This window comes from Amblyomma mixtum, chromosome 6 (assembly GCF_055824585.1).
Source record: "Amblyomma mixtum isolate Tamu chromosome 6, ASM5582458v1, whole genome shotgun sequence".
NCBI classification, from domain to species: domain Eukaryota; kingdom Metazoa; phylum Arthropoda; class Arachnida; order Ixodida; family Ixodidae; genus Amblyomma; species Amblyomma mixtum.
The window spans coordinates 81868474-81940562 of NC_143017.1; the positions used below are offsets into that span (position 1 = coordinate 81868474).

At 48.1% G+C, this 72089-nt stretch overlaps 2 protein-coding genes across 2 annotated transcripts; both read right to left on the reverse strand.

Moving 5' to 3' along the window:
• Positions 1 to 1606: 1606 nt before the first annotated feature.
• On the reverse strand, positions 1607 to 2487 carry LOC149339561 (uncharacterized). The gene has a single exon (XM_089550508.1). It carries the CDS (start codon positions 2439 to 2441, stop codon positions 1608 to 1610), a length of 834 nt encoding a protein of 277 aa, XP_089406634.1. The 5' UTR covers positions 2442 to 2487; the 3' UTR covers position 1607.
• Positions 2488 to 22946: 20459 nt separating this feature from the next.
• LOC149339562 (aldo-keto reductase family 1 member B1-like) lies at positions 22947 to 39609 on the reverse strand. Its single transcript, XM_089550509.1, has 10 exons — positions 39311 to 39609; positions 36345 to 36512; positions 29242 to 29358; positions 29079 to 29156; positions 28803 to 28919; positions 25483 to 25589; positions 24843 to 24924; positions 24655 to 24738; positions 23149 to 23231; positions 22947 to 23061 (listed from the first exon to the last, which is right to left on the reverse strand). The coding sequence occupies exons 1-10, from the start codon at positions 39380 to 39382 to the stop codon at positions 23019 to 23021; spliced, it is 951 nt and encodes a 316-aa protein (XP_089406635.1). The 5' UTR covers positions 39383 to 39609; the 3' UTR covers positions 22947 to 23018.
• Positions 39610 to 72089: the final 32480 nt, after the last annotated feature.

The window sequence follows — 72089 nt, forward strand, 5'->3', positions numbered from 1 at the left end:
TTCCGTCTGTATGTGCAGTGTACCCCTATGGGACCACAGTAACTTTGCTTACTTGCTGTTGTTTTTTTTAGCAGTGAGCCTTCGTTTTCTCCTGCGGTTTGCTTCGGATATATAAAGCCGTGCTACTGAAAACAGGGAAGTCTGTTCGCAGTGCTGTGGTCGCACTGATGCGGGGTTGATGTTCCTGGCTGCCGTCTTCGCGTTGCAAGAGAAGCGGAGATTGAGAGTGGGTGCGCACGGCCTAAGCAAAAACTTGCGCTAGTCAATCAGCAGACAGCATAATGGCTGTTGACTTAAATTTGTGTCATGTGGAAATGCCATGAGGGAGATGGCAGGGGGGTTAGGGGGGTGGGGGTAGATACGAATAGCTCGTCTGCGCACTTTCAGGGACTGGGGACAGGACAGGACAAGGCCGAAACCCCATAGGTCTTCATGAAGGGTCCCTTATGGCATGCATTTAGTACGCGAACTCCCGTGCACATAAACACATTTTGGATTTGGAGAAAAGGTGGGAAGCTGTTAGTTCGTTAACTCTTGCTTCTTCACACTTCGCCCGCCGAACAAGAGTTCCCACCTTGATTATATCGTTTCCTTCCTACGATGGACGAGGAACAGAGGACGAGCTTCCATAATTGGAAGTTAGGGGGATAGGGACTTTTTTTTCATACACAAATAAGCAAAGAAGTAGCAGCGCAAGTCGTATTCCACGTGCACCATATTAGAGCTCCCATCCCCAGACATGCGCGTGGTCAGCAACACACTTAGATGACATTTTCATTGCCCACTCAGTTGATATTCTCGTCGGACTGCAGATGAATGCGGCTGTCTTTAGTTATGAACGACGGCGATGCCTGTGGCGCTTACTGCAATGAAACGCATATACAAACGGTGCTGCAAGAAGAAAAATAGAGCAACTCGAAGGCATGTATAAGACAATTATGAAACAAAGCGCAGCATTCTCTTTGAAATTGAACAATGTTGGTTTCGCTCGTCTTGTCCTGCTCGCATATATAGCGAACGTTGAGTTACTTTTGAGCAGCCTTCTTTGCACCGGGTACTACGCCACATTAGGTTTACTATAATCTCGTCACTTCGGGGCGATGCTAAACGGTTGGTAACATTTTAAACCTCGGAGCAAGTGGGCCCATAATTCATCCCTAACTCCGCTTAACACAAAAGTCGTTCTCAGTGTTCAACTTCGAACTCAAGATTTAATTTTTTTCCGCAAAAATCATATATAACTCAAATGCCGGACCTTACATTTCTCACCAGGTAACAAATGTGCATTAGAGGAATTGTTACGAGGCAGAGACAAAAAGGAAGTGATACAAATGTCTTTTATTGCACGAAACCAGGCAATGTGAAAAATGGGCTTTTATTGAAAGCTTTCTTTCCAAAAATAGACAGGAGATTCAGTGAACTCTGCGCAACCCTGACACTGACATAAGGCCTCCAGGCTTACGCGCAGCCGCGGCTGAACATTCCTCATCTCTCACAACATTCCTTGCGGGTTTTGTGGCTACATTTACCCGTATTGCAAGATATAAATTAGGACCGCAGCGGCGGATGCCGATTCCCCGCATTTAGAGGGTGACGCGAAGGACCGTCTACCAAATCCTCGGTGTGTCGGTGCAGCAGATGCTTTCTCGACTGCACGTGGTGGTCTTGAGGAGGAGGCGGGCAGGTCTCTTGCAGAGGCCCGTGAGTTGAGCGGGTAGACAAGCTCCGGGACAAGGCGGAACCACGGGCGCCGGCGTGGTCGGGGCTGGCGCGCAGCAAGTAGTGCTGTCAGGGCACTCGTACTCCGACTTTGGATTATAGCAGAACCAGTAAACAAAGTTCGGCACGCAGGTCCCCGGACACGGCAAGCCTGGCTCCTCCGTTGTGCTGGCGATGGTCGGCGTCGTCGAGGAGTGTTGGGTGGTCTCATTCGCCGAGCCTGCCGTAAGGCTTCCCGAAGAGGAGCTGATTCCGGAAGCCAGACCTCCTTCAGCTGGTATAGAAGCCGTGGCATTTATGCCATTGCTGGAATCTGGCACATAAGGTTCGGTGCTAGCGTCACTGTCGATGTTGTAAGGAGTGAGGAACTCGGGGTTGTCATTGTTTGAAACCGAACGTGCTGTGGAACTTTGGCTTGGACCTTCCCAAGACGAGCGTGAGCTCTCAGGAGAAGTTGTTACGGGGACTGGAGTTGGATCGGCCTGGCTCGTGGCGTTGAACGACGCGGCTTTTTCCTTGATAGCTTCGTACTCCGACGCGACAGCCGCCCTGAGGGCTTCGGTCACGATCACTCCCAGGATGTCGAGGTATATGTTTCTGTACTGCCGCCCGCTCTCTGCGAGCTGACCGGTGCTACCCCACGACGCTGCTTCAACTCTGGGGGATAGTGGACCGCCAGGCGCAGTTCTCAGGCCGGGTACGCTGAATCTGAGGCAGCACATCTGACCTTCCTCCTGGCATCGAGAAGTTGTGGAGATGACTTCACAGAGCTCCGTTGCTTGAGAACCCGCGAGGCAAAGTCCATTGCAAAGGTTCTCTTGGGCCTGATCTGCAAGAATGAAGAAAATGTGAGAACTACATGCAAACTCAACTGAATTCGGAGCTGTGCACATCTGTTTAGTGCTACTTGAGGTCTTCTGCCTGTGGCCTGGGTCTGAAAGCTAGGATGCAATGACAGAACCCTCTAATGTCAAATTTGGGGCTCACCGATGGTGAACAGGCAAAAGAATCGGAAAAGGAATACTTGAAAAAGAGCTTCTCGTTTCTATTCAAACTAATAACGCACCATGTAGCGCTCTCACGACGTCATCAGCTGCAGCGACGGCCATGATGCGTCAACACCATCAACATTTGTTAGTTAGCAGTTGCTGCCTTCTCGTGATATGTAGCTCGGAAATACGCGTTTCCGAAGCCTATAGGATTAATCAGCTGGTACAGGTTGCAGCTGTAAAGCGTCGTCATAGCAACTGCTGTTTCGTGACAGTTTGGGACGTTCGCGCTCGTTAACCCTCGCCGTATAGACGCAATTTCCTACGCACAGCATGCATCATTCCCTTTTGCCCAAAGGAAATTCGTTTCACAGCGATCAGCATTAAGACTGTTGCAGCCGCACTGCGGTAAAGTGCCATCTCTCGAGCAGCACTTAGACAAGACAAGTTGTCTTGTAGGATATGTACGCTAAAAAGCACCAACGGCGTGTGTGGCCCCCCCAAAAAAGTAAGAGAGCACATAAAAATGTAACAGACCAAAAGTGGTAGCACACGCCCGACAGAAAGAATCCTATGACAACCTCACTATCCGTATAGAGTGAGGGAAAAACAAACAGAAACAAAAAACATTTCTGCGGAACCTCCGCATTTATGCGAAGGGCATATTAGATGTCGCCCAAATGTACTCACTTCCTAATGCACTCTCCGTCCAGCAAACAGCGAGCAGTGAACAGAACAAGAAGCAGCTCCGCCGGAGAACCATGTTTACGATTCGTCGTCCGCGCTTGCACTGCGCTGCCGCCGACTGCCTGACGAGCAAGAAATCTAGACTGCCTCCCTCTTTTTTCGAGGCGCCCTATAAGCGCGGCGAAAGGAACGAGCGGCGACGACCCCCTTTTTCCCGCTTATCTTTTGTTGTTAATGAAAAGATATCGCTATCTCTAATGGAAGACGGCTCGTGTCCAGGGGAAAAAAATGGGAGGCCGCCTCCCCCCTCCTATGTGTTGCTTCCGGCGAGAGCAACGGCGCGGTACAGCGGGCCGCCAGCAAAAGGCCCTGTCTGTCCGTGCGGTGTACATACTCTATACAAGGAAGCGACGGCGGCGGTCCCGGATGGCGTATCCGATTGCCCGCACCCGCTGCCGGCGGCGGTATAGGTCTGCATCCATCTCGCTCGCTGTATTTTCCCTGGCGCTGCTTGTGTTGTTCCTAGGGTGCTGACCAAGACTCCCGCGCTGGCGCGGATGATTCGGTGAACCTCGCCGAAGGCTTCCTGTCTCGTTTTGCTGTACGTTTGCCCTTCGACGCGTGTATGTGCAGCCTAGGGACGCGTATCCCAATTCGCCTCTCTGAGATGAAGATTCTGAGGCTTATTTTCCCAACGCCTCCAGTGATGACCTTGATGTCCGCGTGCGCCAAACGTTGTTTCGGGCGGACTCGCCTGCATATGCCACGCTGCCCCTCGAAAAGCAAGGGTATCTTCCACGAAATGACTGCGAGCCGTTGTTTACGCATGACTGTACTGTTGCTCATACTGCTTGCGTACCCAGTGATGAAGGCAGAGATGCGGAAACAGGGTCGAAAGTGAAAGTAGGCAGCAAGTTGAAGGCAACACTCGAGGGAATAAGACAGGAGGCCTGAAAGCTGACTGCTCGCGATGATTGTGGCTGCACGCCTCTTAAGATAGATTACTTATCCACGGCCCGTGTGCTCGTTTTGGCATGTTATATTGCTCCGATAACTGTCGCTCGGACATGACGCTGGCGGGTCCTAATCAAAGGCTCCGCGATATCACGGGGCGTCCGTGTGGTGTACTATACCTTTCTTTTCTTCCATTTGAGACCATTCTATCGGCTGCGAGGAAAAGAAAGTCATATCGAAAGCTCCCAATCTAATCTCGGGATCTTGTCATGTTCGTCCGGTCCAGATGTGACAAGTTCTTCTCGGAACTTTGTTGAGACACCAGCGAGGAAATGTGGTCATCGTGTTAAAGCAACTCCCCGAGTGGCCCCCAACTCAATTAGGACCATCCGTTGTCGCCCCCTAACTGAGTAAGAGAGAGGAGGGGAAGTAACAAAAGCGCCCAAGAGGGCCTTATAGTAAGCAAAGCGATTTCTCCAGTGCGTGGAGAGATTTCGCTACCCGTTCCAGTTCATTTGCAGTGAAGGGGTGATTGGCTAAGCGCCTGCCGCTTGTAGTCCGGACTTCCTTCGTTTACGAGCAAGTCTTAGTTCACCCAGTATCCGCAGCTGGAGAGAAAAAAAAAAAAGAACTACGACATGTCGCCTGCTCGATTTCCCAAACGAGGGGAAGAGCCGTTAACGGTTGGTAGGCTTCATCTTGAGTTTCCGGTTATGTAACGTGTCGATTCACGCGAGGCTGCGCAAGAGTTGGGGAACAGGCACTTGTAAGAAGAAACGGTGGCACATGTAGTACATTTAGCACTGGCAATGGGGCTGATTATTGCGACACGCTTATTCGCCTATACCTTCACGACGCCACGAAAAGAAATAAAAAGGGATGATCCCAGCACAGTCACAGCAACCAACAACAGCAAAAGATGCAAGTTAAGGTTAAAAAAAAGAAGGTCGCCAAGTGCAGGCGCAAGCGTGGAATGTTTGCACCCTCGAGCTTCTCTCCAGAGCCTATCGCAAGGTGTAACAATATGGCCTAGAGAAAAAAGAGGCAATAGTGTCTCCGCGGGTTTCTTTAGTGTAGCTTCAGCTTTCAAGGGAATATTGGGAAATGTGAACTCCGTATCGGCATGTAGACTTTAGTTAGCGGCAAACGCGGATTGAGAGGCGGAGTCAGAGTGGGGTTGCGATTGAGGTTTGTTATATGCCCCGAGCAATATTAATGAAAATTAAAACAAAAGGGTGCTCCTATAGTCACCGAGCTTCTAAAATATTTTGCGTGTTTCTGAATTTGACGGAGGCTGGAATCTGTATCACCCGTGTACGCGAATAAAGTTATCGTATCGCGGGCACTGTCTGTCAGTTCCTGATTATATTGCATGCGGGTACTAAGCGAAAAAAAACTGCGCTTTTTGAAGGTTTTCCACAAGGAAAAACCCATTTTTGTAGCCGAATTCATGCTGGGTGGTGGATTAATGATCGCAGCGCGAGTTTTCCTCGCAAGCAACTCTCTAAAACTGTGGCGTTCGCTGGGTACTTCGTATGTTACGAAAATGATAACCCCTGCATCTGAAGTCACATCTGTGGGACCATGTGCCGCCGCTGGAAGCTATACTGCTCCTCTTTCAACCATCATGCAAACTTGTATTATTCCGAAAGCCACCGTTTGGATGCCACCATAGGGTGTTATCTTTCTTACAGCACAACTTCCAGGAACTTGGGAGATGGAGAGCTTTAATTTACGAGGGTCGCGGTGCATTTTCGACAAATTCACTTATCGAAACCCGAAGGCCACCGCCTCTAAGCATACGCGTGCATGATCCATATGACACGCAATGAAGAATATACTTATGGCTCGTATAGTTCTTGTTGTTGACCTAACATAGATGGTATATACCCACACTTGGGAATCGGCCAAGAATCGGGAGGCATAGATAGCTATTCAGCTTTACACTGACGTGGCCAAAAAAATAAAGCAAATGATAACGCACCCGGGAGTGCAACATCGGTGGGTCCTAATTTAAGTAGGACATGGACTGAAAACAAGGAAAGTAGAGGAATAATATAATCGTATAATGTAATGATTCCGTTCTGTTCCATTCTTGTTACTCTGATATAGATTTTTTTTTTTTCATGCTATGAGTGCTTGAAGCAATGGCACCCCTCTGTCATCCCTTGGCTCGAGCCAGTGGCAAATATAGAACTCGGGGACCAGCTGCGCTTCAGCCGATCCTAAACAGCTATACAAAAAAAAATGAAACGGAGTAAAATATGAAATAGTTGCATTGTGCCGGCCTCAAGGAAGAATCAGCGTAGGTTGGAAGGCAAACGAAGGCTGTTCCTTTTCTTTCTTTCATTATGACATCTCTGCGTTGTTTCCTCGTTCCGTGACACACGTACCGCTTGCCTTCATTCATCACTCTTCCTTTCAGCGCTGCGCGTTCAGGTGATGAGCTCTGAGTGCAGTACCATTTGCAAAATAAAGGCGCCAAAAACCACACACACACACACACACACACACACACACACACACACACACACACACACACACACACACACACACACACGCGCGCGCGCGCACGCACGCACGCACACACACACACGCGCACGCACGCACGCACGCGCGCACGCACGCACGCACGCACACACACACACACACACACACGCACGCACGCACACACACACACACACACACACACACACACACACACACACACACACACACACACACACACACACACACACACACACACACACACACACACACGCACACGCACACACACACACACACACACAAGACAAGAGAACGGGACAGAGCACCAGTCACAAGTGGTTTATTTTGCCGAACCCACATACATGTATACACTCAGCCGGCGCCTGCGCAAGGAACAAATTCACGCATAAATTTCTACATAATAACGAACGCTCAAAAAAACTTTTTTCTCGCCTGATACAGAGATACAGATGTTTCGCTGACTCACAAACTGCCTTTCTTACTGATATATATAGAACGCTTCAATCAGTTCTCTGACTTTGATATTGCTGCTTCTGGCAAGGATCCGCACGGCAGAGAAGCATGGCTCACAAGAGCGTGAAGGGCAGGTTCTGATATGTTTCGGTAAATTTTGGCCCTCTTGATTTTGTTCTACGTTTCGTTCATGTTCCCTGATTCGCTCATTAACGCAGCGCCCTGTTTATCCTATATAGAAACTACCGCACGAGAGGGGAATTTCATAAACAACCCCTTCGGCACATCTCATGAATGGTCGCCCATGCTTGGAACCACAGGCTCCTTCTTTTCCTTTTCTTTTGTCGATTAGAGGGCAAATGCTTCCGAGCTTCAGGGGGGCTTAAAAGACGAGCGGGACACTGTGCCTGCTCGCGACCTTCTTCAGGTTGTGGGCCAACTTGTGCACGTACGGCACCGCCACAGGTCTCACCTCTTCACGAGGAACCTCTGCCCCAGCTCTCACTGCCCTAATCTGCATCTTCTGCAAGAGGTTTTCGACGACCCCTGTCACGAGCGAACCAGGTTCATCCGGCTGAAGCCAGTCTAGCCAATTGGTTTTCAAAACTTGGACACATTTTGTGAACGCATGACTTCGTTAGCGCAGACTCAAGGCACAGTGAAGCAATACCTCTTCTCACTAATTCAGAATGCGAAGAGTCAAATAGCAGAAGCTCTTTTTTTGCTCGCGGAGCGTAATCTCAACGCACATGATCCATACAGAACTCAATTCTGATGACTAAAAACTGTAAAACATTGCCCACAGGCAGTTCAGACGTAAAATGCAAGCCTTTTCCATGTTGTCTGAATAGAGATAAAACATTATGTGCAGCTTCAGCGAAGTTTAAGCTTGCGCCCTTCGTTAAAATAATCAAAAAATCGTCCACGTGTCTAAAAACTTTAAGCACGGTGTAAGCTGGCAAAACCTGATGTTACCGAAACATATCAGATCCTGCCCTTCACGCTGTTGTGAGCCACGCTTCTCTGCCGTGCGGATCCTTGCCAGAAGCAGCAATATCAAAGTTAGAGAACTGATTGAAGCGTTCTATATATATCAGTAAGAAAGGCAGTTTGTGTGTCAGCGAAACATCTGTATCTCTGCATCAGGCGGAAAAAAAGTTTTTTAAACGTTCGTTCTTATGTAGAAATTTATGCGTAAATTTGTTCCTTTCGCAGGCGCTGGCTGAGTGTATATATGTATGTGGGTTCTTCAAAATAAACCAGTTGTGAGTGGCGGTCTGTCCCGTTCTCTTGTCTGGTGCGTGTGTGTGGTTTTTGGCGCCTTTATTTTACAACGAATTACCAACTAGTCCAACAAAAGTTCTCTTAACCATTTGCAACAGGCACTTTTTGATTTGGTTTGGTTTTGGTTTATTAGGGTTTAACGTCCCAAAGCGACTCAGGCTATGAGTGATGCCGTAGTGAAGGGCTCCGGAAATTTCGACCACTTTGGGTTCTTTAACGTGCACTGACATCGCACAGTACGCGGGCCTCTAGAATTTCGCCTCCATCGAAATTCAGCCGCCGTGGCCAAGATCGAACCGGCGTCTTTTGTGCCAGCAGCCGAGTGCCATAACCACTGAGCCACCGCGGCGGGGTAGGCACTTTTTGTGTGCAAGGAAGTGTACATACGCTTGAGCGTGTAACTGAAGAAGCACAGGCATTAGTGCTGACAGCTATGCATTCTGACCATAAACATGGCTTTGCATTAAAAGAAACATTGATGTTTTGCCGCATTTCAACAAACATCGTGAAAGCGCGAAGCTCGCCTGAAAGAATGTAACTGATCGACCCTTCCAGCATGATCTCAGCTTAGATTCGCATGTGTATGAACTGAAAGCAAACAAATGTGTTGGAAGAAAACGGGCGTGAAAACGAAGAACGTACGGCATTTTGCAACGCCGTTTGGCTTTTCTTGCTCGAGTTATTGAGCTTTATTTTCCAATAATCATTCGTTTTCGCTCTACTTGTAGCCCCATCCTATTTTGTTTCGTTACTAAACGAAAAATTGTCGAATATCTCGTGTGGAACCTGTGGAGCTAGTGTTTATCTTTGTGTTCTGTCTCTCTTTTCTTACCCCCCCCTCCTTCACCTCCAGCTCTCTTTTAGCCTCCTGGCTTCTTCGCGGTTATGCCATTCTGCAGAACTCAGGCGAGGTTCAAGGTAAGAAGGTGGGCTGAACTCGTACATATTAGAAATAAAGTACTGAAAGCCTTGTTGCGTTCACTGGATGCGTTGGCAGAAAGAATCACAAAAAAAGAAATAAAAGCAGTATTGTATTTAATATCCCTTTTCCCCCGTTGTTTATTAATAGCAGAAACCTTTTTCTGGAGGTGAGTCAATTATTTTTCTATGAAAGAGAATGTGTCAGCATGAAATGCTTTGCAAGGCCGAAATAGCACACTTTATAGTATGTGTATAAGGTGGTCACAATCGCACTCCCTGACTCGGTCTCGGCCACGTTCTGTGCGTATTTTGGAAGGGGTTCGCCCCGTTTCTTTTTTTTTTTTTTCAGTTCTAGCGACGCGTTGAGCCGCTTTGGCCACCTTCGCGTTCGGCCCCAAAGAGCTGCTGTTACCAATCAGCCAAGAGCTTCTTTGCTCCGGCACCGCACGTAGCCTCTATACCAGCTCCCTAGGTTGCGCCATCCATGATCAGTGCATCCTCCTTGCCTCTCGCGGGTGGCATGGCCAGCCTCAGAACCCTTGCCGCAAACACGTGGGCATACCACTGTGGCGAATTACCAGCCTGACTAGTAAACAAGCTGGTCGACTGCTCTCTCCGTGGCGACGTCGTTTCAGACCTAGCTAGCTCCAGTCAAAAGTTGCGTACTAGTACATTTCTAGGGCAAACTTCGGCCCTTTGTCCGCCGTCAGTTACGTAGAAAAGAAATCACGTCGCTCTTTTACCTATGGTTCCAGAGAGATCAGTGCGTTCCCTTACAAATTTTTTAGACTGTCTATAGACTGTCCATAGACTTCTGTCTATGAAGTCTATAGACTCTGTATAGACAAATCCTAAAGGACAGTCTATAGGCAGTACAAATGCTATACACTGTCTATAGACAATCTATAGATTTATGGCCATACACTTTTAGTAGACTTTTGTCTACAGACAATCTATAGACTATGAATAGACACAAATAAGTATCTATATCAAGGCAAGACAGTCTATAAGAAGCCTTTAGGCTGTCTATAGAGAGTTTTTATAGTGGTGCAGCAAGAGCGACAAGATCTGACTGCACAGAGCAGGACTCGGTGCGCAGTTTGCAACGTTATGTGAAACTGTACCATTTAGACGCACTGGAAACACAAGGAGGAAGGCCTGTAGCGTATTTACTGCGATGCATTAAGTGACAGTACAGCAGTGACATATTTGAAATTACTAAAACAACAAAGACGACCATGCTCCGCGACAGCGGGAAGCGCAAGTACCGCTGCTAAAAGCGAATAAGGCCGGGAACGGAAGCGCGCCCGAGACGCTGCAATTACAAAACTAGCGAGCGCAATATACAGCGCTCACAAACGGAAGCGAGTGCGCAGAAAAAGAAAGAAGCAGCTGTCATGACTTGGAACGCTTTCCAGATTCTTCTGAGCGCAATTTTCTTCAGTGGACCAGACACATAGCGAGGCAACGCTTTCGCTGTTCTCGTGTTATAAATTACTTGGATTGAAAGAGCGTGAATCGCACTCAAATTAAGCAGAAAAAAAACTTTTGAGTGCCTCGCGTCGGCACGTAAACTCAACTAGTGTTCTGCCGAAACAAAAAGCTTGACATTAGAGTCGCCTGTTTCTTTTTTTTTCTTTTTGTCGGCAGCATTCCGCTGTTTCAGAAGAAAGATAAGTGAAGAAAACCGGCTCAAGGCCGACGTGATGAGTTTGCTTTCTAGATTTTGAATCTTATCTTTTATTTGTTTAGCATCGTTGTGTTATCATTGGGGCGTTAACGGTCCCCGTCGGCCCAGCAAAGAAACGCAAAAGGAAACAGAGCATACAGGAGAGAATATAACGCAGACAAGACAGTGAGCACCGACGCTGGTAATGCGCTTTGCTTAACGGAGAATAATCTTAAAAGAAGAAGCGACGTTCTTTTGTGTACGCGACTAATGTTTGCTCATTTCAGAATTAGCCGTTACCCATTACATGCTGAGAGTCTGATTGAAAGAAACGACGAAGTCGGAACGACTGTTTAACGAATTACAGCAGTGCGCGACATCCTTTAGGAAAGTCGAGCTGCGGAACAGAGGACACTTAGCAGTATTCGCCATTGCTTAAGAGGGGTTCGGTAACGACCTTCATGACAGACTTCTGTAGAAAGAGAGGGAAAAAATAATGGAGGAGGCATTTGGTCACTTTCGGAATGAAAGCGAGAAAGAGAGAAAATTAAAGAAGAAAATAAAAATAGAAATCTGGAACTTATTGGCTCCTAGGAAGCGCAGTTAAGAAAAGATTCTGCAGAGATTCAACGCTACAAACAAGCCCTAAATACTGCATATGTGCACTACGTCACATTGCCTATGGCCGAGAAAAACTGCTACTTCATACAATCGTTGATGGACGTTTTCTGTGGGATCGATAGATTGATTGACTGTTGATAGATTAATCGATCGATAAAGTTATCTTTTCTTGCCACACACAACGAGATAAAGCTTAGCTTAATACGTCAACTTCTTGTGCATAGCAGCCCGCGGTTTTCAGCTTTGAAGGCAATCTATACTGACTCCATCCAAGAGCCTGGCTTTTTTCTTTGTAGATATGCTTCTCAAAACGAACAACGTTTCACTTATCTAACTTAGGCTGCATGCAAAATTTAGGACCGCTCTCAAAAATCCTTTGAATTTACCCGGCCATTGACGAGACTCCTAAAGAGAAAAAATTTTGAAATAGAAACTGTGCCTGACGTTTTTTAGCTTGCGAAATTATCATAGTATGCCAGAAAGGCTCAGTAGTTTGAGATGCTGCACGCCACCATCTGCCACGTCACGCTAGCGGGTCCAAGGGGATTAACCACGACGTTGGGGATCGGTCGACGCCATTAGCTGGAGGAGCTCCTTCGAGGTACATTTACCGCTTCGTTCTTGAGTTGTATCCTAATATATATACACAGATTAGCTAAAGCAGGACTCTGTTGCCATGTACAGCAGTACAGAGTGTTTAAAAGTCACGTACTGCGATAGCCGAGCAAGTGACGCAAACATTGATTTCCGTTTCTTTACCGCGTTTGGTGTCTCGACAGTGCAGTGTAATTTTCCATCCACAAATGACGTTGCGCACTTTGCCTGAGAGCTAACAGCCCAGACTTGCCACCACTGACTGCTTTAGCACGCATTCGCGACAGCAAAAGATCGGTTTTAAGCATCTATGTAATCGGGCATTGCTTTCGGCATCCGTGCCGCGGTCTGAGGAAGTTGCCGGAAAAGAATTTAAATCATCGCCCATCGCCACTTGTCACAGGGAATGTGCCCTACTTGGTATAAGCTACATTTCTTTCGAGTAGACAGAAAGAGACTTTAATGAATAAAGGAGAAGTATGCATGGTTATGAGCCTAGCATGCTACTCCAGCTTTCGGAGTAGGTGAAAAGGCAGAAGCCGATACGTCCAGCTTTAGCCATAGTGTTCACTGGCGCTATTTCAATGCGCCCGATGAAGCCCTATAGCTTATAGATGCGCCTTCGCCTAACACTCCCTTTACCACACCGTCCACGAGCTCATTACACGAACGTTTTCAGTTAGGCTGAAGCGTGAGGAGAAACTGAACACAAGCGCGGGAAGTACGTCAACGTTAGGGCCCTAGTGAGAGTGGACAGTCTGCACGGCTCTGTGCGTAGCGACTAGGTAGATAAACAGGCACCGCTTTTATCTCCACTCCGCGGAAGCACGCACACACCTCCTTGACCTTTGCGGTCGGGCACCACACTACCTCCTCTTCCGGGTTATTTCAGCCGTTCGCTTTTCTGGAAAGTGGAGCTAATTAAATCTGCAACCTCGCGCTATCGCGGGGCGTCTCTCGAACGTCGTTGCGACGTGGGGGCAAGCGCAGCACAAAGCTCTGTGTGCGCGCGCTTAATTAATGAACTGATATCCATCGCTGCGCTCAGAGCGTAGGCGCGCGTTCCCTCTCCTATCACCGCCTCCTTTTCTCTCCCTCCAAACTCCAGCCTCCTATCCTTGCGCCTCTTCTCAACCAACTTTTCCCGCCATGCCTTGCTTCCTAGTTTCGCTGAGCGCCAGGGACTGGCGTCGCGAAGCCGCGAGCGTCGCACACTGAAGAACCGCTTATGCAGCACGCGCGTGGAGCAAAGGAAAAGAGAAGGGCAGAAAGGAAGCGTGCGCAAGTGCGCTGCGTTAGCGGGACCCGATTCAATTCAACGGACGCTAACTAAGCTTTCCGGCCAGCTGGCGACAGCCTGGTAACCTTGCTCTAGCTGGCACCGGAGACAAAGAGCGTGAGTTAGGGAAGGAAAGAGCGAGAACGACGGGATAGCAAGCCAGGCCGTTAGGGACGTAGGGAAGAGTGTGGGGAAGTGGGGAAAGGGGATAGCGCTCGAGGCGGCGCGATGGCTGCTGTGTTGATAAAGGAGAAAGAAGGGGAAAAAGCCAAGCCAGAAGCAGTGGCCGGGCAGACGGGCCCTCGCCAGGCGTTGCAGGCAAGCCCGCCCGCTGCAGGCGCGAGCTCTGTAGAGAGGCGCTTTTAATGGCCTGTTCTCGGCTGCTGCAGGGGGGCTGCCGAGACGGAAAGTATGCGGGCCCCGGGTCCGGGCACAAAAGGCTCGCCTTTCGTCGTCTCGCCGCCCCCTCTCAACTTCTCATCCTTCTCTCTCGTCCACTCTTCCCCATTTCCTTCCCTTTCACCTTTTTTTTTTTCAGAGCGGAAACTTGTTTAATTTCGGAGACCGCTCTACGGAGAATTTACGGCTGGCGAGGCAATAAAGCGAGCCGCGCATGGCGGCGGTGGTTTTGGTCGCGGGAGGCGAACATCGCTTTTGCCAAGTGAGCGCGAGCGCGCGTTCGCGGGCTCTCTCTCGCGCTTTTTCTCGCCGTGCCTGATGGTGCTGCTGGTCTGCGGTCGTCCGAAGAATCGGGTCTTGATTTATGCGATAATACGAGGCCAGCGAATTCCGCGGTGTCCTCCGCCATATAAGCAGCAGCAGCGGCGGCGGCGGCGGAAGCTTTTCTAGCGTCCTCTCTCTCTCATTCGCTTATTCTCGGGCGTTTTGTCGGTACTGGCCGGACCTGCCGCTCTGTCCGGCCGGCGGGGCCATTACTTATTTTTATTTTTTTGAAAGGTCCGGTCCTTTACGCTGGCGCCCGTGTGCGTTCGCAAAGAAAGCACGCCCCGCTTTTATGTGCGATCAAAACTCTCACACCTTAATTTGGACGGAATTGGGGCCCGCCGTTTTCAGAGTTCACGGTTCAGCCAGGCCGTTGGGGCTTTCACCGCTTCCGTATCTTTTGTGTAGAAAAGAAGACGCGGTTAGTATATAAAAGCTGATAGTTTAAAGGTATGAAATAAGCTTGAAGAGAAATGGGAATATAAATTGTTGTAGTAGATGTAAACAGTACGCAAGCATATATAAAGAATTCGCGGAGGGAGGTAAATGTTCATTGTCCAAAGAGTAAAAGGAATTATGCGAACAAGCGTAACTCCCCTGCTTGAGAGGAACTTGCTGGTGACTAGAGCTGGTATTTACTTTTAGACGTATATTACACACATTTGTGTGTCCGTCATCTAAGTTACTTAATCTTTGTCACCACCGGTGTTATGATCTTTTCTAAGGGCTGGTGCTTGGCGTAAAATATGCCTATAATATGAGATCATCCCCGGATTATCACACTAAAACTTCCTAAGTGTGCACTTTACTTTTTCTGGAAAACCATGCAGGACAGATCAGCGTATTGAGGAAATTGAGGAAATATTGAGGAAAGCGCTACTTGAATCGTGGTACCTGGATTGTGCATGTCGACGACTTCAATTTGAACTATTTGCGTTTACCATATCCGACAAAAGCGCAAATAGTTACTGTACTTCATAAAAAAAAACGATTTGTCACAGAATACTCACGTACCCAACAATTCTGGACGGAAGTATTTTTGAGTGGGAAACCATTTATGAACGCAATTTTGCGTATATTATAAGATTTCACTATGGCAATCAGTATATCAGCAGGTCACTCGTCGGCAGTCTTGTATTTTTTTTTTCTATTAACTTCGTAGCTATCGCCAAAAGCGTTCCCCATTGGTTTTCTGTGCCAGTATTTAACCGTTCGATGCGATCGATGGAAACACTCCAAAAGAAAGGTTTTGCAAAATATCAGAAGAATGGACCATTGCCTTTAATATGCCAGTAGCAGTGTATTACAATTTTCAAATTTTCAAAATATTTTGAGACTTTTGGGCATGAAATGCCTTCCCAGCATTGCGATCGTTTGGATATTAGTACTTCTGAGAAAGTACGGTACAAGACAGAGAAAAAAAAAACGAATAAATTGAAGATAAAAATAATATAGTTAGATAAAATAGACAGTCTGCGTTAGCGCTGCTATGGGTATGGAATACATCTCTGGAGTACCTTTAACCAGCATGACACCGGAGCAAATGGCCTTGTTAAAAAAAACGACCCAGATCTGTTAAACGCCCAGAACGTTATACAGAAGAGAGCATGTTATACAGGCATAATTAGGCGCACATTCGTCAACAGCATTTACCAATCTGGTTATCGTGCGAACGCACAGGAAGAGTGGAGTGGAAACTGAACGAGTACCAAATTAAGTGACCCTACCGAAGTTGGTAGAATCGCAATTCCTTGCAACGCTAAATATTCGGCACAAGTTTGGTTGTGGAACGAATTGGTTTAACCGTCGCAGACTGAGTTTGATTGACAAACACGCATAGAACTACTTGTATATCATTTTTCCAAGGTCGATGCATTGACTACTAGTGCTCGAGAAACTAGATCAAGACTGTTGTATAACTAGAAGCTTTCGAAGCTACTTACTAGACTGTTACTAGCTAGATGCTTTCAGAAACACTTTCTGCGTAGCCCTATACTGACAAAACAAGCTTCCCATCGGGGAGTACTATAAATACACAACTCTTAACATTCCCGACAACTACGTAGTTCAGAAATCTTCCTCGTAAACAGCGCGTCTTCATTGGATGTAACGTGGGCCGACAAAGACACGACAAACCGTGTTACGCAACTCACAACGCGAGCCTGCTGTTGGGAAATAAAACAAAGTGACTTAGGGACGGCGCATAAAAAGCTTGCATGCCGTTCAGCAGAGCCTCCTAAATTGCGAAAACAAGATCGCTCCATTTTTTTCCTGTCCATTAAAGGGAACTCAACCGTTCTGTCCCGGACTTTGAGTCTCGCCCCGCTTAGCGCTAACCGGATACGCCCATCTTGCCACAACCGGTGCCGCCTACTCTCGTTTAGGCCTGCTTTGGCTCGAAACGGCGTTTTACAGGCTAAGCGCCAATGACGCTGCAGTATGCAGGGCTCGTACGTGCTGTCAGAGTAAAGCCGATGAAATAAGTCTTGCATGCTACACGGGCCGCCGGGAGCTACTGCAAGCATCTGCCCGTCACTTGTGCAGTGGATTATCGCAACTGTTTCGCAACACATGTAGGGGGGGGGGAGGCATCGAATATTAAGTTTATGTGGCGAAACCTGAGAGAAATGAGAGGTCCACGGGTTTTGATACAGCAGGCTAACCCGATACTGAGGAATTACGAAACAGCGTGCGTGGTTGCAACAGTAACGTCGAAATTTACTGCTATATATATATGGGGAAATTTCGAGTATGCGCCAGGGCTCTGCGCTGCCGGATTAAGCAGGGTGACGCGAATACCTTCGGCATTGGGTAATGGACCAAGCGGCTTTCAGTGCGATTCGTAACTATGAAACAGACGAAAAGCAAACAAGCACGAAAATATGGCATACAATTCACCTGGAAAAAGAAATGAAACAGTGCAGGCCGTGTGGGAACACACAATGTTAAAGCCGCCGAGGAGCAAAATGCTTAAGCAGGTCTGGAAATTTTGAAAGTTTGTTTTGATTTTGCTGTTCTTCAAGTGTTGCTTCATGTGCGTTGCCCCATGCGCAATGTTAATGTAATAATAAACAGAAACTGAGCTTTTGACAGGAAAGAGCAAATGTATGTTGAGAAGGCGAAGGAAGCATTGATCATTGAGCATGTGCATCCAGTATAGAACATGAAGTAAACGTAGGTAATAAATGATAAAGTACGCAGTCGGAAAGCTGAAAAAAAAAAAGAGAATGTTTACGCAATACTGCGTAAACCGCAAACCCGGTAGGAGCTGTGAAGCAGCAGCCTGTTCCTGACGCTTTGTCTTGCGACGTTATCGTTGTTGTGCCGCCAGCAGCACATGTACAGTAAGTACGTACAGCCTTTGTCAAAAGTTTAGAGCCCAGAGGGTTTGCTTCCAAGCACTATCGTGGCGCTCCTGCAGCACTCATGGAAGTCCTACGCATCGGAGGGAACAGGACCGAAAATCTTCTTACCTTCAGGAGATAGGGGACGCTGAGGTCACATTACGAGCAAAGCAATGCAGCTCAGAAGCAAACCCCCTGGGCTCTAAACTTTTGACAAAGGCTGTACATGTGTTGCCTTCGATAAAAAAATTATGAGATCGCTGCGGCGACCCGCATTGGGAGAATTCGAAAGCATTGATGCCTCCTCGGCACTCGTCGCCTCTCGTTGCCTCTCTTTATCATTTTCTTTTTGTTGTTAATTAATTTAACTAGTGAATTAGCGTAATTATCTTATGCTTTAATTAAAGACCGATTTATTTACTCTGATTATACATTACTTTATCTCGATCAATCATTTCGGTTTTTCAAATTTGGCGCCGTGGTTGCTTTCGTGTCCACTCACTATATCCTCGTCCGTCCTATTGGTCCAATGGTTTTTGCTGATTAATTAACTAATGAAATTTTTTGTTAGATTAATTATCGCGCATCAAATACATTTCAATTCATTTCAAACTTTATTTTCACTGTTTTGCCTATTTTCCCCTACTGTTTTGCCGTCCACGGCTTGTTTTCCCGTCCACTCACTATATCGACTTCCGCGCAGTATCAACGTTTTTTTCGGAATTTTTGGCTCTAATTAATTAACTAATCATACGATCGACATAGTTTTTTTTTGTGCAGCATCCTCACACCGTCCTCTATCGAATGCAATCATTCGTTTGATGCTACCTCTTCTAAGAATGTCACAACTGTTGCGTACACTTTTTGCGGACACGTTTTGGTGACACGACCCCGCCGACATAGCCTAGAAATGCTTTCGCATCAATAATCTCGCTCTGCAGCCCGCAGCATTGGATCCGCGCTGCGCCTCCCGGATCCGAGCGCGCTCGGGGCCCCCGCGCCGTGAGGCCCACCTGAATTCGGCTATGCACGAGGCGAAGAATTGACGCTGCGTACCTCTTAGCTTCCACAACGTCATACCCTTTTTCGCACAGAGTACGCGAAAAAGTGCGACATTTACTGCGTCTTTAATTTACACAAAACGAATTTTTGTTTTTGTTACGCAACGAGAGCGCTGACTCCGCTCCGACGCGGTACGACGCGGTAAAGCCCCTCAATGGGGGCTTTACGACGCGGGAGCCACCAGCGCCATCCATTGGGTGCGCCGCGAAGCCGCATAGCTCACCCACTAGGGGACCAAGCTTCGCGTGTCTACCCGGCAGATGCCCTGCCAAAGACAGCTCCCGCTTTAATAAGCAGCAAACCATTCCTGAAGCCAGAACTTGACGTTATGGGGGCGGCGACGCCTACCCAGTGTAGCCCCTGGCCCGGTAAAGTATTAAGATTCCATTTCGGTTCTGGTTCGTCCTTTTACTTCTCGCTCTCTGTGATTGGCTCACGAGACGTCATCTCTTGCGTTGAGTCCTGGCATGGCATCACTTTGGCCAATCGCTAACAGGGGAAAAGGAACAATGCAATACAAATAAGATGCTTTTTTACCTTGAGATTGCCTGGTTCTGCTTTCAGCATTTATACGCTTTTTGCGCCACAAAATAATGCCTTTAGGATATATTTGAACTCTTCCTTATTCTCTCCCATGTGTGTACACGTGACGGAAGGGCCGATCGGCCAATCGTGAGCCAGCTTCTCCTACCCACAGACCAGGCACGTGCGAAATCGGTAGCTATTGGTGCAGAGCTTGCGTGCAGTCTCGAGCCGAAGAATATGGACCATGATTCGATAGTAGAAGTCTTCTGACACGTCACCTAGCAAAAATTAATGGATGTTTAATGAATATGCAAGTAATATTTACTTTTTCCCTTGCAGATAGAGGCAGCAAACGTTCCTATTCCCATCAAGCAACGTCACACAAGAGTTTGAACGCGTTAGCGTGGTCCATATTATTTTATCCGCCACTGTACAAAATAGGTGGTTGAGTCTTACTATGTCACAGCATCTGCTGGCTTTTAAGGACTGCCACTCCAATACACCACCAATGCAACCCCCGTCTGACAATGAGTAAAGAAAACTCAACTGCTTTCAGATACCTGCAGCTGTTTCCCAGGTGCTGTGGTTTGGCTTCGCCTGCCGGAGCGTGCGGTTACCTTGCTGTTATTTTTTCAAAAACGACTGCACGATGCATCAAGTTGAGATGGGGCGCTACATTTGGGGGTAGTGCAAGCGCTTCTGTCTTGAAGCAGCGTGCAAACGCTGCCTCGAAAGCACACATGTTAACTCTGAAAGCCTCTTGAACGGCGCATGCACACCGGCGTTCCGAGGTGGAAAGGAGGTGAAGGAGAGAAAAGGAATCTCAAGAAGGACGCCGACTTTCAGGCTGGCAGGTAACAGGTAACACAACATGACACGGGTCGTTTCCCTGCGTCGTCGCTGCTATTTAGGTCTGCATCATTCCGTTCCTGAGCCCATTTAGCCAGCGCACTACCCAGTGTTCTACTTTTTGCTTCCTCCCGGGCCGCGGTGCCTTGCAGCGAATATTTCGTGTTTGCTTTTTATTCAATGCTGTGCAATAAGAAAATATAACTCAGTAACCAAACCGGAGATCTTACGAGCCATCCACATGTATAGCTCGCAATCAAAGGCATCTGGAACCGTATTCTCGCCGCTTTCTACTCGCGATAGTTTCGCTTTTCTTCCGGTTACCACGAAGTCACATCCCTCATGAATATCCCACCGACCATTGTGCAAGAAGATGGACGAAGCCATCTGAAGACCGCAGAAGACCAGCGAATCTAGAGCTCAATAAAGTTTTTCACTCACTCACTCACCCACCCACCCACTCACTCACTCACTCACTCACTCACTCACTCACTCACTCACTCACTCACACTCACTCACTCACTCACTCACCCACCCACTCACTCACCCACTCACTCACTCACACTCACTCACTCACACTCACTCACTCACACTCACTCACTTACTCACCCACCGTCCCACTCACTCACTCACTCACTCACCCACCCACTCACCCACCCACCCACCCACTCACTCACTCACTCACTCACACTCACTCACTCACTCACTCACTCACTCACCCACCCACTCACTCACTCACCCACCCACCCACCCACTCACACTCACTCACTCACCCACCCACTCACTCACTCACTCACTCACCCACTCACTCACTCACTCACACTCACTCACACTCACTCGATCACTTAGATGCAAACAGGGTAAGGTCGCATCCATATAATTGATGGAGGTGCTAGGTGCGTTCCCGACTACCATGACACTCTGGAACCGTACACTGTCCCCGACGTCCACCATGCTAGACGATACAACCTCGGTCTCGGCACCCATCCCTCTCACGGTCCTTTGTTCCGGCGTTCTACGGCAGTGCTATCCTTACCTCTTCAGTGGCACAGCCAACCAAGACGTCGATGACTGGCTGTCGTCATACGAGCCAGTCAGCAACTACAAGTGGGATGACTCTCGTACTTAGCAAAGTCAACCTTTATCTCACGGACTTTGCGAACCACTGGTTATGCAACCACGAGGATGACATCTCCGCTTGACCCCTACTTAAGAAGAGCTTAGCGGCACTGTTCAGCCGCACTGCCGTGCGCCAGCACCGTGCCGAATAACGCTTACGTGATCGCACTCTACACAACAGCTGGATATTAACCAGTCACATCGAGAGCATCGTTGACCTCTGCAAACATGCCGACCTGGCTACGTCTAAGCGGACAAAATAAACCACTTCTCCAAACGTTTAGCTGGCGATGCATTCCAGGTGCTCATGGCCAAAATCTGTCACCTTGAGTAAGATTTTTGAGTTGTGCCACAGCTTCGATGAACTCCGCCAGAAGCGCGCTTCTCTGGCTGGCATCCAGCCATAGCCGCGGCTTGTGACGGCGCCTCTGCCGATTCATATTAGCCCACTCCTCCCTTCCGTACAGTGCCGCCATCAGCCTCGTTCCGTCTTTTTTTTTTTCGAGGGTCAGTCCACATCTTATGAGCCCGTAGCATATTGTGGACTAAGGCTGATTTGCTACGTCTGTTCTCTGTCAAGCTAGGTCATGTTGCTTGGCCGCCAGCGCCTTCCGCGTTCTCGGCCTGATTTGCGGTCTCTTATGATGCCGGTCTACCATCGCTGTGAACTCCACCTAGTCCACTTATCATGCGACAACATCGCCAAACCTGCGCCACTCGTCGATTGCCTTCCGCTAGTCGCCGCTCCCCCCCCCCCCCCCCCCCCCCCCGTCCTTCTCCGATACTGCGACATCTTAATACTCGTGCCACACGCGCACAAGAAACTGCACTAAATGCTTCAGGCCTTAAGTTTGTTAATGCTATTATTTGCAGAGTTGGTGCTACACGTTAATAAGGTGATTGTTGAGCTAGTTGGCGCATGATTACTTAAAACCAGCAGCAGAGAATAGAGACAAGGAAGAAACACACAGACGTAGACGAGCCAACTGAAATGCAGTGACGCCAGCCTTGTTGGACTAGGTGCAGTTCTAGCCCAACGAAAACCTGGTTTCCGCGAGTTGCTCTTGAGAATTTGTGGGCGCTCGGCAAATGCACTCCTTTATCGCTACTTTCAGAAATTAGGTTGATGTTTGCTTGCCTTCTGGCAGCGTTCTGTACTATCATCACCAACGTCTTTTGTTTGGGCAGCTGTCGCACCGCAATGACAGTCAACTGGCCAGCAGGAATCCTCTCGTTAAACGAGCCGGACTAGGTGGACCAGAGCTGTTACTGGCACCACGATAACTACGATATGATAGTGTGCACATACAAGAAAGCTTCACTGACAATCGTTCGTCTTACACTGCTCTTGCGTCCTTACATTGAGAGCTCCCACCCCTAGCTTTCTTTCAAGGCTTCCAGGGCCACACTTAGTGACGCACACTGTCTTGTATACTGGGAACCCAAACCACCGTAGGCATCGCCAGTGATACCCATTACCCAAGCGTTCACTGCCCTTACTTAAATCGGGTTCGGGATAAAAAATGATCTTTCAACGTCGGGTATCACAGCTGATTCTGCCGATTATTCACATTGTCGCCCCACACGGACAAACTCAGTGCGAAGGCCAGCGAGGTGACTTTAAAAAGGAAGCAGAGACAGTTCAATAAGTAGTGCAAAAGGAAACCTTTGGAAACTTTAATGCAACTCAACAAACGGATGGGCCTTTCACCACATCCCTAGTAGGCAATGTTGAAGGGGTAATACTTGCTCCCTACGTCCCTGCGAAAACGAGGCACGAAAAAAGGCATACAACACGGTTGGTTACGTAAAAATCAATTTAAAACTCTGTAACAACACCATACTTACGCATCCAGCACGCAGACCCTGAAGTTCCTGTCAAGACCATTCAAAGCATCGACGTCCTCCGGGTCGAGCGAAAAGCTTAGAACCTGGAAACGAAAACGGCGGAAAAAGTAATGTGCTGAGCCTGCTCTCCCGAAAACCGATTTCGCTTCATTTTAGTTACCTGACGCGACTATAGGCACGTCACCGACAATTCGTAATAGAGAGCCGAAGGCGCGGCTACAAAAAGAACAAGCACTACAAAAATGAGACCGTGAAAGAACCCGACGCGTAAAAACGGCAAGGGATGTTTTCCGCAAAACGGCATTCTGGGCCTGTCTTGAAATCTGCCCTTTTCGATTTTCCCGAGAGGCCATATTTCATCTGGTGCGCAAACACGCGCACTGGTGCCTTTTACCCGCAAAGCAAGAATGACTGTTATTGCGCAGGCATTCATATTGCAGCACTTCCATATGACGTAAGGAGGCCCCAAGCAAACTTAAAACGGGGCAACCCAAAGCTTCACCTTGCACTAACGGATCACCTTATGCGCAGTGATGTCTTGAATAAGGCAGTTTAGTGCGCATGGTTGAGTTGGTTTCTTTCTTTTGTAGGTTCTTTTCATTGTTGACTAGTATGCCGGAATCCCTAAAGTTTACCAGGCCAGTATTTCATTATTTCTTCCTGAAATTTCCTCGTAAGTACCCTTATACATAAAATACAACGTACAGCCGACGACAGTCTAACCATGTTGTCACCGGCTGTCGTTATTTGATGAATAATGCTATACAAAAATACCTTTACAAAAAGCTACATTAAAATAGCTTATATATTGACTGTTGCAACGCTAAAAAACGAGCACTATGCGAATGCTGCTTGTTATGCATAGGTCGCCATTGCTGCAGACGACGAGGATTTACAGCGAATTCTGACCAAATCAGGTAAGCACATCATCCAAAATTGGTACTGAAAAAAGCAAGAGTTGCGTATATGCCATCTCTTCGTCATATTCCAGCGCAATACTCGAGCGGTTTAACCGAGAGAAGCATTTTACGGTGCGTGTTTAGCGTTGCAGTAGTCTATATTGCATGAAGGTGGAAAATTTCACTTTTTGAGCAGTTTAATCTGTTTGGCCTTTTCGCTGGAAACCAACGCGTCTTTTTAATTGTATTTTCCTAAAATCGAAAGAATGTTGACTAAAGCAAGACCTTAGATACGAAGCACGCCGTTGTGCCGGCCACTCCAAATAAATTTCAACTATCATTACCGTTAAAAAAAAAAAAAAACGGCATTTCAGCGCTTTTACTGAGCTTTCGGCACAACAAAAACGCCGCGGCTGGAAACGAGCCCGTGACCTCATGCTCACTAGCATAACGACGCAGCCTCTAAGCCACTGCGGTGGGTTTCGTGAATTAGTTTCCAGCGAGCATGTCACTAATCCGCAGTGAGCCGTGATAGAGTAAACCACGACTAAAGCGTAGCCCATGAGAAAAGGTGCGCGCTACTCTAGTACAAGTCCTCAAGACAAACCTTGAAGTTCTCTTCAATCCGAGTCCTGTTCGTGCTTTTGGGGATGGTGATGAGTCCGCGGTCCAGTGGATAACGGATAAGCACCTGGAAGATTATGCACAGAGACAATATGCATAATACTGCAATTAATAACCTTCTAGCATGAAAGACTAATCGTTCTCCGCCCGGAATACCAGTTCTCGACAGACCTGAGCTGCAGACACGCCATGCTTTTTGGCAATCGCCTTCACGGTCTCGTCTTCCATCAGCGTCTTCTCGCCTTTAGGCGCCCTGAAAGAATCAGCCCACAAATTGTCAATCTACTCGTGTCAGCGACTACGTTAACTAATCATGAAACCGGAAGCGTGATGGGAAAGTCCACGGATATAGGGGAAAAGAAAGGTATATAAGCGCCCGAGTTCTTCAGGCAAAACACAATAAAAAAGAATAAACATAAGGTCAAATCAACAGTTAAATCCCCGTTTTTGCAACTGTCGCAAACCTCCATATAACCAGCTTCTATGCATGGCCTTACTCCATGACAGTGACCTTTGTTACATACGGACCAGACGAGCTCCACGAACACATTAAACCACGCAGTGACTGTATGACTGTCATTGCCTAGACGCGTAGTGAAGGACAGTAAATGTTTACGTAGGAAATATTTGTAAAGGAAATCAACTTTCATGAGTAACAGCCGTAGCCAATACAACTTGGCCACTAAAAGAAAAAAAATAGAGCAGTAGGAACGAAGAAAATCAAGGCTATAAACTGATAGCAAATGTACTGTCATCCGACATAGAGGAGCAATCTCGCGCGTTCAAACACGATCCCAGTAGGCGCACTCACCACGGACGGTCAGGAGAACCGAGGGGACTGTACGCCGTAGTCTTGATCTGGAAGTCGTTGCACAGGCTAATCAGCTTCTTCTGCGGGAGGTACGGATGACACTCGATCTGCGCAGAACCACGGGGCACTCAAGAAACATTGCTGCAACGGTCGCAAATACCACATAGTGTTCTAGCATAGCGCTATACCGTGTACCGGTGCCGCACACCGCTATGACATACTGCACCTGCACCTGCTGAGCCACGTGCGGACAGGAGCAAGTGCACTCTGTTCCTCGTTGCCATCCGCGCATGCACTGTTGCCGCATGACATCAGCGGTGCATGCATGCTGGCGCTACGGCATTCTATTAGAGACAATATTCGCCCGCCGCAACAAATGGCGCATAAAGTGAGTCTACGCACGGTGGCTCTGCACAGTACTGGGGGAAAGACGTATATCACCGGTTTATCACGCGGGAATCCAATGTTATGGCACGGAATGGGAAAGAACTATATGTCGCGAGCCAGCTCTAATATTACATAAACAATGCTATTGGGACCATTTAGCCCTCCAACACGGCTGGTTGTCTATCTCTTTGCTTCTGTGAATCATTCTCCATTATACGTGACGCACAGTGTCAAGGTGACCTAGCTCGTGCCGTTGAATAGATCATCGTGACAATGCCCGCAAGTGCGAATACAATGCCTCCATCGACAGGTTTCCTCTTGCGAAAGTAGACGACTGCACATTCCTGAGCGCGCAAGAAAAAAAAAAGCTAGAAGAAACCGAGAACAGCTATACATAGATGGGCCGAGCATCGCACGACGCAGGATCGAATGACTGCAGATCCATCCCCTCACGCCACGGATAGCATGGCACAGATTCCAACGCGCTGCCACTCATGTCTAAGACAAAGGAGGTGTAAAGTGAACAAAGACTATGACGCAACGCACGTTTGGAGTGCAGGCGTGTGCTTGAACGCCTTGGTTACGCCTCCGTATCTCTACGTGACTTGAAAGACTGCCCCCTTCTTTCAGGACTTGTGCTAGTATGCTATACACCAGCACTCTTGCTACAAACATACATTAACAACAACAACAACAACAACAACAACAAAAAAAAAGGGTATGGACCAATTTGAGCGCACACAGCGCATTAAGTGCCACATCTAACTATGAGTGATTTGAAACGCATACTTGTTACGAGACTCAGCAGAGTTAGTACAGATTTGGAAAAAAACAAACAGCAGAAGGGACGCAGACAGAGTTAGAGACATGCAGGTCGACGGTCAGCGTCGTCCTGTGCTACTCTACTGTGTCTGCGTCGTCCATTACGCTGGTTTTATTCTTCCTTGGTACGCGGGTTCGGCTTCCACTGCCCGAAATTATGCCCTGAATTCATCAAACCAAATAATAATTCGCAACAGCGCCAATTATTTACGTCTTCTTAATATCATATTTTCCTTTTTTTGAGGGATACCAAACCAGTAGTAAAACTGACATTCGAGCGAGTTGGTACAGCATGTTGGAAAATTTTCAGCGCACACAGGACAGGGACAAAGAAGAAGCGCTTGTGGTGTTCTCTTCTTTGTCCCTGTCCTGTGTGCGCCGGAAATTTTCCAACATACTAAACCAGGTAACTGCTAAGAGGGCCTAACGAAGCCCAGGGGAACTGCGTAGCTCTGTGACCCAGACTACGATGCTTCCTTTAGAGGTACAGCCGTTGTTAAGAGCAGAGAGCCCAAGAAGTTTCTTCTAAACCCTGAAGTGGGGCTCTTGTAGCATCCGTGGAACTCCTGAATTTCGGAGTGGCAAGGAAGACACCGTCGTCTGACATTCAACAGATTCGGAACGCCACCGATGCACAACGAACCCCGCAGGGTGGCGCAAAAGCGAGCCCACTTGTTCACTCGAGAGCGTTACGTCGCACTGAAAGTGTATGTGAACAATTCTTTCCGACTGTTTATAGACAGAAACTCGGCACGGTGGTACGGTTATGAATTACGCCGTTGCCCATCAGGCAGCCTAATCCAAAGAGCCGGTTGGTTGGTTTATGGGGTTTAACGTCCCAAAACGACTAAGGCTATGAGAGACGCCGTAGTGAAGGGCTCCGGAAATTTCGACCATCTGGGGTTCTTTAACGTGCACTGACATCGCACAGTACACGGGCCTCTAGAATTTCTCCTCCAAAGAAATTCCAGCCGCCGCGGCCGGGATCGAACCCGCGTCTTTTGGGTCAGCAGCCGAGCACCATAACCACTGAGCCACCGCGGCGGCCTAATCCAAAGAGTCGTCCTCGGTGCATTCAGTGCAGAAGAAAACGACAACGCTGGCACACGCACACATAAAAGGAACACCATTGTTACGTCTGTCCACGCGCCTATACTATATGCTGGCCAGTACTGATTATTGCTCGTACTGTTCGGCGTTCGGTATTATTTGATGGGATAAGTAGCTCGGTTTTGTGGAGGACGGGTCTCTCATTCACACAGTGGCTTGCAACGTGTTGAGAAATAGAATTAGAGGTAATAGAAGCCGTCCACTTGAGCTGTTTTCTATCGGTTGCCTCATTTCCTGCACTGCGCACCCAGACATTAAAAACCGAAAGTAACGGACTATTATTATGGGCCTTTAAGGCGGATTTAAAGCTAACCAGGCCGACGCAGTAATAAATTTTGCCAGGCTGTTTTTTTTTTTTTCGAAAGCTGCAGCGACATTTTAGCCCATCAATGGAGCAAGCATCGATGTCGGTATTACCATACAGACGTTCCAGTTGTTACTCAATATTTCGTCCCTAATGCTGTGTCATGGTCGCCGGCAGAAAGAGTCGCTGCGGACGACCTTTAGATGTAAAAGGCGAAGCAAGGTGTGCCACAGCAATCCGATTTCTGATCATTTCAACGTGTACTATGCGCCCATGCTGAAACGCTGTACACACTGTGCGCGTGATAATAGGGTTACACACTGACTCCATGTAGTCAAAGGAACATGAAATTGCGAAGCTAATAAGCTATCCGGTCCGATGATGTTATCAACACTGCCGGCTCTAAAAACTTCACTAGGCAATCCCATATACATACAGCCTATAAGACGTGCAGTAACGAGCCAATTGCACGAACGAAACACGTCGTTCTCACGATGGAACGGTGAAATTTAACAGCAGCATTCTGCACTTTTTGACTGAAACGAGAAAAAGGTAACAATTTTATGACGCAGGAAACTGCTCGCTTCACCTCAGCTGGGCACAACTCCGTGCTGCAGTTAATCGAAATGGCGGCCTTTGCTTTATGTGCAAGAGTAGGGGCTACGCAGCGTACGAAGGTTACGTTAAACAAACTTGCCTGGTTCATCACGGGCTTTATCTTGCACGACTTGACAAGGCGGGTGATCTGTTCGGAGTTGAAGTTGGAAACGCCGATGGAGCGCACCAAGCCTTTCCGCTTGCACTCTTCCATTCCCTACGGGACAGAATAAGAAGGGGGGGATGTCCATCGACGCGAATTCTCTCAGATGTGCAGACCTCATGCATGCCGTATCTAGCGACGTCAGCAGTGCTGCCCACGCCACCTGTTCGGTACGGTCAGGCGTAATCTAGACCAACAATCCATCAAGCATACCTCCCACGTCTCCAGGTAATCGATGTCGGCAAGCTGGATGTCACCATTTTCATCTTTCGGGAACAAGTCACCCCCTTCCTGCACATTGTTGAAGAAATAAGCAATTACACAAAGGCAGCCTCCAGTTTCAAATTACCTGCTTACTTCATTCTCCACCCTTTACCTTGTACGCTTGGGGCCAGTGAATCAGGTAAAGGTCGATGTAGGTAACCCCCAGCGCACTCCTGCTCCGGTTGCAGCACTCCAAAACGGCCTGCTTGCTATGAAATGAGTTCCAGCACTGCGCAAAAAAATAACGAAATGAAAACTATTAAATGTTTCATTTTCGTTGCGAACTGTTTGAACGAAAGCCGGAGGGATTAAAGAAGCGCACCGCGGGAAGTGAGACAACCACCGATAAAAGAGCTATGGCGGCAGTTAGCTGTTTTTGGAAACCTCACTTTCACGGCAGCGCCAACGCACTCTTTGCAGAAGGACATTTCGAAGAGCTCATCCCGAAGTTCTCGAAGGGCGCCGCGTCCGCCGCGGTGACTCAGTGGTTATGGTGCTCGGCTGCGGACACGAAAGACGCGGGATTGATCCCGGCCGCGGCGGTCGCATTTCGATGGAGGCGAAATTCTAGAGGCCCGTGTACTGTGCGATATCAGTGCACGTTAAAGATTCCCAGGTGATCGATATTTCCGGAGCCCTTCACTACGGCGTCTCTCATAGCCTGAGTCGCTTTGGGACGTTAAACCCCATAAACCAAACCAAACCATCGAAAGGCGCCGACATATTTGAGGCTGGGCTGTGCAAGGCAGCTGCGTACACCTGGCCGTTGTGCGGGTGTAGGTAACCCAAAAGCCAGCTGCCCCTAAGGTTGTGAAAGGGCCTGTTGGACGGCATCCTTGGAGCTTGCTCGCCACAGAACAAAGAGCAACGGCTGGGCTTTCCGCTCCTCTCACATTCGTGAAGACCACAGAACATGACAGGGTAGTCTGAAATTTGCTGTTCTGTCTCATGGTAAACGAAGCGCAACTAGCTACCATGTAATATGTTCCAAGCGACGATAAATAAATAAACAATACTCTGCCGCCACAAATACGCTGCCGCCACAAACGCCAAAGATGGCGAAAATGGGAACGCCTCCGGCTCTGCCATCAAGGCGATTCCCGAAACCGAAAGAAAAAGGCAACAACTAAAATTGGCGCATTACTATTGCGGAAATCGACGAGTTTGTCCGCCGCGTGGCCGCGGCTCGAGCAAATCATGCTCCTGGGCACCATAATAAAACGACATGAAGCACAGCCCTGCCGCGCTCTTAACACAGGATCTCCATTCTTGATCTTCAGATCAACGATGGTTGACAATCCATCTTTGACCTAGGATATCAAAAATGATGGCTGGGAGATAAGTGAAGGGCCATTCTCTGAACCTAAAGGACAATCCATCCCTGACCTTTTAGGTCAACCATCCTTCATCTTTAGCGGCCGTCGTTCATGCCTTAGATCAAAATGCTCGCGACCCCCGCTGGATACAGTATGGAGAGTATAGTACGTTTTTAGCTTTGGAGCGGCAAGTGCAGCGAGTATCATCATACCGGAGCGAAATACCCAACCCTGTTCACTTGTTACTGCAGTGCCTGCCTGGCCAGCTATATGACAGGTTGGGCTATCGCGAATGGCGGAAGTCAGTGGCGCGAACCGATCAAAAGAACGTTTTGAGAGACGTTTCAAAAGTTCGCGCCCTGATCCGACGCCACCCATTTCGCCGAATTTCGCCGACTTCCTCAACGCGAACTGTTCTTGAGGCAGAGTAGAGAGCACGCCACGCAACGCCAAGCATGCAAACAAAACTTGGTGCCTTCCCTTAAGACGCGTAGCGAAACAATATATGGAACCCCTCAAACTTTCAGTCCTTGCGACTTGATCGCAACCCTTGTCCTCAGTTTTTGAGATGAGCCGTAAATGTTCCATTATACGGGCCAAAACATTACCATGCGGCTGGGAGACTTTTCACCAAGGCTGCACACCCGATGGGAGACAGTTACCGGGCCTTTCCTTTCTTCGTAAGCTCCTCCCCTTACCTTCCCCCACCGAATGCGCAAACACCATCAGCACGTACGACCCGCAGCAGCTTATGAGGCAGAGCGCAAAGGGCGAGTAAATAGGAGCATGAAAAGGGCTGGAGCCCGTACTTCTGGAACTGAATTCGGGCTAGTGGACCTGCTATACTCACTAGACCTTCCGACATCGATGTGTACGCATACATGTATGTTTATTTTTTTTTCTTTGGGGAGACATTTTCTGAATTACGTTCAAGGAAGCACCACTTTACAATAGAAGTAAGTCCCGCATGAGAAAGAGTGACCCACGTCTGACGAACCCCGGCTCGGCAAAAAAAAACAAAGAACAAAAAAAGAAAGCGTTTCTAAAGTTCGCGATACTTCGTCACATAAGATGAAAACAAACTGCTCGGTGCAGAGCAAACGATTTGTTGAAATACTGCCCGAACAAATCAGAGCCCCTCGGCCGTCAGTGCCATATAGTAGAACCACCCGTAGTTCCCCCAACACACAGCAAGCGCGCCAGCATTCCTACGGAGCGCCAGGGTCTCATTCAAACACGCGGCGCAGCGCGCCAACCGCTGTTACCGTCGTCATGATCGAGCGTTGAGAAGGAACGGGCTCCGAATTGCAGCTGGAACAGCGAATAAACGGCCAAAGAGAACGAACGGCACGAAGAACAGCTGTGGGTAACACATAACGAAAAGCCCGTGACATATTCAAGGCGCCGGGGTTCGGTGACGGAAGTGTGCTTTCTCTCAGCGCGTTCCCGATGGCTCAGTGTTTCCATACGGTTAAAGGAACATCGCGCGCCTCGCAAGGAAACTAGCAAGAAACTGCACATGCTCTCGAAAGAAAGACCGACTCTGCGTGTTCCGCACCTTCCCCGCAGTTCAGGGAATTTCGCTCGAGACGCAAAAGGCGCGTGTACGATGCCTCGCGTGAATTACACGGGGACGACCAACCATCGAGGAGACAGCGCAAAACGCGGCTTGTATTTGAACTCTGGGCCTATACGTGAGCTGGAGTGGTATAGTAACCGCAGCGCTTCGACGTACCAGGACGCCAGCAGCTGTCACTGTCAGAGTTGCGCGTACTAGATACAGTGTATGCGACTAAATGAATCCTTTATCTATGAATCATACTCAGTATAGAACAGCAATGTGAAGCAATAGTTGAAATTGTTCCGTCTTAACCACAGTGCAAATGCACACGAAGAGCCTCTCCCCCGTAACCCCCCCCCCCCCCCCCCCCCCCCCGCCCAAGAAGAAAAAGAAAGAGGAATAGCGGAATAAGACGTACAACACCTCTGGGCCAGCAATCAATATTTGGTGATACTAAAGTTTACTTCGGTCACTTCTGTGCGTGCCAGTGTTGTGCGTTCAATCCTTTACCTGTGCGCGTATCCTCGCGCTCGTATCATTGCGTTCTAAGCCACTTTGGCTTGGAAGGAAACGAGACAACACTGTCAACGACGGGCGACAAGAGCCGCGTCTGGTAACTGCGCCCCTTTGCTCGGTGCGCCCGTCTCCAAGTATCGCTGATCGCGCTTGCAATTTCGGCTATAGGCAGAAAGCGTACGCTCTGCGAAAACCGCAACGTGTCCAACGTGCCACCCCCGCACGTTGAAATGTGCGCTATGTAGCTGTACCATTAGCATGTAAAGTTTGAGCGCAGGCTTCCCATATTCCGTCTCTTTATTTGTTCGCGCCAGAGCGGTTACAGACGCGAGGCGGCGCCTTCCGGGCCCGCGCAAGGTTGGCTCGAGCGCGTAAGAACAGAACACTTGCGGAAGACGCATCGCTTCGCGCTCATATAGCTTTTACTTCACCGCGAACAAGTTGCCGAGGAAAGCAGCGTCTATACACTCAGAAGCAAGAGCGTTTAGAGCATGTTAAACTCTTATTCTAGGCGACGCTCTTCGATAACCGAAAGTTTGATAAGATGGGCCTTTTAGGAACACGGCTAAGGAAGTGCGTATTGCTTCACTGGGACGTTTTGGGGACGTTTTGGGGAGCTGTTTTGGGGACTGATGCGTACAGGCATTCTTTTTTTTATTTTTTCCTCGTATTCGTTAGAACTCAACATGGTGATACCAAGCGCGCTAAGAACGCTGAGCCGCGCCTTCAACACGAGGCAGATGAAGAGTTATTTATTGAAAACGAGCCTGCAGCTGGCATCAACGACTTCATAAGTTAGGCGTAATAAAACAAGCGAGCAGAATGACTTTCGCCGCTGCTAAGCAGCTGGCATCTGCGGCAGTAAAAGTGATGAAGCGCGCTGTCGCTTTTGTCGTTCCTTAACCGCGTGTCGTTACATTTGCGGGAAACGTCAGTGGCTCGTTAAAAAAATTAAAATAAACGAGCTGCAGGCGCAGCAGCTACGAAGCTAGTATATGTGGACTCCAGCGCGCGTGTTGCTAAGACACTGCTACCGCAGAGGACGCCGGTACTCGCAGCATTTCGCGGAAGCCGTATTGCAGCTACGAGTGAGAGCGCGAATGACAGAGGAGCAGTTAGTTCAGCGTACCTCTACTTCAATGTACGAGTGTATTTGCGATGAGAGAGAAAAATTGTGACCAACGGAAATGAACATAACGGCCCTTTCATTCAAATTATAGCCGTATAGTGAAAGATTTAACAGTATTTTCTTGTATTTTTTCACGGAAATGTACTGGTTCAACAGTTCGTAGTTCAAAACAGAAGACTCGTCCAGCAAAACTTGCCCGTAAAAACTACACTAGAACTATATTTGGAACCGACTGCACCCGCCCCCCCCCCCCTTTTCATTCCACTATTCTATGTGATTCTTATCGCCCATGGCTAAATTTCTATAGCAGAAGCTCATCTTCTACTTATTGATATCTGTTGATAGTTGCGTTAGATTTGCCTCATTTGTGGAGCTCGAGATGTTCGTTCCGGAATTCGTTACCCCAGGGAGCTTTGCGAAAGCTCCGACGCCTAACTGCCCTACCTGCTCCCTCAATTGCACACATTGGCAATTTTTAAAGTTGGCGCTCGAACTTCCTATGGTAGGCTCGCGTTTCTCAAAGCCTGCCGTAACACTTTGCAAAGCTAGACTAATTCTAGAACTCGAAATACTGCGTCTATACACTTCACCTCTCAACGACTACGAGTAGTTATCATACTACTACATTCCTAGAGTCTACGCTAAAGTTTTCGAATGTCTGACCACCTGCCAGCTTTCTCCCCTAATGTCGCACTGAAGCCAGGTAGACCAAGAGACTGTGCTACCTTTTTACTTTTATATTACCCATTCGATATCTGCAAGAAACACTTGGCGCCTTCTTAACCGCATTCTTAAAGAAGATAATGCGATGACATTTGTAAGTCGGCCCGTCCCTAAATATTCCGAAAGGACCGCCAGATTCGAAAGTAGACCCACCTCATAAAATGGATTAAGGTGGATTAGTGAGGATTAGCGGGTGGTTTAAGGTAGGTAAGTAGGAATGTTAAGGTGGGTTAGTAGAAATTAGTGAGATAAATAAGTTGGATTAATTGACATTAGTGGGTGGATTAAGGTGGAATAATGGGTGTCGTTAGTATAATCCCATATGATAATCTAATGGAAGGTACTCCAACATTCTAGTCCTCAGATTTTCTCAAATTTGTCGGTGCTTGTGACGCCATGACCCTTTCAACCTATCGGGGAATTTCGTTACGGAGAAACAGGGTCGTTTTCGCAAGACGACAACCTAAGTGCTATAGCATCAAAAAAAAAAAAAAAATCCAGGGTTTCGTTATCGTGACGAAGTTAGCGTCCTGATGTGCCCTAACTTCAAATAGAACCATGCTATTCATTTCGGCGACTAGTGACCTTTTGTTGCCGCTAAAGAATCTATGGACTTCATGGTAGTACCTCCTACCAGATGTAGACCTCATAGCAGAGGGCGAACTCGCTTTTCGGCATCCAGTATAACGCCCGAGAGATATTCGAGAGAAGCAAGTAGGAAAGATTCACTCGCTGACTAACATTTCCCAGTTTGCCAGCGCTGGTATTCCAGTGCCAACTTGTCCAAACGCAGAGGTTATTAGCAGCCTCCGCTGCGTCACAAGCCTGATGGCAGCGCTAATGAGGGATTAGCAGCTGCTGAAGATTGAGGGCCCAGAGTTAACTGTACAATAACATGGGAGGTGGCAGTGAAGCTCTAAACCAGAGTAATCAAGTCGTCCTATGGTGTGCAGCAACAGCGTCATTCTCAAAACTGCACGCAACTTCAACTGCGAAGTTTCTGTGAAACCTGTATAGCTTTCCTTTGAAGCCGTATGGCTGCGCTTGAGTAGATGTTGATGAGTAATTAGTAACTTATTACAAATCCTTCTCTACCTTGAGGGATTTCCTTAACCATTGGAACAACATCGTTTCCGCTTCGAGTTGATCACTTTGCTCTAGCCCTACGACATGCTAGGCGTCCCATTAGCTCAGTTGGACGAGTGACTGCTCCGGTGAGGCGATAGTGCTCGGTTCGAACCCCGGACCAGGAGGATTTTAACCGTTCAGGGCCCCGTGTCGCAGAAAATCCGGTGTCGTCGTCGGCGGCGTTGGCCGTGAGCGAAAAATCCCAGAAGCATTAATAAATAAAACAGAGTAGGAAATTGGTTGAGTTGGGGAATCGAACCAGGGCCTCCTGTTGAGGAATCGAACCACACCGCCACGCCAGCTCGATGGTTTGAAATGAACAAAGCCAGTGAATGCGGTGTGTTCGTTCACTCCCATCTTCCTCCCTTCCCTTACGGTGAGGTTCAGGTGTGCACCGAGATATGCGAGACAGGTACTGCGCCATTTCCTTTCCTCAAAAACCAATTTACCGACGAGCAAGGCGTCGAACGGACGATAGCGTTCTGTGGACTCCCTGACAGCGTTGCAAGATGCTGACGTGTTCCAATCTTGAAGGCGAAGCTGAAGCGTTCGCAAAATTTTTTCTTCGAAGTTTCTGAGAAAGCTGTATAGCTTTCCTTTGTAGTCGTATGGCAGCGCTTGTGTGGATGCGAGTGAGTAATTTGCTCCCTTATTACACCTCTTTACATTATTACTCAGAAGTCTTATCAACCTTGGGGCATTCCTCTAAACAATGGGCAAACTACGGGCGACTAGAACAGGCCATGCGTAACTCGACGCTGCAGTTATATTAGACAGAAGCATCCAATTAATTTCAAAACAAGCAGAGCAAAAATGAATAGGCAAAATCCGTTACACTGCACCTTGCTGGTGATGAAAAGCTCCTCCCTGGTGACGAGGCCCTCCTTGATGGCGTGCGCGATGGCCCGTCCCACTTCGGCCTCGTTGAGGTAGACCAGCGCGCAGTCGATGTGCCGGTAGCCGACGCGAATGGCCTCCTTCACCGCCTCGTAGACTTGAGAAGGCGCCGACTGCGGGGGAGACGAAACCATTGCTGCTGACAACACGGCCACGAGTGTCTGCACACAATTTCTAGCATCATCGAGCACAAGCAGCTAGGTAAGGCTACCATGCCGTGAAACACATATAGGTGTGTAAGGTGTAAGACCCTTGAAAAGCAATTAGTATTTTGCTTGCAATCATTTTCACAATCCGATGGTTTTACCTGTTGATTATATGTGGTGGCTGATTTAGGCTTTTGAGGTCATTCTTAGGGGCGTACTGATGTTCAGAATTGTCGAATAGCGAATCCAATACCTTTCTATTCGATTCCCTGAACGAATCAATTAGTGCACGTTCAAAATTGTTCGAAACGAATCGAACATACTCTTAAGTTTTCGAATATGTTTTCTACGATTAGCACAGAGTTCGGATAAGGTGCGCTTTTTCTTTGACGAATGTTTTCAAAACAGAGCCCGCTCTGACGCCGCACAGCGTGCTGCTGCGATCGGTCTGCGAGGAATGGACGGTTCGGCCCGCTAATAATTATCATCATCATTACTCTAAGCCGTGCCAAGAACAAATGCCTCTCCCATATCCCTCCAATTAATCCTGTCCTCTAACAGCTGCGGCCTCTTTATCCCCGCAAACTTCCTAATCTAAACCGCCCACCTGATCCTCGCCCCCTACTACGCTTTCCTTCTTTTAGAATCCAGTCTGTTACCTTAAGGGATCATCGGTAATCTTGACTTTGCATCGCATGCCTTGCCATGCCCATTTCTTCATTTTTATTTCAACTATGATATCATTACGTTGCGTTTGTTCCCTGTCCCACTATGTTCTGTTCTCTTCCCGTGTCTTAACGCTACACTTATCATTTTCGTTTCCATAGCTCGCTGCTTAGTCCTTAACTCAAGCCTAACCCTCTTTGTTAGCCTCCACGTTTCTGTCCCATAGGTGAGTGTCGTTAGAACTGTCATATACGTTTCTCTCGAGGGGCACTAGTTAGGTGGGCGGATGAGATTAAGCAGCCTTCGTGGATACGGTGGCTGCAACTGGCAAAGGACAGGGTTAATTGGAGAGACATGGGAGAAGCATTTGCCCTGCAGCGGGCGTAGTCAGGCTGATGATGATGATTTGATGCGTAACCCCCAGTGGAGGTCAGTGTTGCTCCTCTCGACAGTTTTAATTGCAGCCATAATAAAATTATTCTACAACTCTTTTTGGGAAGTACCTACCGAAGCAACGACGCTAGCGCTTCGCAATTTCGCATGACAATTTCTTTTGCATCAATATTCGCACATGTAGCGAATATTCTAAAAAAATATATTCGATTTAAATTCGATTTCCGTTCCAATATATTTCTATTCGGTTCGTATTCGATCCAGTTCTTAGCTGAACTATTCGTATTCAATTTGACAGCACAGCTGCACGATTCGTATTCATTCGGCCTTGAAGAAAAAAGCACTATTTACACGGCCTTAGATATTCTATAAGATCTGCTGCCCCGAATTTTGAGGGACATGAAAGCATTGACGTAAGTGCTCTTTTTGCGTTCACAAAAGTTTGACGTGTCTTATTCCCAGAGAGCAAAATGATCAACGTAAAAATTTTGGTTTGGTTTATGGGGTTTAGAATGAGCGGTCAGTGATTTGAAATAAATGTGCTGCGTCAACACCCAGAAACTTTCGCTTTCGTATTTTTTTTTCCTGTGAAATATTACACACGGGCATTTCTGTGATGTTACACGATTCAGTGAGTCTTGAAATTAGGTGTATTCTGGAAAATGCGTGGACTCCCAAACTGTCTGCGGAGTTCGCATCAGACTAACGTCACTGACAGCCTGCCTTGACCACGCACTCGTCATTTGTAACGATGTGCCTCGTGACAATTCACGAAGTAAACCGTTTGCTAGAAGGCTACTGTAACGGTTTCTCATCTCATTGAAGTAAAAAAAAAAATACGCAATGCTCGTCTTTATAACTCCAAATGCAACACAGTGCCCAACGTAAAATATGCGAAGCTATGAGAGTTCACAACCATCGTGTAATGCCCGATTGACCTGAATCTCTCTTTCTTCTTTCACTCCCAGCTTCCTCCCTTCCCTTAAGGCGCGGTTCAGGTGTTCACCGAGATATGTGAGACAGATACTCCATTTCCTTTCCTCAAAAACCAATTTACCAATTTATCCGAATCCTTCCATTCCCGGTTTGAGTAAAGCCATGAAACAATCTTCATCGAAACGTGCTTCGAATTCTGTGTCCAAGCCTCCCTGAAATCAACTCATTTCCCGCCAAGCAGCGTTCAATTCGGCGTAAGCGCAACTGACCGACACTCCCCGCGTTGCAATGCACACAACTAACATGGTAGCTCACGCTCGGCTTTTAAAAACCCATTCGCCGGTACACGAATTTGCTAATAAAGCCAACAGCGGTGACCGCAGTAGACGCATGTTGTCACTACTGTTCACTGAGCTAAGACCGTCAGCGCTTTTTTATGTAGGAACTGTGGCGTCTGCAGCGGCGTTCTTCTAAATGCCTTGGGTTGTTAAGAAAAAGGAGTGCAGGAGAGAAAACAACCAACGTTCGCAAGGCTAGCTATCGGTGAAGAAAACGGAATGGCGATGCTCTGTCCATGAAGGAAAACGGCAGTCGTTCGGCGCTTTTTACACTTTCCCCGCGCGCGGAGTCTCATCACTCAGCGCCTCCAGCAAAGAGCGAGACTGCACCGTTAAAGAAGCTTCGAGAGCGAGCGTGTGCGTCCGCCGGCAATCTGGCAGCCGTTCAGCGCTTCCTGGAGAGCAGGGCAGAAAAAGGGACGCCGCTCTCACCTTCCACGTTCCAAGGCCGAGCGCCGGAATCTTGTTCCCGTCAGACAGCGTCACGATGGGGCACTTCGCCATGGTCAGTCAAGGCTTGTTCCACCTTCAGCGGCTTCCGCCTCGCGTTCGATGCACGGGGAAATCGAACGAACCGGTCCCTAGAAAACGACGAAGATGCGAGCCACAGCTCACCGTCTGTTGGAGCTAGCTCAATGCACGCGGAGACGAAAATAAAGACACGAACAAACGCGCTTTTTATACAACTCGTGTCGAGGTGATCCCCGGCTGCGAGGGGGGAACGGCAGACGCGTGGCTCCGATTCGCGCATGCGCCTTGGTGCTCGCCGACCGCGGCGCTCGAGATGACGCAGCGCGCAGTGACGTCACGATCGAAGGCGCCCGACGCGCGCCTTTCTTTTGTTGCTATTTTTTTTACTCTTTCTTTTAGGCGGCATATTCGAATGCGGTTGTAGGAGTCGAGCTTTCTGTTCCCTTAGAATCCTTAACGCAACCAAATTCTCACCAAATTATCCCGAATTGATATGGGTCCCAGCCCATTCGGGGAATCCGGGGAACGAGGCAGCCCACAATAAAGCCCGAGGTTTCGTCGACCGGGCAGTGGATGAGTCTGGCTCCCTGAATTTCACGAAGGACTCCATGATCACATATCATGATCTCACCAATCATTTTAAACTAGAGAGGAGAATTTTCCCCCCTCCAGACAAAAGACTTACTAAAGAACAAGAGGTTACGTGGCGCCGTCTACAGACGAGATCGATACGCACCCCATCACTCCTCGCGCACATTTATCCAGATCTTTACAACCCAAACTGCAAACACTGTGGCCAACGTGCTACCTACGATCACATCCTGTGGGACTGCAAAATAGAGCCACCTCCGGGTGATCTAGTTACAGCTCCTTCTCTCGAGCGGTGGGAGACCGTGCTGGCTAGCTCTGACCCCAGAACGCAAGTTTTGGCGGTGGAGTGGGCTGACAAAGTCGTCGAGGGCTATGTACTCTCGACCACTTAACGCGACCTCTTGCCAAGCTCTTTCCGGCGAATAAAATGTTTTACAATCAATTTCTGTTCTGCCGGGAAGCTTTGGTGTTCGCCGCGGTTCAGCTATTAGGTCACTTCTTAGCCATTGAGGAAGACAGAAAGAAACGTTAGGAGGCATCGTTTATTGCATCTTTGTAGAAGTTATGGTTTTGGACATGCGGCTTCAAGTCGAATGCAATTACGACGTCCTAGCGTTGCAGAGAAGCGGCTGTACACCAAACTTTCAGTTAAGCCTTGCTAAAACCTCGAAGAAATTTTTGTTATAGGCTGTATAAGGTATTCTATTATGTCTGCTTCTGAAAACGAGAATTCTTAATCGCAGTAGCGTATTTTTAAGAATGAGATGACCAGCTAAATTTTCATCTCGGATAAACCTTTTGGTACTCTTCACAAGGTTTCGTGTATCTGTTGTTCTTAGGCAAACAAAAAAAGTGGACGAGAGTTTGCATATGCTCGACGATTTAGTCGCTGGACGACGGGGTCGCGAGTGACAATAAATCGAATGTCATTAAAATTCGAGGCCATTAGAAAGTGAATGTGGGCCCCCTTTCTGATAACCTGCGACCTAGGGGAAAACGACGATGTTCGCTTCAAACTGTTACCTTTGTATAAGATTCGTGTGGCAGTAATACTAGACACATGGACATCTGGCGCGCCCTAGGAACTGAGCCAACTGCCAGGAAGGCTCATTTCGTCACAGTAGATAAGTGTGCTTGCAGTAGCAGTACCACATGTCTTCAGATAGTATTTGCACTGCATCCAGATTGCACCGAGTGTAAATAGAATGCGCTCGGTGCAGATAGAGTTTGCACCGAGGGTTGATTGTGACGCTTCCGCGAAAGGGATACGTATGAATTGCAGATATTTCACAGAAAAAGTTGGACAAAGCCCGGCAGTTTATAACGTATATAAGTGAACTCTTTTGCAGAGGTGTTCCAAGCTCCATTCACGGCACCAGTGCCTACGAATTAAAACTTCGCAAGGAGGGAGCAATAAACAGCCTAGCGCAGATTGACGTGACTTCCGTTCACTTGGGCATGTTATCTTGGCTATCGCAAGATAACCGCTGGTCCTTAAGGCTAACGGAGTGGATTCCAAGAGAAGGCAAGCGTAGCAGGGGGCGGCAGAAAGTTAGGTGGGCGGATGAGATCAGGAAGTTTGCGGTGTACGGTGGCCGCAAATGGCGAAGGACAGGGTTAATTGGAGAGACATGGGAGAGGCCTTTGCCGTGCAGTGGACGTAGCCAGGCTGATGATGATGATGATGTTGGGCACGTGAGTATCATCGAAACAAGAAAGACGTGCTTTTCTGCTACTCGTTTTTCTGTTCTTCTTTATCCAGGGCCTTGTCAGGCTGGAGTATTCGTGCTTCAGAAGGATGACAGCCAATTTCATCCCTCGCTGTCACTCGCGGCCAGTGTCCATCACAGCCTCTGTCCTGCAGTGCACTATTAAGCCGAACTGAAGCGCGAAGAAGTGTATGCCGCACGTTTCTCCTTTGCAGCGAGATATCACTTTACAACTGGCGTATGGCTATAGTCATGCCGCGTTAACATAGAGGACTCGAACTATGTACAATTTTTCTGAGGACCCCATCCCTTCTCCCTCTCTTACTTCAATCCCCTCCTCCCCGGTGCAGGGTCGCCAGCCGGAACACCATTCTGGTTAACATCCCTGCCTTCCTTCTTCCTCTTTATCTCTCTCTCTCTCTACACCTTGTTAATATGGAAACTCGCTGTCCGTACAAACCACACATGCATGGTCCGTCTATATCTCTGTCTCGATCATACGGACAGCGATGTGAACCGAGTCTCGACTGCTTCAACCAGATGTTTCCTTTCCTGTATTCTGACCGCAGGAAACCAGTGAAAGCAATGCAAAAATGCAAATGCCTTAGTGACGGGCCTTTTTTGTTTTTGTGCTTTAATATTTTGCAGCGCTGAAGTGCCCAGTTGACATTTCTTACGGTTTGCTGTATTTCATGACTTATGATGAATGTGAAGCCTGTTTAAAAAAAAAAAAAAGAACAGCCGCCAGCGAGTAAAAACGGATATGTGCTAACGGTTCACCGGATGAGAATATGCTATAGCGCCATGAAGCGCCATCACGAATGTGATGCGCCACTATGGTCTTCAGACTGTGCCACAATATTTAAGGTAATGGTGACCAGTATAATGCACTTCTAACTTCCACTTCACTGACTGTCACTAGAACCGAAGCAGGACTTGATTACAAACTTGTTTTTATTTGCGTTTTTTTTAACGACTCCTTATTATGGATGACTCACATCACGGACAGATTTGCTCGGGAACCAAAGTGTCCATATTAACGAGGCACGACCGTATTGGCGATTTTCCCGATACCCACGCCACACTGTGGCGGCGCCGCGAAGTAGATTAAGATGGATCGGCGTGCAGGGAACCATGTCATTCGCTCTGATGCGAGTGCTTCGCAAGCACATTGAAATATTCTTGCCATAGTTTTGCAATAAAAATATACCTTAGGAACGCTGTTATGTAGATATTTACCCGCTGGGGAAATAGTAGAGCCGGCAAGCGTAACGGCGTTATTTATCTGAGGCCCGCAGTACAAGTAAGTAGAGAGCATGGAAACCGGAAGCTTTCATACTGGAGTGGGATATCGGATTATGATAGCGCAGTTCTTATCTGGCAATAAGCCTACATTTCTAAAAAAAGAAATGATTTGCTTGGAATTGAACTGTCCCTGTAAATAAGATGCGTTATTTGTCAACAGAAATGAGCACGCATGACTAACGGGCACATTTCAAGCGCACAAAATTTCATGCTTGACTGTGTCTGTAATTGCAAGCATTATTGATATGCTGGATATGGTGTTTTGATATAGTATGTTGTTTTGTTATCCACAGAGAGTTATAATTCTTTTTCCTTTTGCGCTAGTTATTGTCCCATGCCGTCCCTGTGATTGGAATTAGTCAGTCAATGGGCAGATGAAAAGAATCGAACGAAATATAACGAAAAGATTTGTGTCATAGTGGCCTTACTTTCACTGCATGCCATCCGTCCGCTGCTTACAAACACGGTTAACTTCTCCGAGAAAGCAGTGCGCGGGAAAAACTAGCGTGATTGCTCTCACTTTCCACTTATACGTACAGACGATTCGAAATCTACATTCATATTTAAAGAGGCAGGTATCTATTTTTGAAACGCAAGAGGGCGGATCTTTATTAGTTAAAACTCAAGCGATGGTCGCAGGAAAACTTCTCTAGCTTTGTTTATGCGCAAGCAGCCGGCCAGTCACAAGGTCTTGCTTACATGTTGTGATGAATGCGAAAAACTGTGTCTGTATAGTTCTGTAGTTCACCTGCCCCATAAGCGTCTTCAACGTTGATGTCACTGATTTTAAATTCTTTCCAAAGTAGACGTCCACCGTTAACAGCTCCACACAGCGATTCCTTTCTTGTGTCTCGTTTCTTACTTGGCACCGTCAAGAAACGTAATACTGGCCCACACGAGGTTGCCATCACCGACGAACAAGCACGAGCCCTCCGTATAACGTCGCTGTATTGGATTACCTGTCGCACCCTCTCTAGGTCGTGACAATCATCTGTGTACTTTGCTGGAACTTTTACAGAGAAAAATAGGTGATGCTATGTGTATTCTGTAGCTTAAATGTTTGTTGTTCGGATTTATCGTACAATATTTGTCCGCTGCAGAGCAAACTTCCTATTCCAACCACCTCCGTTTGTCCGGCCTCGAGCCGGTCGCAGCCACAGCCGTTTTCAGACGTTACTTGCAGTAGTCGGGTACAGCTCAAGCATTTATCGGATTTAACCTCATGGGAGGCTTTCCAGCCAATGGCTTCGTATCAAAAGGAGGACGTCATTAGCTGGAGGGCCTCCTTTGAGATACAGTGGCCGGGCTTCCTTTTTGAGTTGTATCGGACGGTATGAAGCATCCCGTGACGTTAAAGCGGTGCAGATCTACCATTATGAATGAAAAAGAAGGAACGGAGTGAAAAATTATTAAGAACTACGACCTTTAATACTTCACCACTTTCGGATATATTTCCTTTCCCTTAGACTCCACTCAGCTAATCCCTAGCTGCAATATACAACTGGCCAGCTTTCTATCTACATTGCTTATTAAACGCCATTTATTAGCCTACTTGCCTTCTTTTCAAATTACCAGCAATCGTTTGGTCTCTAATCGACGCTAATAGGGAGGCGGAAACAGCGTGGCTCAGAACAGCAACTTATGGAAGAAACTACAGTGTATGACGTATAGGCGAAGGCGGGCACTGGCCCGGCCAGACCATCTTTGCTGAGCAGCTGTCTTCGCTGCAAACTGAATTAGCGCTCACTGAATGCATGCAGGAACACTCTTGCACTGCATCTGCGCCGCCTGGCTCGGAACTGAGAACAACGCATGTGAGGGTTGGAAAGGAAAAATGAAAGCGTTCATTGTAACTTTCACTGGGATCGTAATACAAGCAGGGCAACTTAATGCATCGTTGCTTTACACTTACGATTGCATTATCATTAGCCATTCTTGCATTAATGAACAGTGGTCAGTAAACGTGTACGGGAAGCGTCAGCTGGGAAACAAACTTACTGTTGCGCTGTATCACAACCCACTCGCTTGATATTGACACACAGCAGATGGAGCATTAAAATAGGCATTCACTTACAGGGATTTCGGGGGATTGAATTGCGTCACTAGGCCAAAATGATTTCTATTTTCTCCCATGCGCATAACCCATAAGTTTTCGCTGCCGACTGTACCATTGCGTCAGCGGTAATGTTTCGTTGCACCACAAGAAACACCGAAGCGATCTTCACAGCCGTCGTTATTAAACATCGAGGAGAGGTAACGCTGGCAACTGTGCCTTATTAAAGAACATCTTTGTACAGCAGCAAAACCTCTTTCTTCGTGACTGGATATTGGACGACGAATATGGTCTGCTTTCCTAATGCGGGCGCAGGGCGTATAAAGTTAGGGCTAGTTAGTTCGCATTCCAGATTTTGAAACAGCACTGACGAAAATAGATCACGAGAAAGCGGCAAAATGAACCACTCGTCTTCTTCTCTGGCGCACTGCGTTTGCGCTGCTTCATTCTGAATTCATAGAATATATTAATTTTAACTGAAAATAAGTTTTACATGCTTGATCATGGAATCGAATTTCGGTTAGGAAAACACTGCCACTTTCTATGCCTCTGGAAAGCACCCTAACTGCTAGTTTTCGCATGTAATTAGTTTTGGTTAGAGGCGAGAATGCGGCGTAATTGTATTGCACAGCGAAAGGTGGAGAAAGAAGATAGCGAAGGCTGCACACATTATTCTGCACCACCCGATTCTTGGCCGATCCCCCATAGTGGGTATGTGCCATTCTGTCGTAGGCTACAACAACAACAACAACATTCTCCTCATCTCCCGTGTGCTTTCCTTTTGCCTTTACTACGTACGTACAGGTGAATACCAAACTTTACCACCCGATTCTTGGCCGATCCCCCAGAGTGGGTATGTGCCATTCTGTCGTAGGCTACAACAACAACGCATACTCTTGACAGACGGACAGACGAATGGGTGGACAGACGGACGGAAAAAGCAATTAAAGCAAATAAGTTTGGGCCCTCTTGGGTCCCTGGACCACCACGCGGTTCCACGCAAACGTCGAAACGCTCATGTCCCTGTTGTTCATGGGGTCGGCAGCCCGAGTCACTGCAGCAAGCTGCGATGTCTGGTCCGGAGACGAGCGCAGGACCCCTCAGTCCTCTCAATTTAATATGGTGGGCTGTCCCTGCAGGGAAGGATCAGCAGGGCAGCCGAAAGCGATGGGAGAGAGTGTGGCATGAGGGTCGCCGCATAGAGAGCATGCAATGGAGCTGCCACGATAGTGGGATAACAGCTGAGGGGATGAGAAAGGGCGGGTCTGGAGACGTCTCCAGAAGATCTGCTTGGAGTAGGTAAGGGAGGGAGCGGGGGTAAGTCTAACGGTCCAAACGTGGTATTTGCGTTAGCTCTGCAAAGGTGTGCGCCCGCTCTCCCGGGAATCCCGGATTGAAGCTGTCCTGAGTCCGGCAAATCAAACCTCGGGCCAATTTATCGGCAGCCATGTTTTCGGGGCTCCCAAAGTGAGCCGCCGCCCACCGGCTCTCTACCCTGCGCAATATATTTTATGTGGGTGCGGTCAACAAGTGCCAGGCGGGAGGGTTAATACCGCCTCTGACAAAGTTGAACAGAGCGGCCCTGGAATAGCTAAAGAGGTGTTTAGCATTCGAATGTGATGTGGCTAGTGCAATGGCGGTCTCCTCGCTCTCCTAAGGCGTAGAGCCTGAGGGAAGACGGTGATTTAGGGAGGGAGGTAGGGTTGAATTGTAACCAACTGCTACAGCTTCATCCGTTGTACATGCGACGTCTACCCAAATGGCGTCCTCGGCTCGTCCGTAACACTTGTGAAGCGTATTAAAGCGAGCTACGTGGCGAGAGATGTGATACTGATGGACGTTTCGAGGAAGGGGTTGAACAACGAGAGGGGTGTGGATGTGTCGAGGAATGGTTGTGAGGGTTGGCCGATTAGCGGGTATGTTGATGCGAAAGGAGCGACGATATGGCGGCCACTGGCAGTCTCGGCAAGTCTTAGGTACTGCGTCTGAAGGTGCGCGTCAGCTAGTTCCTGAATTGTGTTATGCATGCCCAGTGCAAGGAGTTCGTCTATGCTAGTGCTACGAGGTAGGTTTAGGTCTTCCTTAGTTGCAATGCGGATCATGGCGTTCACGCGCTCGGTTTCCATGCGGTTCAGCTTAAGATGAGGGGTGCCGTATAGAATGTGGCTAAGCATAAAAACATGAACTACTTTCGTTGTGTTGTCCGCTTCGTCGAAACCCTTGTGTAGGGAGTATATGCGGCGTAGAAGCCGCAACACGGAGTGCGTGGAGGCCTTGAGTGTTTTAAGGGCATGGTCACTGCGTTCGAAATACTGCAGGTAGAGGCCAAGGGCACGGAGGTTGGGGGTGACAGAAAAGGGGATCCTTGTAGAGCGATTTAGACAGGTGAGTTAGCGGCGGATTTTGGTCATTAGGAGGAGCGCTCAGAGGGGGAGCATTCGAGCCCGATAGATGACGCGTGAGCGGAGTGGTGTGGGCTGCTGGCTGAAGTTCCTTCAATTTCCCCATAAGAGCTATGTGTGGTCCATGTTGTAATATCATCAGCGCACAGGGTACGCTTTAGGTGTGGGATGAGAGCGAGTTTGTGAGCTAGGGGAATGAGAGCAACATTAAAGACAAGGGGGGAGAGGACCGCGGGTAAGAATAAGAAGCCCAAACTTAGGACCACTTTGAATGCATTGCTGAGGACAGTTTGTAAGTTTGAGAGCTTTAAAGTAGGGGCAGAGCGCACCTGGATTGCGCTAGCCGCTGGCAGCGCCGTTCCGTCCAAATAGTGAAGCGCTTAATTGTAATTTTAATGTTATTTACGATTTTGCTTACTTCAGCTGAAATCCAAGAAGACAACAATCAATAATAAAAGCAGCGTATCACGGAAACTTCAACAATTTGTGCCTTTCATTGTGAGCCAAAAACGTCATCCTGCCTCAAAATCTTGCCCTTTACGGCATCGTATATCCACGACGAACATACACGTACTTATTTAGCCTTACAGATGTCGAAGTTCAAAAGCAATATCGAAGTATACGACATTTATTCGATGGAATTTTTTATCGTGGACAACATGAACCGAAGCGAAAGCTTTGTGCACCGTTCCCTTGCATTGAAAACGAGAAACAGCGACTGCGACGAACGGATGGCGAAGCGAGCGGTGCCCGCTTCGACTGACGCCAGTATGTTTCCTGACCCCATTCAGCACTTGTGCGCTACGCGTTATCTCTCGTTTTGGGGTTAGCGACGGTCATAGGGCTGGTATGTTAACTTCAGAGTGAAAGCAGCTGCCGCGCTTCCATGTGTGCCTTGTCGACATGCTTGCTAACTGGGGTGGCCCCCATTATGGGCGACCGTCAGGTCTATTCTTAGAATGCCGTTCTGATGGAGACCAAATGCATGGCGCATAAATTTGGCAGCGACAATCCTTTCATTCGTTAAAACACGTTTCTAACACGCACCATTATGGGAGTTTCTGCCCCCCTTCTTAGGCGGATAGGTATCCTGCAGCGTTTTAATTGTCGGCATGCTCTGGAGTGCACAAATATTCTCTCTGAACATCTACCAGCGCTTATTGAAGCAGTGAGCTATTGATTTTGTGCTTATTTTTGTGGCGGGTTAGCACAAGCTGAAGCTACTCTCCGCTTTTCGGGCCCCGCAGCAGCAGTCGCTAACTCAAGGACTGAGGTGACGCTTGGACTCTGCTCTCGCGAACAGGTTTCCCACTCTTGCGCTATTCTCTTTAGAAATAAGGTGATCATATTATATCACTCCACTCACTCACTCACTCACTCACTCACTCACTCACTCACTCACTCACTCACTCACTCACTCACTCACTCACTCACTCACTCACTCACTCACTCACTCACTCACTCACTCACTCACTCACTCACTCACTCACTCACTCACTCACTCACTCTCACTCACTCACTCACTCACTCACTCACTCACTCACTCACTCACTCACTCACTCACTCACTCACTCACTCACTCACTCATGATCGTTCACAGGGTGCCAATCAGTCCTACGTTCCAAAGAAGTCAACCGCGCCTTTATTGCCCCAAGCAACCTTCGTGATGACGCAAACCGACTGCCGACCTATACGAGGCGCTAGAGCTCTTTTTTTCACACCATGTGCCCAGCGCAGAGGCGTCCTGGATTAGTCTATTTTAAAATAAAAAATTACCGAAGACACTTTGGAAATTATAAAGTGTGCTTGGCGAAAGCCTTGTGGTCAACCCACTGCCGCTCCCCCAACCGCTTGGCGCGGAATCACTGGGGCGCTTCGGAGCCATGCGTCTCACTCACTCGAATGCATCGAGACGACTGGCGAAGGAGCGGCAGTGTAGCTGCCACCGCCGACCCGCACGCGCTCGTTCTACCTCTACTGTGTGAGGTCACGGTTGCTATAAAGCCCAGGGGCTTTAGGTTGCTCTGCATTGCTGCGTCCCCATTTGCGCGCCGGTTGCTAACGAAGGGAGGAGGTTGCGCCGTTGCGCTGAGGAGAGGCCACAGTTGGCACGATTCAAGCGCACGGACGGACACCGCGAGCATGAGTCATTAAAGGCTTTCGCCTTAAAAATGATCACAAAGTGAACAATGGAGGGAAAACCTCAGGGTTCTCAGGGTTTCGACATGTGGACTTGTCTTCGTCTGGATAAAGCGTTCATAATTGGCGGGTTTTATATAGGATCATCCCTCCGAGGAGGAAAACCCGGTGAAAGGGGGGGGGGGGGGGGGGGGTGTAAATTGGGAATGTTATTAAGCTGGGGAGGGTGAATCTTGTCCAGATATCATGGCTGCTAAAGTTGATGGCACCCTGAGCAAGCACCCTGAAGTTTTCCCTCCCTTGTTCACCTTGCGATTATCAAGAGCCATCTGACTAACCTCTCTCCACCATTAAAAGAAAAATAGTCTAAACTACAATCAGCTAATGCTGAAAGGATCTTTAAACATAGTGTGCGTCTTCATCATTCTCCTGTGAAGTTCCTTGCGCGTTTAAACTTATAGCCCATGTTCGAATAGGCTGCGTTTCTGTTCTTTGTATCACAGTTTGTTGACACTACCGAGAGCTAAGCTACACTCTTCAGACTGTGTGGTTGGCGTGTGAGCACGTGAAACACCACCAATTGCGGATGCTATAAATGAACATCTTGCAAATCCTCTTGCGTCTTGTACAACGCCGTCTTGCTTCAAGATACAGTTGCTTGCCAAGCAAGGTGTAAATAACAAGGTGAGTTAGCTGGTGTACAGAGCAGATTCGCTCTTTGTTCGCATAGACAATTAAAAGAAACGCAATGAGGTATTTTACAGAGAACAGGGGAGGGCCCTGTTCTCTCTCTCAAATATTACTTGTACCGCACCAGTACGCCGCGGTGGCTCAGTGGTTATGGTGCTCGGCTGCTGACCCGAAAGACGCAGGTTCGATCTCTGCTGCGGCGGTTGAATTTCTTTGGGGGAGAAATTCTAGAGGCCCGTGTACTGTGCGATGTCAGTGCACGTTAAAGAACCCCAGGTGGTCGAAATTTCCGGAGCCCTCCACTACGGCGTCTCTCATAGCCTTAGTCGCTTTGGGACGTTAAACCCCATAAACCAACCAACCAACCAACCTTAAGAATAAGTCGATTACGATCCCTATACCCTGTCTCGCAAATACCTGGGTCGCGCAATCATTTCGAAAGCCACTGAATCGGTGTTCTATCGAATGGCCTAACGACGCACACTACAAACTTTCCGAACAGGGGCTAGAGTACTCGGTCAGTTAAAAAAGAAACAAGATCATGTGCATTTCCATTCACTTGTGCCCGTTCTTCGAGGGTTCGTTCCCACACGTATTTGCGGGACCTACTACCAGTTCAGCAGCCATAAGCTGGGGTACCGCACTGGACACTCTAGACCATGTGGTGCTTCTATTAAAATATTTCCTTGTATCGAGGCTTAATTCGTAACGTTCAAGTAAACCGCATGTCCCGAGGTATAAAGTACAACTAGGACAACTTCGTTTTTTAAGGCGAAATTCTTTAATGCCTCATCGTTCTCGACAGAAGGTTGTCAGCGGAGGTGTCACGCTTTTTCTAGTCAGACCAGAAAAAAATCTTTGAGCACGATGGGATTCGAACCACCATCCTTCCGATCCGCGGCCGAGCGTGCTAATGGCTACGCTACTTCCTGCCAACGGATATGTGGTTCTCCTTGTCTAGGACGCTGGAGAGTGTTTGCAGAAATGCGTCGAATCAGACGGGTGCCTCCCAAACGCTCTCCAGTCTCTCCAACATTTAAGATTCACAAACAATGCTGTACTTAATTAACATCTTAACCACACATCAGTGACACAAGCAGCAACACCACGCTAAAGGCTTTCGCCTCGCCGCAGTTTAGGTCAACAAAGTGCCTCCCTGATTTTTTTTTTGTCAAAAGCTTCTACCCGGTTAAATTACCAAAGCGCTACTATTCTTGTTTATATTCAGTTTTCTTCTCATGACCGTTATTGTTCAGACTCCTTAGTGAACAGGCAGAATGCTTTTATGCCTGCACATAGTTGATGCCATTTGGCCCGCAAGGAGAAAATAAGTGAAGCGTAATGCACAACGCTTCAGCTAAATTTCCAAGAGGCTCAATAGCCCAAAGAATGCACAATCCAAAAGATGACCTAGAATTCTACGCGCCATGACTTGTAAACAAGCTGTCCGGACTTCAGACTATACGAACGGCAGGACGCAAAGAAGGAAGCTCTTTTGTACATATTCTGCTCAGTGGACCGGTAATTATTTCTGCGCGGTGCTTTTATATGCTGCAACAATTTCCTCCAAAGCGGCTCCGACGAACAAAACAAAGCAAACAAAAGCAAACATGAAGGCGTATTGAACGGCCATTGCTCCTTCGTTGGTCTCTCTCTGCCTACTCTTTTTTCCAAAGTTTTTTTTTTTTTATTCACGGAACGCTCGATCCTCCAGTTGTCGTTCGTGCCGCACGGACGTTTCCGCCTACCTGCACCAGTCCGTTTCTCAGAGCAACGCAGGCGTATTATCGTTGCAATTCAGTTGCTCGGCGCCGCCAATAAAACATTCAAGACGGTTGCTTCCACCGCGTGCACGGCAGGCACGCTTTGTCTTCGGCTAAAGGTCTTTTTTTTCGTCTTGTTTTGTTTCTCCTTTTCATTACTTCACCTTTTCAGGCCATGCGTCTTCCTTTGTGTTCTACGCTCTAGCGACGCATGGCGAGCTTAGGAGCAGCAGCAGCAGCAGCACGGCAGCGTCCAGATTTCGTTCTCGAAATTCAATAATGCAGATGCCTCTCGATTGACTTATCCCGGTTTCGCAGAGCGACGCCCGCTTTCGTGGCGGGACTAAGAAGGACGTGAGGTGCTTTTGAGTCACGTACATCCGACTAGATTGCGGGTGAAAACACCGTCCTGAGAAAAAAAAAAAACGAAGCCTAGAAAAATGCGAGCAATCGAGAAACTTTACATTTTTCTTCCTTCATTATGCGCTTCTCTCTTTTTCGATTACATCGGGCATCGGTATACACAAGAATTATTCTTTCACTGTTAGTCCTGTAGTCACACGGCCGCACGTAATCTCTAAAGGCGTAGTATCGATAGGACCAGCAAGCTCATTTGTTGGTAAGCTTCTTATAGAACTGCCACCTTTAGAACGTCCATTTACCTTATGCATGGGTCCATTCACCCTGTGTAGCGATAACAATACTTCCTAAAATTTCAGTCCTTCCACGTTTCAGTCATTTTTTTCTGTTCTGGCTCTTTGCTTCAGATCTCTAACCACTAATCACTTTAACCGTAAATTATTCCGAAGCATCGGCGGCACCTGGCAAAAGAAGTGACGGCATTCTTATCGTAAGCACACAAGTACGTATGCAAATATACATTGATTAAGTGTGCACTCGCCTCGAAAGTATACAGTTTAAGCTCTCGGAGCTTGCATAAGATAAAATGGGAACTTGAATGCAAAACTGCACCTTTTCTTTTGCACGTGTATTACCATATGCAACAAACGAAACAGAATCAACAAATTTGGGAAGCGCACACGAATTCAATCTGCACCACGCCGGCTGCGAACAACAGCAATAATCCCTGCATGCAGTGCACGTGCTAGTTTATGGGCCGTATGCAGAGGAGTCTTGATTAGGACCATTCAACGTGATCGGTGCTATTGTTGGCGCACAGCTGCACTCGCATGCAATATATCAATAAAATAAAGGAACAAAGCTTCTTCAGAGCAATTAAAGCACATCTGGCCATCGTCTCTAGTAACTCAGCCCCATTGTTTCTGTCACCGGAAGTGCAGGGCAGTAAAGTCGCCGCTACAGTGAAAGCCTTAAAACATTCCTCGTCACTCTTTCCGCCTCCCGTCATAAAAATATCATTGTTTGCTTTCGAAGGGTAACAAGACACGGGGACGCGATAAGAATGACAGTGCACAATAAATTGATTTTTCACGCGATGCTTTCTTCCTTGCCGCTTTTCATTCTCCTCTCAGAGAGCAACAATTTCTCATCACACGCTTTCTGCGCCCAAACGCAGCTCAAAAGCTGGACGCGCCAACAACACATGAAAGAATTCGCACTAGACGAATCAGAAACACAGTTTCATGATGAGCAATGTAACTATGAGAATGCGAAAAACAAGCGAAAAAAAAGGGGGGGGGGGGCAAGAGGGGAAGCGGGATGCGGACGGGATAAAGGGCGCGCTCCACGATCCCTTCTCGGGATCGCCCCGGCAGACGTGAGCTACAAGCTAAGAGGCCCGGATCCTCGCTGATTGCTGTCCCTGTCGCCTTGTTTTTACTTATCGATTTCAAAGTGTAAATAACGAACATACCCAGAGCTGTGACGCGAAAAACACGAACGCACGGCAGAAAAAACAATGACATCGCTTGGAAACAGTCATCAGCGCTTTGGTCCCCTTCTTTGCGCTAGCTTCTTCCCCACCACCGCCGCCGCCTTATTCTTCCCTGTCTTTTCCCTACCTCCCTCCCTCCATCCCTATACGCTGTCCCGTGTTTCCCTTACTTCCCGCCGCACCTCCTGCTGAGCGAAAACTGCCGGTCAGCTATTTTTGACGCGACGTGAGCGCAATAAGACGCTCGGAGGGAAAAGGCGTGCTTCCTGTTTGCCGCTCGGCTGGCGACGCCTTCGTCTTTGGCGGAGACCGCGCTCTCCGAGCGATGCTCCGGCGAGCGCCCTCACCCCCTTCTTTTCCCCAACTCCCACTACTTTGGGTTATATGGGACGGATACGGTTATTACGCTGTAACCTTGAGCTTTCTCTGGCGGCTGTTCGGTTGACAGCGTTGATACCTTTGCTCCCCTCGCGACCTCTCCCTATATGCTCCTTTTTTTCTTCCCTTATATTTCTTGTGTGCGTAGCCTCTTTTTTTTGGGCACTCCTCCCGCGGCTGTCCCTTAAAGAAAAAAATATTAGCGCCGAGAGGGCGTACAAAGCAACGAAGCCGCCGGTTGGTGGCGCGCGTGCAAGCGGCCCCGAGACTTAACAGGGTTTGGCCGCCACTAACGCTGGGCGGAGTGGTACTGCCGCGTCTTGCAGCGCCGCGGGCTGGAAAAAGGGCGGCGGAGAAGGTTAAACGGGGGAGGGTAGGCTCATTTGATTTAGGGGCGACTGCTGCGCGCTGCTTCGCTTTACCGCTGCTGGTACCCGGTGCTCGGGAGCAAAAACCGAAGCGAGCTTCAAAGCTGGCGCGTAGATTGGTCACGTCGTCGTATAGTCTGGGACTAAACCCGGCGGAGTTTAGCTGCGCCGAGAGCGAGCGGCGGCTTTCAGGGCTGGCTCGGGACATGCCTTCGCGAGCGGCGGCGGGGGGTCTCGATCGAAGCTTCAACGACCAGTTTATTGCTGTCCTGTTGCAACCGACACTTGCTTCTGGCAGATAAACTCGCGGCTCGCCGTTGTATTGGCAGCAACAGTGAAAGCTCATAGTAAGGCAAGGTTCTCTCGGCCGGCTGACGACGGATGTAGAGGTAGTGAGTTCGCTAAAAGCAAGGTTAAGTAAAATGACATGACAGGGTTGGTCGACAAAACCGAACGAATAGTCGTAGCCAAGAAGGGTAACGGAACTGCCATAACTGTTTAAGAACATGGTAGGCTTTTTGCCTAGGCGAACGCTCTACCCTTCTCCCTCCACCCAAAGTGTAATCTTCTAGTCACTTCCGTGTCTACTCAAGAAACAACTGACTCCATTTACGCGCAATCACGTTCCTTGTAGACTATTATAGAGGCTGCTCAGTGCAAGGGAAATAGAACTTTTAAAATCAGGCTTCTTGATGTGTAGAAATGGCTTCTGTGGCATTGTAATATCCCTGATGGCGGACATTAGACCACAGGAAAGACATCTTTACCAGTAAGCTGGTCAGCTAATTTCTAATAGTTAATTTTTTAACAGCCACAGATAAGCGTCTGGTCGCAATTAGAGATTTGTAGCCGGCCGTTAGTAATAGCCATATCACTTTTCAGTATTTCTAAAACGTGATAAAGTGGTGGGCATAAGGACCCTGCGCCAGTGCTTAACCTTCAGTGTGTTGTACGGGGTTTCTTCGGAAAAGAAGACTCGAAACGTATACCGGGTGCTTTTTTTAGAAGGTCCAAAAATTTTTAAAGAAAGGTAAATTCCTTTAGATTTATTTTAACCCTGGGGCTATACTGAGGGCTACGGAGGACGCCAGGTAAGAGGTAAACTACTTTCATTAGTTCGCTGATTAACTGAATACGTTAATTAACTTTTATAATTTTTATTTTAGGGGATATGTTGTATTAGCAGAATTGAAGATCGTCTTCCAAACAGTCCAGCCAAGAAAAAAAAAATTTCATGAAAAAATTTTTTGCGCGCGTTACGAAGCGAGAAAAAGTCACCCTGGTAGGCAGCTTCACACTGTAACACAGCGTCTGTGAGCGCCTGTGACGCAGCTCGCTGTGCCCTGCGCTTTGTGTCAGTGCGTTTTTGTTCCAACGCGGCATTCCGTGAGGCCGCGGAGAGAAGCGAAACAAGCAGCGATAGCGCAGGCCGCCCGTCCGGGCTTCAGGTCCGCCCGTCCGGGCTTCAGGTGACATCAGCCGTGTGACGCAAAGCGCAGGGCGGAGCGAACTACGTCAGAGGCGCTCACCGCCGCTGAGTTACGGTGTGAAGATGCCTACCAGGGTGACTTTTTCGCGCCTCGTAAGGTGCGTAAAAATTTTGAATTAAATTTTTTTTTTCTCGGTTGGACTGTTTGGAGGACGATCTCCAATTCTGCGAATACAACATAACCCCTAAAATAAAAATGAGAAAAGTTTATGAGCATATTTAGTTTATCAGCGAACTAATTAAAGCAGTTTTCCTCTTGCCTGGCGCTCGCCGTAGCCTCCAGTATAGCCCCAGTGCTAAAATAAATCTAAAGCAATTTACCTTTTTTTTTTAAAAAAAAATTTTGGACCTTCTAAAAAAAGCACCCCCCGGTATAACGAAATTGCCGCTGTAGTGGGTGGCGCTTGGTTTGCAAACTTCCAGTGTCGTCTACTAATGTGGTTTACGGAAATTATGGCAGAAGCTGCTTCTAGCATCTTGCTCTACAACCGTGCATGCGCGTGCAGGACGACACAACAAAGAAGATGAAAGTGCATATAGCAGGCGTTCATTCATTCAACGCCCGTCGTCTAGGCTCTGAAACCTGTGCGGGCTGTGGAAGACACGAGCGCACTCTGGCAAGGCTGACGTGGGCACACTGTATGTCGGCTTTGTTGTCGTCGTTATAGAAAGTGGCAGGTAAGCCCGCTTGTATGCAACAGTTCCATCTAAGATCGCGTACCGTTATAACGAAGTAACGGCTGTAGCAAATAAATTTCAGGGTCCCTTCGACTTCATTATAACGAGGTTGAACTGTATTGCGAGACAACGATCAGTAGCAACTCGTACTACACACTGTTCATTTTGCGCCTTTTTGCTAATTACAGAAGCAACACCGACTAACTCACCTTACTGGTATTCACAGCTGTAGTGACACGTCAATGTCGCATGGTAACAATTGGTATGTGAGCTTTCCCGGTCATCATCGCACTCTAGTCTTACGGAGCTGCTCACACAGAAGTATCACCGCATCACTGTTTTCTATTATGCTGTCAGCGTCGCAGCTTTGTTCTGCCAAATGTGCACTCAGCGCATAGAACTGTGCTTCAAGCGTAACATAATCGGAAGGGCGGGTTTTGGCGACTAAACAGCTTTCTATGCCCTAGCCCTGCTTTGTGCTACCTATGACACGGTATCGTGCAGGACAACTTTCGGTCATCTCCGCCAGAAGGCAAGACGCATTTAGGCCACTGCAACCAACAACAACGATTCATCCGTACTTACCTGCCGCAGTGACTGAGTGTCTTTGTCTTTTGAGTGCTGGGCATGAAGTCGAAACTAATCCGGATCTCTACCGTACAATGCCCCTCGTAGGCCACGCAATGGCAGACGCTCCTGCGCGTGAGAACTGCGGCTGCGATAGGACAATTGACCACGTACTTTGTGACCGCCCCCGGTTTGAGCATGAGCGCGTCCTCCTGGCTGCAACGCTGCGCCACTTCGATCCTCGTCCCCTAGAGACTGCAAGGTTTTGGGTCCTTGCACTAGACCTTTCTGTCAGAGGGCAGCTGTGAAAGCGCTCTTAAAGTTCTTGAAGGACTGAGGATTGAGTTTAAGGTTGCAAATGTTCAGTGTGTGCCCATTGTACCCTGTTAGTTACGGACTACGGACACGTGGAAAAGTGATCTACTCGCCTCCGCCTCTTTTCTATATCTCTCCCTCCGTCCCCCCCCCCCCCCCCCCCCTCCCACGCGTACGGGTTGCATACTGGGAATTGCCTAGTTAAGCTCCCTGCCTTTTTGTCGATCTCTCTCTCTCTCTCTCTGTCTTTAAACGAAACAAACTACGCTAAACTAATAAAAGCCAGCTTGTTCGTGCAGGGTAGACTGGAGCAGCAACAAAAGAAATTTAGAAATTTTGAACTATGTTGCTGGGCATACCACATGGAATAGCCAGTTCTTGATCTTTTCTCGTATTCTGGATTTCGAAAAGTTAGTCACGTGGACCTTACCAGCTGAAGCTGGGGCATCACTGTCCACCCCCGTGGACATCGACAGCGAATGACCCTCTTTCACGTGGTGGCCTTGATACCTTTCGATTAATTTTTGCACAGCGAAGCGCATCGAGGCAAACCGAGGAATAGTTACCGTTGACGTCGATATGAACGTTGCCATACGGCTGAATATGAAAGATTCACAGCTTTCTATACATTCGCCATTAAAAGAAATGGTTTATGGGGGTTTAACGTCCCAAAGCGACTCAGGCTATGAGGGACGCCGTGGGCTCCGGAAATTTCAATGTGCACTGACATCGCACAGTACACAGGCCTCTAGAATTTCGCCTCCATCGAAATTCGACCGCTGCGGTTGGGATCTAACCCGCGTCTTGCGGGTCAGCAGCCGAACACCATAACCACTGAGCCACCATGGCGGTTTTGAATGGAATGATTGCCATTAACATCCACGGGGTTTACTCAGTCAAGTCCTGTAGCTACTCGAATAACGAAAGCTCTTTCTTCTCCGGGAAATTTCTGAAAATTTGATGGGTACTTTCATCACGCGGGGTGAAATATACAGAAAAAAAATTGAAGCCGTGAAAGCGGGACGAAAAAGTGGGCTGGTGGAATGAATGTATCATTACGTACGACTCATCTTCAGAATGCAACAGAACTGATTCTTCGGTCCGGTTTCCGCGTTAAAGAGCACAGTCAACCACTTTATCTTAAGTCCACGTTTATAACTCTCATAGCGGCCCATAATGTTCTCTAAAGAAAAAGGAACAGGAGGTCACCCCAGCAAAACTCTCAGCATTCAGCGCGAAGCCAAACTGCAAGTTTTTTACGGTTATGAAGAGCCTGCGCTTCGAAAAAAAAAGGCAGCAAAAAGCGGCTCCTCGATGGTGGCCAATAAATACATCCACCACTACTTAACCGGTTTCCATTCGCGTCTGCCCGCCATTGATGGTCTGGGCATCACTGCAGAGAGCGGTTAATTCATAACATTTACACGGCACTGAGACAACCACATAGATGTCACAGAAACATATATAGAGCCACCTTTTCAGGTGGTTCTTCGAAACGGGGTACCTTCCCAAAGCGCATAGCGGGATCTACGGAGCCTCCCCCAGGCCAGCACTCCCTGAACAAACCGGTCACCAGGTCGAGGGGCGCCTGTACCTATACGGTGGGTATCCAACGGTAGGTTTCGAACCTGCCACCTTGGCTTCGCAAGCATGTTCGCACGGCTTGATTAATATGGAAGATAAAACAAAGAGGCCCTCTGTGACCAGACGTGGTTTCTTCTGGGTCCCAGATTCCTCGCGGAACATTTTTATTATCTGTTCGTCTGCAGGGTGCGATATAGCAGTCAGGACATTCGGGTAATTACGCTTTATATTACTGCGTAGCTGCTTCGGTGCCCCAGAAAGTGTGCCTCCAAACGTTCACTGTCATCAGCATCAGGCTGCACGCCAACAGATCGGGTGCGCACATTACGCTAGGAAAAATAAAATTGCCCTTTTTGACAGCCACGTTTAGGTGTGCGCTTGTTATGCGAGGGCGTTCATTACGCGAGTAAATACGGTAGACTTTGCTTCAAGTGCACTGTCAGTTCCCCTAAAAATTCCACTGACACGAAGAGGCCTTCCGAGGGAAACGGCTGGTCTGAGATGACCCCTCAAGCAACGCATTTTTCCTCGAAAAGATAAGCGTAAATTTCGTGAGAAGATGTGAAAAAAGGCAGCCCTTGACGCCAGTGGCCCTCCTCCCCCCTTTTATTTAAGGCGACAGTGTGTCGCAAACGGTGCGTACAAACGACCTGCTCAGCATTTTTGCCAGCAGCATCAGCAGCAGCCGGTTCCCAAGTGCTTCGACGTTCACCGTAGCGCTCGTGTTTTCTCCGCCGCACGGGGACAAAAATAGCGAGGGAGTAGGGAGAGGAGATCCTTCCTTTTTTCCCAGGACCTGGGGAGCGATAGGATCACGCTCCCCAGCAGGTCGCAGAGAAGGCGCATTCCCGACACGCGCACGCGCGAGCGCACGAGCCAGCATCCTGCGCGCATACAAGAAGCGCGCGACGTAGCGTTCCGCGCCACACAACGGCACAGACGTGCGAAACGTTGAGGATGCACTAAAGTGGTGCCGACGTGCCTCTGGCGCGCGCAATCTTTCTCTCTTTCTCTCGTACGCCTCGGCTTCTTTGTTCAGACGCAATGCGCCTTCCCTCGCTTTTTCTTTTTCCCCTTGCCACCCTGTTGGACGCGAACAGAGCCAAGGCAAGAAGCTCGGGGAATAAATACGGACGCCGCTGGGTTTTGCTGCTGCTGCGCGAGACCCTTCTTCTATCGCGAAGATTGCAACGGAACGATGGCACGGGCTGTTGAGGGTAAAGACGACGACGACGTCCTTTGTAAGTAAAGAGCAGAGCGGGAGGGAAGGCTGGAAGTGGGGAGAAGGGGAAGGGGTCGAGAACTGTCGGCACGTGTCGGTGAACCATGAATGTGTAATTCGGTGATGCTAAGCGCGCTTACGTGAGACATTTAAACGAGGACGTGAGGCGCGTAGTCGCGGGGGTTGAGAATGAGGAACGGGGGGAGGGGGGGGGGGGGGGGGGAGAGAAGCGCGGGAAATGGTTTGTACGGTAATCGGCGAAGTGCCTCGTTCTTTCTTTTTCTCTCTCTCTCTCTCTTTCTCTTCGCCACGACTGAGTTGCTGCCTGTCTTTCACGCTTTTTTCTCTCTTGCTTCTTTCGTTTCCTTTTCACAACCCTGCTTCTCAGAGAGGCGAGACAGTTTCCTTTGTAGTTTCATTCGCCCTTGTTTCAGTCGCGAAACGTGCTTCTTCTTCTTACGACCGGTCGTTCGAAGCCTCCTGCGTGTTTCCTAAGGTGTGAAATGCTTCGAAAACGCAATAAAGTCGGGGGAAAAAATTAGAAAGTTTTCGCAACCGGTGGCCCGTCTGTCACTATGGAAAGAAGTATAAAGCGTGAAGCAGCTCGTCCTGTTTGGGAAAGAGCAAGTACTCATGAGTTTATTGTACATGCCATTCGAAAAACAAGCGACATCCGTTGAATCTTCGCGGCGATGTCTTGGTTTGAGACTTCGCCCCCCCACCCCCACCCCCCAACCCCCCTCCCTCCGCCTCCAACTATTGGAAAGCGAATGGAAGAAAAAAAAAAAAGCTTCTAACGGCCACTCTTTGTGAGGACAAACTGAAAGGAATAATTTGCTGGATCTGTCGGCAACGGCGCAAAAGCAACCATTTTAGTCTTACGTCACTCGCTTGGCAAACATGAAATCGCATGCATCTGGTCTCTTCCCATTCGCTGCTGAATGGGGAGGGGCAAAAGGGGGCGTGGTTGGTGGGGCCACTTCAAAGCAGCAGCAAGGATTTAGGCTCAAGTGATGCCATCCTTCCCACTAGAAAGAATTAAAGAAGATAGCGAGAAGGGAGGAATAATATAAAAAGAAAAGAGTAGCAAAGATAGGAAGATATAAAGAGTAAGTATTAAGAACAGGCGAGGTAGGCTGGACTAAAGTGGAGGCTGCAACATCGGGGCCAATCCCGTTGGGTGGGTGCGGTGCAGTGCTACGTCTCCGAAATACCGCTGGTCCAAATGGGCGACCATTTCAACGGATCCAGACGTTGGATCGACCCTGCGGGGTATAGGCCAAATGAACCGTCTGTCTATTCTGTTTCATGGGGAGCTCTCCGTCGCAGAAGTAGTCCGTTCCGCTGGTGTTATAGCCGGAGGCTTGTCCTCGACTACGTGAGGCAACCGGCAATAACCATCCAAGGCATCTTGCTTTTCTTATCGCTGTTCTTATTTTTTATATTTTTGAACCAGAAGTGCTGGATATACTGCCTTGTTTTACCTTAAATTTAGAACATGATAAAAAATACAAAATTATGAATGAAGCCATCGTGCCGAATCACTTGCCTAGCGGGAAGTTTTTGTCCCAGCTAATCAGTTTCTTTTTGCTTGTTTCAGAAACGCTTATGGTGGCATCTGTGACATCACTAAGCTCAGTGGTGCTGCGTTAAAAATATTAACTGTTATTACACAAAGCGAATTTAAGCTGATTCCTGTCTGTAGAAGATTTTGTACGAAAGTTCGATCTTTGTCTACCTGCGATGTATCTTCATACACAATTTCATGATTAAAAATAATGTTTCTATACCAACTAGACTGATCCTCTACTATCGTGTATAATACAAGCTTTTGCATGCAAGTAAAGATGCATGCAAATAAATCCAAAAGAGTGCTGAAAGAGAACTGGAAAGACAGGCCAGAAGGAAAGACGCCGTCTTTCATCTCCTCTATCACCAGTGAACGAGCGAAACAGTCCGAATAGAAGTTTGCTTAAGAACTACTAGGCGCGCTCGCAAGCACGTATTGACTCACACGAGTGCCGCTGGGACTGCCAAAGCTGATAAGAGCGGCGCACTTCACGGCGCTGGGAGGACACGCTTCGTTATTAGCGAAGTCGATGCAGGGCTTGTTAGCGTCCAATTGCGTAAGAGCGTCCGTCGTCTTTGCCCGTCGAAGGCGACTCTAGGGCAAAGGATATTGGCACAGCAGCCATTCACGTGGGCGTTCTATCCACTTGGAACTGCCGCTTCTTGTAGTCGCGAAGAAAGCCGAATGCCTGTCTCCGTTTTTTTAGGTGATTCCAAAGGTCTCTGCGCTGTTTTAATTGTCGCTCGTTGCTCTTCGCTGACTTCGGGCAACGTGCTCGGACGTTTCGGAGGAGGAGGAGGAAAACTTTTATTTCTATTTACAGTGAGAGGTCGATGGGGCGAGCCGGAAGGGCCCGCCCCTTACAAACACTAGGAGAGATCCCTAGTCCGGGATCCCTGTAGCTTCCGCAGCGGCCCGGGCTCTAGCTACCAATGCCTGTTGGGCATGGAGTTCGGAGCAGCCGCGCAGGGCAGCTTCCCAGTCCTCTCGAGTGGGGTGGAGGCGGGGTGGGTAGGCAGGATTGGAAGGGCATGCCCACACCATGTGGTAGGTGTCCGAAAACTCCTCCTCACAGTGTGGGCACGAGCCCGAGAAAGATGAATAGAAGTGCTTAAGTACTGCCGGGCACAGTACAGTATTGGTATAGAGGCGGAGAAGCCAGCGCTCCTCCACCCTGGTGAGGCCTTTACAGGGAGGGGGATAGAGACCATGAAAATTTTGATAAAGAGAGGTGATCTCTTTAAAGGTGATGGCCGGATTGAAATTGAATTCCGGATCAGGCTGCGGATGAGGCGACGCCCGGTGAGTAAGCGCGCGGGCGGCAGCGTCGGCTGCCTCGTTCCCCTCAAGACCCGCATGAGCCGGAGCCCACACGATGGTATGATGGGTCGGAAACCCTGTGTATTCGCATGTGTGGAGAATTTTGAAAGCACGGTCTGGAATATACCCTTGCTCAATACTGCGGCAGGCGCCCCTGGAGTCCGTAATAATGACTCGGGACTCTGGATCTGCGGCGGCCAGTGCAATGGCGATCTCTTCCGCAAATGTAATGTTTGGGGCACGGAAAGTAAGGCCCTGAACTGTAGTGTTTTGGTGGATGACGGCCGCCGTGTACCAACCCCCATGGTGTGGGCCGGCCGCATCCACATAGAAGACACCTGGCTTATGGCCATATTGTTGAGAAATAGCCTCCGCCCGCGCGAGACGGCGACCATCATGGGTGTCTGCAGTCATGTTCTTCGGAAGGGGTCGCACCTGGAGTGCAAAGCGCCAGGCTTCAGGGATGCGGACCCGTTCTTCTGTATGTGTTGCGTAGGATATGTGTAAGCGGGTCAGAAGGCGGCCCCCCGCAGGAGTTTTGCTTAGGCGCAAGTATTGATTGTTAAGATGAGCTTCTCGTAACTCCCCAAAGGTGTTGGTCATCCCCAGACCGAGGAGACGCTTGTTGGACGTCGTTATGGGGAGATCGAGCGCTCTCTTATAAATCTTGCGGAGAACTATCTAAGGCATTCTCATCGCATTTGCGTAGGTGGAGGTAGGGAGCCGAGTATAAAATCCGGCTGGTCACGAATGCATTGGCCAGCCGCAGGGCATCTTTGCATCGTAGTCCCCCCCTTTTATTGGACACCCGGCGGAGCATCCGACCCACCTGGTACCCCACCTTACGTAGTTTGTTCAGGGTAGTGTCTATCTTGCGCCTATGATGAATGAAAAGCCCCAGTACCCGGATCTCCTCGTGTTCAGGTATCGGTCCGCTAAGTAGGGAAAGGGCAATTTTGGTTGTGCACTTTGAGTTGGGGCGTATGTGCACAAATTCCGATTTGCTCGGGGAGCATTCAAGACCACAGCGACGAGCGTATTCGTCCACAATAGCTGCCGCTTGTTGCAGGTTGGTCTCGATGTCTCCAACCGATTGTTGTGTTGCCCAGAGGGTGATGTCGTCCGCATACAGAGCGTGCTGCACACCAGCGACCTCTGCCAGCTGGGTAGGGAGCTTCATCATGGCCAGATTAAATAGTAATGGCGAGAGGACAGCTCCCTGTGGGGTCCCTCGTGTGCCAAGTTGATATGGGCCATATTCTGTGTCTTGCAGCCGGATATAGGATTGGCGATCTGTAAGGAATTGTTTGATATAATTGAAAGTATTGCGCCCACAGTCTGTTTGCGACAAGTGGGATAGGATGATCTCGTGGGTCACATTGTCGAAAGCCCCCCGCAGGTCAAGTGCGACGACTACTTTATCATTGCTGGGGTGCTCGACGGGGTCGAGAATCTCCTTGTGAAGTTGCAACAGGACATCTTGTGCGGACCGGTGTGGGCGGAAACCGTACATGGTGTCTGCGAAGATGTTTTGCTGTTCCAGGAAAGCCGACAATCTGTCGCGGACCATAGTCTCCATCAGCTTCCCCACACACGAAGTGAGGGAGATGGGCCGGAGGTTGTCGGTGTTAATGGCTTTACCTGGCTTGGGAATGAAAGTTACTAGTGCCGTTTTCCAATCTATGGGGAGTGGTGTGCTTCCAATCCAGATAGTGTTGAAGTAATCGAGGAGAGTTTCGTAGGCGGGATCTGGGAGGTTGGCAAGAAGCTTTACCGTCACCTTGTCCCGGCCTGGTGCTGTACCTCGCTTCATTTTAGCCAGGGCCGCTTTTAGGTCATGGAGCTGGAACGGTTGATCCAAATCCGCGTTCTCGGAACCTGCATACGAGTACGCCTGACCACGGGGATCATGGTGTATACTCAAATATTTGTCGCGGAGCGTATCGGCCAGTTTGGCCGTGTCTCCAGTGAAGTTATGTATAGCCCTTTGAAGCTGTTTTTGTGTCTCAGTACGGGTTTGTTCCGGATCAATAAGGGCGCGGAAGAGGCGCCACGTACGCCGACTCGACATTTGCCGAGCTGCAGTGTTGCATCGGTGCACCCAATTGGAGTCGGCGAGTTGGGCCGCGTATTGTGCCGCCTGTTGGGTGATATCCGCGATGCGAATTTTGAGTTTCCGATTGTGTTTTTGACGACGCCAGCGGCGGACTAGGCTGTGTCGTGCCTCCCAGAGGTGGAGGAGGTGGTTATCCACCGCCGGGCTCGCCTCTGAGAGTTGAACATTTTGCTGGACTGATTTCAAGTGGGATACTAGGTGTTGGGACTACGTTGAGTATCCTTGGTCCATTATCGATTGAGGATTGGTGTAGCTGCTCCTAAATTTGATCCAGTCGGGTAGTTTTGCATTGGCCTGTGGTCTTGTGAGTGGCTTGGTATGGATTGTAGTGGTAATTATGCAGTGGTCGCTACCGAGGGATTCCTCTGTGTTCCTCCAATCTGCATAGCGAATATTTTTCGTAAAGGTGAGGTCCGGACACGTTTCGCGTGTAACAGAGTTACCTATACGAGTGGGTTGCGCGGGATCCGTGTGAAGAGTAAGGCCCAGTGTGTAAACAAGCTCCGTCAACTTGCGTCCGCGTTTCTCTTCACGTGTGTACCCCCCTAAGGTGCTGGGAGCATTAAAGTCCCCAACGATTATGAGGGGATCCCGATTCGCGACCTTCAAAGCTCGGCTGAAGACATCTGCGAATGTAACAGTTGGTAGCTTTGGGGGACAGTAAATGTTGAGTATGTGCAATGGGGGGTCCTGTTTGCGTAGCGGAAGGATCGTCACCATTACATAGGAGAAATTAGCGCTAAGATCCAGGTCAACCTGGGAGGCCGTGTAATTTTTATGTACGCAGAGGCAGCTCTGCGCATCCTGCTGGTACACCGTGTAACTGGCAAGGGTGGCGCCATTTCCTGGCTCCTGAAGGGCCACCACAGCGAACACGTTTACTCACAAGCGTATACAGTGCCGAAGAAAACTTGCCACATGCACACGCGCGCACAGACGCACGGACAACCGTACGCACACACACGCACACATACACGGAAACGCGCGCATGCACACGCATACATGCACGTAAACTCGCACTCACACAGGTACGTACGTACGTACATACATACATACATACATACATACATACATACATACATACATACATACATACATACATACATACATGCATACATGCATACATGCATACATACATACATACAGTCTTTGTCAAAAGTAACCAGGCTGCATGGTTTGCTTCTAGCTTGTATAGTGGAGCCCTTGTGGCTTTTCTAGAAATCAAAAGGTGTTGGAAGGTAAGAAGACCCCCAGTCCTTACCTTTAACGACCATTTCAGCTTCAGGGAAGCTGTAAAGGCTCCACTGTACGAGCTAGAAGCAAACCATGCAGCCTGGTTACTTTTGACAAAGACTGTACATACATACATACATACATACATACATACATACATACATACATACATACATACATACATACATACATACATACATACATACATACATACATACGTACGTACGTACGTACATATGTACGTACGTACGTACGTAATATAATACGTACGTACGTACATACATGCATGCATACATACATACATACGTACATATGTACGTACATACGCACATACGCACATACGCACATACATACATACATACATACATACATACATACATACATACATACATACATACATACATACATACATACATACATACATACATACATACATACATACATACATACATACATACATACATACATACATACGCACATACGTACAAGCTTTGTCAAAAGTAACCAGGCTGCATGGTTTGCTGCTCATTCATATAGTAGAGCCCTTACGGCTTCCCTAAAGATCAAGAAGGTCTTTGAAAGTGAGAACAGGGGTTCTCCTTACCATAGAGAGATTTAGAGCTTGAGGGCTGACATAATAACTTTGATATACGACTATGAAGAAAAACGTGCAGCCTGGTTACTTTTGACAAAGACTGTACATACATACATGCATACATGCATACATACATACCTACATACATACATGCATACATACATACATACATACATACATACATACATACATACATACATACATACATACATACATACATGCATGCATACATACATGCATACATGCATACATCCATCCATCCATCCATCCATCCATCCATCCATCCATCCATCCATCCATCCATCCATCCATCCATCCATCCATCCATCCATCCATCCATCCATCCATACATACATACATACATACATACATACATACATACATACATACATACATACATACGTCCGTCCGTCCGTCCGTCCGTCCATCCATCCATCCATCCATCCATCCATCCATCCATCCATCCATCCATCCATCCATCCATCCATCCATCCATCCATCCATCCATCCATACATACATACATACATACATACATACATACATACATACATACATACATACATACATACATACATACATACATACATACATACATACATACATACATACATACATACACGCGCAGGCACATACACACACACACACGGATGCATACACGCAAACTCGCACGCCCGCCAAGCATACAAATAAATCTGTTCACAAGTTCATATGAAAAAAGCAATAAAAGAAATAACAAAAAGAGTGGCGGGTTTTAGGAATGTGTCCTTTCCACCAGAATCCTCTTGTTGTTGGATTCTTTTCCCTCTTCATTTTCATATCCCTTGTGCCATTCGTTATTATCAATTTGACGTCCGGATTAACAGCTAGCAAAGAGTGAAACCATTCAAATCTGCTTCACCGCCGCTTAACCACTGTAAGTTAAAAGAAGGACCTGGGGAATGCAGTCGCTGGGGAATACAATCGCTCCAAAATAAGCCGCCCGAATTTGATTCGCGTTTCATGACTCATCATGCGCCGCACATTTGGCGTTGTGCGCTGCGGAGAAGCTTGATGGCCGTGGTGATTTTAATCGGTGATTAGGTAATCATTTCAAATGCTAGCCCAAAAGGATTTCGCACGCTTTGCCTGCAAGTTTCACGTATTCGACCTTTTAAAGCTCATCGATTTCTAAAACATGTGCGTAGGCTCACTTTCAAGGCGGCAAGTATCGCATGGAATATCTAAATTCTCCTACCATATGTATTGTGCAGGTCAGTTCGCTATAAACTTGCGAAACAGCGGCAAAGTTCTGGCAGTACTACGTATGAGGTTTCGCGTGGAATACCCGCGTTGCCAATCGTGACAACTTCCGTGACAATACTTTGTTTCGCAGTTGTGTGAACGGACTTGCTACGCTAGGCGAATCGCCGCAACGAGCATCGGATAACCCAAAACCAAGGCGGGTTTTCAATACTTTACAGGAATTCTGCACGAGCCGTTAGTGTATATAGAAGCTACGTATAAATTTTGGGCGTCGAAAAGTGTGGCACAACGACGGCTATACAGACAGGTATCTGGACCCAAACGAAGCATATTGCAGTTTCGAGCGGAGAGCTGATCAGCCCATGTCTATGTCACGCTGTGACCACGTACTAAGCAATGTGCGCATGACAGGCAATAAATAACCTTACTACGCTTTTGCCCCCATTAATAAGTTGCGTCTTCCATGGTCTTTATAATAGGACAACCTACATCCAAACACAAATGTGCCAGTAAAGCGTGACAGGGTCAGGACGCGACATCAAAAGAACCTGAGTCGCAAGGCACTCTTCAGCTCCCATCTTAACTTGACCTGAAAGCGAAACAGATCGACAGGGAGTGGGGATCAAAGTAATCCTGAATTACTTGCACTGCTTGCAGCATTGCACTGCTTGCATTTCATCCCGGACTCTCCTGGCCGGAGTACTACGGCGGTCGGCCGGTCAAGGAGCACGCATCACTCCCACTTTAGCGCATGCTACGAAGAAGCGAAGCGATGGAGGGTGAGCTACAATGAAACACGTCTGGCACCCAGCTGGAACGACAGTTTTTGTCTCAGCATCTTGGTTCGCCACGCAATATTCGTTCATGGTCAGGCTTACTCACAAAGATATATGGCGGCTATTCTCTTGCCATAACCATGAATTCTGGTTATGTCTTCACATGCAACCCCTGCTATCTCCCCGCGCGCGCACATCTTGTTAGATGTGCGCTAAGAAGATACTGCCATTCCACTTAAGAGTCGACTACTTCTATTGTTCTGAATCAAGCCACGACATACAAAAAAAAACTGCCTTCCACGTGTTTTGAAACAGCTTTCTGACTGCTCCCTTTACGTACTAGAAAAAGAAAGGCCACGAATAGGTAGTCGAATATATGAATGTAGATTTGAATCGAACTAATCGAATGACACATAGCGTAGGACTGCTGGTCTCTCATTAATCGCGCTCTTTGTGTCGCTCGGTCATATTTTTGTACGTTCCAGCAATAAAAATGACAGATTACCTGCTTTGTCGATTACGCTACAGGACCCTACGATTCATATAATATTACTGGTCAAGGACGGTCGCTGTTGCGACACCGCAACTGCCGGACAAAAGAAGCCAAAGCGCGGAGCAAAGATAGAACCGGGCAGAGAAGAGTTGCCATCGGATGGGGAGCACTTTCTCACAGTGTCCGGTAGCAACTTTGTGACGACAACGCTCAGCCTAACGCAAAAGCCAAGTTGTGTCTCCACTGCGGGCTTTTCCTCTTTTTCTTCTCTTTCCTGGAAACGCGAAACTTCACCTTGCTCTGTACTCCTCTAAGCGTACGAAAAAAAAAAAAGACAAGAGTGGATGGATAAAGTGCCTCGTATCGAAATGGCAAAGCGATAAAATGGCGTAGCTGGAAGCATGGAGCACATGCATAAATGCACAAAAGCACTAGAGCCTGTAGGGGCGCGCATATATATGAGAAATGTTCTTCTGCTGCGTCCGTTCTCGCGATATTGCCTCAGAAAGTTGGTGAGATGAGTTTTGTCGAGCTGGGTCCGCGACGACCTAAACCTATTTGTCCGGCAAGTTAATGTAAGCCGGAGTAACGCAATCGCCTCTTGCAATATGTCCTCGTACTGCGGGCATGAGGGACACAAGGTCAATGAGGCGCTGCGGCTGTTTTATTTTTCTTTATGAACACAAAAGAGAAAGATAGAAAAGAAGAGGATTAAGTTTCAGCACTTCCAGAGCGCTTCCACGTGAACGGCCTCGAGAAATGATGAATTGAAATTGGAATCTAAATTGAGAAGCCCGCAATTTTAATGTCTGGCGACTTTTCCCTTCTTTTTCCTCAGCTATAAAACGACCTTTTAACGCCTATTTTGCCATCCCCTTTATCTAGCGCGACAGCCAACACGCCTAGACGCGTTATTTTTTCTTCGTTATTATTCGTGTACATCGGATTAGTAGCAACGCTTGAAGTTTGGTTGTGCCTGTACAGAGTAGGGCGAAAAAAGAGGTAATTTCTGCGTTTCGAAATGCGTTGGCGCATCGGATGACAAGGTTGGCGCCGTTTCTCTTGCTAGTCTAGGGTGCTGTTCGAAGAATGGCATTGCACCAAAAGGCATAAAAAACATGTATTGCGATAGCCAGCTCTCCATCACCTGCTTTTTTTTTATTGATTATTGGAAAATAAAGTAGCGTTCAGAGGTTTCGGAAGGAGCAACAGCTGACAATACCTATGTAATGGGCCACTGGAAGTAGTCACGAAATAAGTTTGTATAGGTCAAGCAGTGATAATGAGAAATTATTTACCAGGAGAATAAGAAGGCGTTGTGGTGCACGAACAAGGTATGTTGTCCCTATAAAGAAATGTAGAAGTAACAGCTGCATCCTCTCAATACTCACCTGTCGGGCTTAAAATTGCTTGCTAAAAAAAAGAAAGCTCGAACTAGACGGAGGATTGCAGTACAGCGAGCTCGGGCAGGAAAAATGATAGGAGTAACCTTTAACCTCAGAAAAAAATCCCCGTGGATAAGAACAGTCAAGATAATGTTTCTACGGAGATCAAGGGGTCATTATGCGATTACATACGGCACTTGTCGTCGCTGGGGTGTTGTTTTGTTGTTTGGTATGCTACATCCTGCGCGTCCATTGTTGTGGCATGTCTTCTAACCCCTGCACGTAACAAATTAGAGCGACCTTTCGAGTTGGACTGGTGACATTTTTTTTTTGTCGCAGAAGTTGACATTAGCCGAGAACAACACTTTCTGTAATAAGCCTTATTTGAAAGGATATATTTTTTAATCATATGACACTCCATATTAAGCGGGGTATGGCAAAAAAAAAAGATAATGACCTCTTTCTGTGTCACTCAGATCCAAAAATTCTGAACGAGGACATTTTCACCGGAAAGTTGCTCATAAACGCAGTTTATCTCGGACAGTAAGACGGTACTACCATAATAAACATATCCGCAGGTACTCACTCTGGGCGCTGGTAGTTTTCTGCTATGTATTGTCAAAAATGCACCCCACTGGTTTTTATGGCTGTCTTTACTTCTTCGTGCGAACGCAGGCCTAAATTTAAAAGGAAGATTTTGCTATGAGTGGGAAGTCGGATCATTCCCATCAATATGTTCATAACAGTATCTTACAACAGTTTACAATTGACTCACAATTAAGAGTGATGCCCGAGAAAATTGGACGGCCAGAAGTAATTGATTACGCCCAGAAGTGATCTGTTAATGCTCAGAAATGCAATTTCGGTTACACAACGTGAATAGAATACAACTTGAAAACGT

Coding starts and splice junctions, on each gene's coding strand:
- LOC149339561 (XM_089550508.1), bottom strand. CDS start 2,441: ATGTGCTGCCTCAGATTCAGCGTACCCGGCCTGAGAACTGCGCCTGGC.
- LOC149339562 (XM_089550509.1), bottom strand. CDS start 39,382: ATGGCGAAGTGCCCCATCGTGACGCTGTCTGACGGGAACAAGATTCCG. Junction 28,920..29,078: donor ATTACCTGGAGACGTGGGAG/GTATGCTTGATG, acceptor TCTGTCCCGTAG/GGAATGGAAGAGTGCAAGCG. Junction 24,925..25,482: donor GGTTCTCCTGACCGTCCGTG/GTGAGTGCGCCT, acceptor TGATTCTTTCAG/GGCGCCTAAAGGCGAGAAGA.